The sequence below is a fragment of the Mustela nigripes genome, chromosome 1 (genome assembly GCF_022355385.1).
Source record: "Mustela nigripes isolate SB6536 chromosome 1, MUSNIG.SB6536, whole genome shotgun sequence".
Taxonomy (NCBI): domain Eukaryota; kingdom Metazoa; phylum Chordata; class Mammalia; order Carnivora; family Mustelidae; genus Mustela; species Mustela nigripes.
In genome coordinates, this window is record NC_081557.1 from 79581738 (window position 1) to 79653826 (window position 72089).

Here is a 72089-nt window from a genome sequence, read left to right on the forward strand (position 1 = left end):
AAAATATGGACTTTGCCCTATGGTATACCAAGGCAGTTCTGGCATGTCAATTTCATTTAGTGTTGGCCAGTTTTTGGTCCATGTTTCAGCTAACAAACCAAACAAACTATTAGGGCCCCTTTCAAGTCTTGGAGCTGTACTATTAAAATGAGAATCTCTGCAAGAGGACCATATCAATAAATTTTCTCTAATCCAATTTTATGTGCCTTCCATCATTCTTCCACACCCTTCATATCTATTCCCACACATATTCCTCAGATTTCTCTCTGTATAAATTGGAAATGCATTCTGTTATTTTAGAATGCATACACTTCCTTTTATCTCACCCTTAAGGGCCTGCTGAGACTTGAATCTTGCTGTAGATCTAGAAGCAATGAGGGGGTCACATGGGGGTAGACCCTGAGAAGAGTTAGTAGTATCTTGCAAGGCAACTACCTCAGGAAAGTGTATTACAGTTCCCTTAGACAAAGCAGATTAATCTCTTCAAACAGGGGCAAGGGCAGCAAAGAAGTCTGCTTGCAGAGAAGACTCAGCAGAACTTAAGGGTTCACTATCACCAGCTTCATCAGGATCTGTCCACATGTCCCCATCCTAGTTTTCAGGATCCTATTCCTTCCTAGACAATGTCCTTAGTTTAACAGAATATACCCTATAAGATTGAGAATTCAATTTGCTTTGTAATTCAGCTACTTGGAGGATGAGACTCTGAGTCTGGTTTTAAGAAAGTATCCAAAAGCTTAGGGAGATTATAATGTTATAGTGATTTTACTAGGTAAGATCTACTTGGGCTCTATGGGAGGATCCAAGTGACATCCCTTTAACCACAACTATGAGAAATAAATAATGAGGTGAGCCCCAGCATTCTTATCTTGAGTAATTTTTTTCTGTAGGCCAGGGATTACAGTAGGATGTGTTGCCTCTAAATGAGGATATTAAATGAAGGGAAGTAATTGGATCCCAAGGTAGCAGGGTGTTCAGCAGTGGCACTTAATCATCACAGACAAGGTGGGTAGACAGCATGTTCAAGGCAATAATCAGAATAACCTGACACAGAGACTACACCATTGGTTCTTTGATCATTGTCCCTAGAAGAGATATAGATGGGCAATCTACTAAGTCAAGCAGAAGAATTTTAGGCCAAGTGAACAGAAGTCTAACTTGAATCACCAAAACAGAAAATATTGCCCCTTCAATCAATTTTCAGACTTAATCAAGTTTTTACCAGAGTGACTGTACATTGGAGAAAAGGAAAATAATTAGACTTTGGGGATTATTGAAACATTGACTCTGAACTGTCACTGATTTTAGGAGACCCAAAATGTCACTGTGGCCCACAAGTGATAGTAGGAGCTATGCAGGTCAGATTATCAATAAGGTTCTAATTCAAGTCTATCCAACAGTGGGTACAGTGGATCACCAAACACAACCCATGGTTATTTTCACAGTTCCAGAATGCATAATTGGAGTAGACATACTGAGCAACTGGCAGAATCCCCCCAGTTTCCCTAACCTGTAGAAGAAGGGCTAACTATGGTGGGAAAGACCAAGTGAAAGCCACTAAAACTGATTCTACCTGGGGAGAGAGTAAACCAAAAACAATACCACATTCCTACACGGATTTTGGAGACTGAGGCCATCATCAAAGAGTTGAAGGATATAGGGGCAGTGGTTGTTCCACATATTTCCATTCAAATCCCTAGTTGGTCTGTGCAGAGAACAGATGGATCTTGGAGATTGACAGTGGATTATCATAAATTTAATCAGGTAATGATTCCAATTACACCTGCTGTTCCAGATGTTATTTCATTGCTTGAACAAATTAACACATCCCTGATACCTAGTATGTAGCTATTGATCTGGAAAAATGCACCTTTTCTTGATACCTGTTAATAAAGCCCACCAGAAGCAATTTATGTTCAGCTGGAAATAAACCTTCACTGTCCTAATTTAGGAGTATATCAATGCTCCAGCCTTACGTGATCATTCAGTCCACAGAAACTTGATTGCCTTTCCCTTCCACAAAGTATCACTCTGCCCCATTACACTGATGACATTGATGTGTTAGTAAGCTAAAACTAGCCACTATTCTAGATTTACTGGTAAGAAATCTGCATGTCAGAGGTTGAGAAATAAATATTAAAAAATTCAGATGCCTTCCACCTCAGTGAAATTTCTAGAAGTCCAGTATTGACATCTATGTCAAGATATTCCTATATCTTCTATGTACAATACCTAGTGACCCTCTAGATTTTAGAGGCAACATATTCCTCATTTGGGCATATTACTCCGGCCCATATACCAAGTGATCCAAAAAGCTGTTTTGAGTAGGACCCAGAACAAGAAAAGTCTCCGTAACACATCCAGGCTGGCATGCAAACTGCTCTGCTGGTTGAGCTGTATAATCCATCAGATCAACGGTGCCTGAAGGATCAGTGGCAGACAGGAACGCTACTTAGAGCCTTTGGCAGACACAGGTATTTTCTTAATAGAAATAAAAGGATATCTCCATACAAAGAATTGCACACAAAAATTCACACCAGCTTTACCTGATATTGTTATAAACATTAAAAAATCCAATGTCAGGCACCTGGGTGGCTCAGTGGGTTAAGCCTCTGCCTTTGGGTGGCTCAGTGGGTTAAGCCTCTGCCTTCAGCTCAGGTCATGATCTCAGGGTCCTGGGATCGAGCCCCACATTGGGCTTTCTGCTAGGCAGGGAACCTGCTTCTCCCTTTCTCTTTGCCTGCCTTTCTGCCTACTTGTGATCTCTGTCTGTCAAATAAATGAATAAAATCTTTTAATAAATAAATAAATAAATAAATAATTAAAAATCCAATGCCCATTAACTGATAAATGAATAAAAATATTATGACATATCCATTCAATGGAACATTACTTAGCTATAAGAAGAATGGATCAATGAACAACGGATCTGTGCTACAATGTGAGTGAAACTCAAAACAGCTATGCTGAGTAACAGAAGCCAGACACAAAAATATTTACGGTAAATGATTTCATTTGTATGCAATTCTAGAAAATGCAAACTAATCTAAAGTGGAAAGAGAACAGATCAGTGGTTGCCTGAGGGGAGAGGGCAGAGCAATGCTGAGTGGGCAGGAGGAACGTTTTGAAGATGACACATATGTTATTACTGTGGTAGTGGTTTCATGGGCGTATATATGTCAAAACTTAATCAACTTGCACACTTTAAGTATGTGAAATTCATTTAAGATCAACTATACCTTAATCAACTTATAAGAAAATAATTGCATGGGGAAAATGGTTTTCTGTTTCCCATTCAAAATGATACTGTAGGCTAAATGTCTCTTATTATATTATATTATATTATTATATTGTTATGAGATTTGTTTTTTCCTTTTATTTTTATCTTCTTAAGAACTTTATACAATATTATATAAATTTGGAATGACCATATTACATTTGGACATTATTCGGGAGAATTAGCTGGTAAAACTCTCCAGTGTTTTATTTGTGACAAACTTTAAAAATATTATCCAGACATCCTTTTTCTTCTTGAAATTATATTTTAATTTACATTTTTCTAAAATTTTTTCCATTTTGTCTCAGAGTTTGCTGTCATAATTTTTTTATCTTTAATATCTCCTATACCTGTAATTATGTCTCTTTTTTCTGACTTAATATTGTTATTGTGTTTCTCTCTTTGAGTCCCACTTTACTTCACTGTATTTTTTTTTCTTTCTATTGCAATCAACTTTCGAATTTCTTACCATCAACTTTTGGCTTTGTTGATCTACTTTTTATTAATAATACTGCCTGAATCTGTGTATATATGTCTTCATTCCAGTTCCAGAAAATTCTCAGCCAGTAGCTCTTTAAATGATTCCTCTTCTCCAGTCTATCGATGTATTATCATATATCTTATCTCCTTGCTCTCTGTGAGGCAGTCTAAGTAATTTATTTAAACATATATTCCAGATCATTAATTTTCTCTTCAACTATGTATAATCAACTATCAAAGACATCTATTAAGATTTTTATGTCAGTAGTGTGATGGAGGAAAACCTTTTCCTCTACCTTCCTGGGTTCTGTGACTGATTTAAGAATTACATTGTAATTGGGGCACCTGGCTCAGTTGGCTAAGTGGCAGACTCTTGATTTTGACTCAGGTCATGATCTCGGGGTCCTGGAATGGGGCCCCACTTCATGCTCCACACTCAATGGGGAGTCTGTTCAAAGATTCTCTCTCTCCCTCTTCCTCTGCCTTTACCCCTGCTCGCATGCTCTTTCATGCTCTCTATCTCTTTGAAATAAATAAACCTTAAAAAAAGAATTACATTGACATAAAAGGGATTAACGGGGAAAAACATTTTAATTACGTGTGTGTGCATGGGAGTTTCATAAAAACATGAGATTCAAGGAGGCAGCCAGATGATTGGGACTTACACACCATCCTGAGCTAAGGAAGAGAGAGAGGTGTTTCACGCTTCTGCAGGTGGGGAGGCAAATTATGGGAAGGAGAGGGAAGGAAATGGATGATAAGTCAAGTTTGCCATATTACAGAGTTAACTGCATAACTACTCTGGGAGTAGCTCTCTTTCTGGTACAGGTACATTTACTAATGAAAATTTCATTTTTAAAGTGTAAATTTCCTTTATAAAAGGGGAAAATTAAACTTTATTTTAGGCTTTTTTTTTCATTTAGCTCAAAATAATCCATATGCCAAAGTGGAATATTTTAGGGTAGCATGTTCTGAACTCCACCAGCAGTTTTTTTTTTTTTTTTTCATTTATAGAAATTCTCTTTGGCTATTTTTTAAAATCTGTATGGCCATATTTGATCATCTGTCATTGTTAGTATTTATGTTTCATTTCTTTGAGTTCATACACAGATAAGCATCAGTTAATTTCCATTTCTACAGTCCTGGTGGTCTAAAGCTGATCTGTTTGTTATTTCTTCGGATTCTCACCCAAGGTGGTTTGCCTTCCCTTATAGTTGATGACTTTGGAATTCATATTCAGTTTATATTAAATGTGAGGTAATTTGGGGAGCTTAAAATGAGAATATTTTCTCCCAGGAAGGATTTTCATATATGTCTTCCAGGAGCTAGGGAAAGTCACTGGTCTGGAATGTCTTCAAACTTCCCTCAAGGACTATGATGGCTAAGACAGGAGTCGGGGCTCGGTTCCACCTCCTTCTGCTGGAACAAGGCCCATAACCTGGATTACTGTTCTGCTGCCCACTACTCCCATTCTGCCGTTATCTCAGAATTTGTTTTCTGTTCTCTCCAGTTTGGGGAGAGGAACAAGATAGTGTACTGTGAACTCACCTACCTCTCCTCTCTCTCTCTCTCTTTTTTTTAAATGAAGATTTTACTTACTTATTTGACAGAGAGAGATTACAAGTAGGCAGGGAGGCAGGCATAGAGAGAGAGAGAGAGAGAGAGAGAAAGGTGTAAAGTTTTTTCCGGCGAGATAAACACAACCCCAGGCAAAGTGGATGCAAGGCACAATTTATTAAAAATGCTCTCCGGCGAAATTTCAGGGCTCAGGAGAAGGGGAGCCAGGAAAGTTGTGCCGGGAGGAGGTGGGCACCCTCGGGCGAGGTTCCGCGACTCTGGAAAGCAGAGTGGAAGGCAGGGAGGAGGGGGCTTTTAAGAGGTCTTGAGGGGAGAGCTCAGGGGTCTTTTGGCAAGTTTCCCTTATTTGGATATTTCGCCTGCTCATCGGGGTCCCATTGGTCCACTGGAGCCCAGGGCAGGGGTCTCAGATTCCTGCTTGTCAGGGTCCCATTGGTCCACTGGAGCCCGGGGCGGGGGTCTCAGATTCCTGCTTGGGCCTTTGTTCTCCTGTCCGAGGCGGGAACTTTCGCCATCTTTAGTAGCCCTTTCTGCCAGCCCAACAGAAGGAAAGCAGGTTCCCTGCTAAGCAGGGAGCCTGATGCGGGGCTAGATCCCAGGACTCTGGGATCATGACCTGAGCTGAAGGTAGAGGCTTTAACTCACTGAGCCACCTGTAAGGGCCTATTTAGCCAGGGCAATTCCATCCAGTTAAACAGTGATTTTGTTTAGGCAGTAAAACTTAAACTGACCCTGCCTGCCCCCCAAGGGAACTTACTTAAAAGCCAGTCCGGGAAACCTGTCCTAGGTAATAAAGCCCAAATACAAGGGTGGGTCAGGTCAGGTGGAGATAACGGCCCGGAATGCGGGGATGAGTCGGGCCAGGTAGAGACATCCAATCAGTCGAGTGCACATACTGTCTCCCTAGCTACCAAGGAGTGTGGGCCCCACCTTTTGGGCGCCTTTTGGGTGCCAGTTCTGACCAAGGTGATAGGCTGGTTCAAATAGCTACTATAGGGTAAATTGTAATCAATTGGCCACCCGTGTGTGTGACCTAGCATGACTGTGCAGCTTTCTCTGTGTGTTACAATCTCATTGGCCACCTGTGTGTGGCCAGGCCCAACCACATGGCCTTTGCTCTATAAGTTAGTCTGTAAGGCAGGGAGGGGTCGCCCTCTCTTTAAGAGGTGGCTGGCCCTGAATGGTCGGTTTGATTCTCGATGCTTGGTGAGAAATAAAGCTTTGCTTAACCTTCACTTTGTATCAGTCTCGCTCCTTTAATCATGGACCCATTATTGGGGGACCTTTTACCACCCAGGTGCCCCCTTACCTCTCTTCTTATGAGCCTATAAATTCACCAAAAAGTGTTTTCATTCAGGATCCAGTTGTTCTATTGTGGGAGGGCCTAGTAGAGCACTTGGTACCATGTGTTGTCAGGTGTGAAACTTAAGTCTATATCTCTTTGACTTGTTCAATGTTATTTTTAATTTTTATGCCATGAAAGCTAATGTTGGCAGATCGTAGGACTTCTCAGACTCACTGGCACGATCCAGTTCCTCACAATGAATTTACATATACCTATGTGTGTGTGTGCGCATACATACTGGTTCTGTTTCTCTGTAGGATCCTAAGAGAAATTTAAAGCTGTGATTGAAGTTAAGTGAGGTTATATTGGTGGGCCTTAATCCTATATGAGTGGTGTCTTTAAAAGAGAGACACACCAGGGAGGCACAGACAAAAAGGAAAGACCATGTGAAGACACAACAAGATGTCAGTCATCTGCAAGCCAATCAGAGGAGCTTCAGGAGAAACCAACCCTGCCAACATCTTAATCTTGGACTTTCGACCTCTAGAACTGTGAGAAAATGAGTTTCTATTTTATTAGAAATAAAATATTAGAAAATTAGACACCACCCAGTCTGTGATATGTTATTATAAGAGTTTCTAGCAAACTAATACGGGAGATTTCTTGGCGTTCCTCGTGTTTTCTTTATTCCTAGAATTGCCCGTTCCTCTTGTCGTCATAAGAAATTTAACCCATCCTTCAAGGCTAACTCAATTGTCACCTCTTCTGTGAAACTTTCCCAGATTCTCTGTGTTCCCATATTTTGACATATTTCTTTTATAGCATTTTTAATATTGTGTTGGTGCCTGCCTCTTGTACAAGACTGTGAACCCTTTAAGAATAGCAGCCATACGAAGTGCATCTCTGAATTCCCAATACCTAGTTTAAATGCCTGTTGGATGAAGATATATGAATGGATGAATGAAAGAATACAGGAGACGCAATTTCCCCTTAAGATGCCATACTCCCAGGCACCTGGGTGGCTCAGTGGGTTAAAGCCTCTGCCTTCCGCTCAGGTCATGATCTCAGGGTCCTGGAATCGAGTCCCGCATCAGACTCTCTGCTTAGCGGTGAGCCTGCTTCCTTCTCTCTCTCTCTCTCTCTGCCTGCCTCTCTGCCTACTTGTGATCTCTCTCTCTCTCTCTCTCTCTCTCTCTCTCTCTCTCTCTCTCTGTCAAATAAATAAATAAATAAAGACCTTAAAAATAAATAGATTTTTTAAAAATGCCATACTCCCTGCTGCCCTCTGGTGGCTATTTATTCTACAACACTGAAACTTAAGGCAGTTTCCCCATAGCCTATTTTCCAACTTAGGAAAAATTCTCTGCTCCTATTTTGGTATTACCACAATCTACTCTCCTCATTACATCATCCACCCACTTCCGATCATCCCCCTCATTTACTGAGAACATTTGTACCAAGATCCCAGTCCTCACTCCCCTAACATCCGTGACTTCCAACGACATGTAGATCATCCTTCTCAAAGACTATTTCAAAATTTCTTCCTCAGCCCTAGCATGTTATCTACATTCTACTTCAGTAACTCATTACTTGGCCACACCCAGACTTCACTGTCATAATAAGATTTTCCTATCTGGATATCTTGACTCTGTAGTAAGTTGAATAACGACCCCCAAAGATGTCCACATTCTAATCCCCAGAACCTGCCACTGTGTTACTTTTTATGACAAAAGAGACTTTGCAGACGTGATTAAGGTAAGAATGTTGAGATCAGAAGATAACCTTGGGTTACCAGGAAGGGGGGGCTCAATATAATGACAAGGGTCTTTATAGGAAATACGCAGAAGGGTCAGAGTGAGAGAAGTGACCACAGGAGCAGAAACCTAAGTAATGTGAGGCCATGACCAGCAGAAGACAGGCAGCCTCTCAAAGCAGAAAAGAGCAAGAAAGCAAGGTCTCCCTTAGAACCTCCAGAAAGAACACACCCCTGCCAACTGGGTTTAGATTTATGACTTTCAGAACTGTGAGAGAAAAAAAAAAAACATATGTTGTTGTAATCACTGTTTATGGTAATTTGACAGAGCAGCAATAGGAAACTAGGACAGGCTCTAACAGACCAATCTCTTAACCACAAGTTTTTAATCATCTGGTTCACTCCATTTCTTTCAGTACAACTAACCTTATTCTCACAATTGATATTCTCTCTCTGGCTACATTTTCTTTCTTAGACACCCAGACACCATGATTTAAAATATTAATATCTCTCCTCTCAAGACATCAAGGTCCTAACCCAAGCTAGGTCCTCAGTCCCTCTTTACTCTTTATATGAACTTTATTCTTTATATTCTTTATATGAACCCGTCTACCACTCCTTCTGTTTCTCAGAGCAATAATTACAAACCAGGTCACCTGCCCCATCACTACTGCTCTCTTTAGGAAGCTACTTGACTTCTGCCTTTGAAAGAAAATCGAGGTGTGGCATGAGCTGCCTCCAGCATGCCCCCTTGCTGGAGTGCCTCCCCTTGCTCTCACTGTCCTGCTTACTTCTCTCTTCGGCCTCTCCTAACAGACCTTCCTGCTCTCTTCCCCTTGCTCTCTCTATCCTCCATTCACCTAAAATAACTCACTTACTTCTTTATTTTTTTCCAGTGTTTTCCAACTTTCTATGAAGACTTTATTGACACCACCCAACTCCCCGGTTGACCACCCCTCCTTCATGTTCCCATTTTATTATACATTCTTCTACTGCAACTGTCATACCACCCATGATAATGTTTTGTTACACTGATTTATGTGTCTTTCTCTTTCAACTAGACTGCGAGTCCCTTGAGGTGAATTACTGTGTCTTATTTGTCTCATTATCTCTAACACGTCTACCACTCTGCCTATAATGTTTTAAGAAATGGTAAGAAGGAAAGTAGAAAGGACTTAGTGAGATGGTGAGTGATACAGCCAGACAACAAGCTTCCTCCCACCACATATACATACCATGACCATAACCAAACATCAGTTCTGCCTCTCCCCTCCTCCCTGTAATTAATCTGTTTGGAGACTCAGGCTGGTCCCAGATCTCTAGGCAGAAACTCATTCCAGTCAAAATGACAAGTGCACTGGCATGTTCATCTGAGAGTCCTATTTCATCAAATCCACTTCAGAATCAGGAAGGCACTCTTGGCTACCTACGTACTCCAGACCATCTGGTCAGGTGGCACAGCGCCCACTTACAAGGTCAGTTTCTTGCTGCCCTGAACACTCCAGATTATATTGCAGAGTAAACTTTCTCTCTGAACTATCACAGTAAAATCTTCAGAATCACACTAGACTCCCTCTCATCCATTTCTTTTAGTTCTTGGTTAAATGGCAGGGATATTTCTCCAGAGCATCATTGCAATGTAACTGTCCCTCTGACTGAGGACAATGAAATGGTCTGGGAGGACAAAGGACCAGCTCCCACTTCTTATATTCCTTTTTTGTGGGAAGGAGACACCAGTGAAGTGGTCTGTGCCATGGAAACACCGGACCACATTCTTTCATCTCAGGGATGTGTCCAGTCAGCTTCGTGGACATTCTGATCCTAAATCAAACTCTTCGTATTAGAATTGGTAGGCATTAACTATGCTTCACGTCTAAATGATGGTTCCTTTTGTATTCAAAAGAAATCATTTCCCCAACAGTAGGCATGAGAGAAGCTACGATATGTTTACCTCTTGTTGGCACAGTTTTTGGTTGGAGTTTGCCTGAAGGTTACTTTAAACTTCTGGGAACTAATGCTATAATGATAAATGCTAACATCATAGAGAAAGCTGAAGACGAGTAATCATAAATAGTTTTATACAAGTTATATGCATCCTGTGCCAAAATAAAAAAGATAGCCACCTTGCTGGCAGAGCTCCTGGGGACCAAGATGGGGAAGAAAGCTGGCTTCACAGAACACCGGCACATTCTAACACACGATCAGTTCTACTGTCAGGTATTCAATCTTCCTGTAGGTATTTCTGTCTGGGTAGATTTCAAAGCAAATATATTTGAGGACTGTCTGAAAATACATCTCTGCTTCTGCCTTCTTTTCCTATTTATTTGAGAAATGGGGAAGATGACATGAAAGGGGTTAGAAACCAACTCTCACCCTTGAAAATCCAACATAAAGGCTACCTGCTCTGGAAGCCCCAGTGATCTGTCCTTCCCCTGAATACCTGTAAGATTTTGCATTTTACTATATACCATACTGACTTGCATTATTAGTTACCCATTCATGATCCAGGAAATTGTCTCCCCAATGAGCTACCAGGTCCTGTGTTGTTGTTGTTGTGGTTTGTTTTGTTTTAGGATTTTATTTATTTATTTGGCAAATAAATAGAGAGCACAAGTAGGCAGAGCAGCAGGCAGAGGAAAAAGGAGAAGCAGGCTGTCCGAGAGCAGGTAGCAGAATGCGGGCACTGGATCCCAAGACCCTGGGATCATGACCTGAGCCGAAGGCAGCTGCTCAACCCACTGAGCCACCTAGGCGCCCCTATCTGCCAGGTCCTTGAGAACAAGGACTGCTCTATTCGTCCACATTACCTATTCACAGTGATTGAATATAGCAGATGTTCAAGGTATCTGATTGCTTGGGTAATGCCACCAGTAAATAACCTCCAAGTCCCAAATATGATTTTGTTACAGAGTATGTGAAATATAAGGAAAAAATCTATCTCTGTATTAACTTTGTACGCCTTGTGTTCTGCAATTCCTGAGAACAAGGTACACGAGCTGTGTACTGGGGGGTGCAGGGGGGCCCCAGGAGGGAGCGGGGTAAATGTTAAAATGTATCAAGTCAATAAAAAAATGCCCGCATGGGATTAAAACAAACTGGATTACTGAGAGTTTGCCTAAGCAGTAAAAAATGCTGGCTGACTCCATTTAATAAAGCTAGAAGTCTCAGTCTTCGAGGGTTACTGCCTGCAAGGCCGCTCTGTGCTCCACCCGGCTTTGGGAACTTAGCTCACCCTTCAGCCAGGCAAGAGTTTGGGAGATCACTTTCCGCTGGTGTTGTCACGGCCGATCCTTACCACCAGGGGGAGCCGCGCGCAGCGCCGCTCCTCAGGACGCGCGGCCCGTTCTCCCAGCATACCCCGCCCTGCCGACGTCGACCCGGAAGTTGTCGCCGGCAGCCGCCGGCCGGCAGCCGTGACAGAAACCTGGCGGCTGGTTGCAGTCGCCCGGGGAGCCGAGCCCGGGGGAGAGTTCCTCCGAGGGCGGCGGCGAAGACACTGTTGTGTCCCCCACAAATCGGGGTTCGGTCTGGGCGCGCCCCCCCAGCGGTGTATGACCCGGTGTTCGGCGTCTGTAAGTGTTGGGTGAGGGGCGCCGAGGCCCTGCCCCGCCCTCCCCAGGCAGCGCGGAGCCTCTCCGACCTCTGCATTATGAAGGCCTCGGAGTCTCCGAGAGCGGCGTCTCCGCTGGAAGGGGCTGGAGCGAGGGGGAGAAGCGCCTCTGTGGCTTTGCGGAGCGTGTAGGACTCCGAGGATCCAGAGTACTGCCCCGGTCCCCGAATAGCAACCCAGATAGCCTTGTCTCCGTACAGTTAACGCCCCATTCCCGAACTCAGGTGAAGTAGAGAGAGGGCGATCGATCGACTGGGTAGCCATCTGCCCCTTTCAGCCATGAAGGCGGAGACAGCGTCCTCGTTACCAGAGGCCCCAGCTGGGTCGAGCTGGAACCTCAATAACCTGCTGAGTAGCCGGAAGCTGATGGCTGTGGGGATTGTGCTCGGCTGGCTCCTGGTCATCCACTTTCTGGTCAATGTGTGGCTCCTGTGCCTTTTGTCCGCATTACTGGCGGTGCTGGGAGGATGGCTGGGCTCCAACGCCATTGTGGGGGCTTCAGGTCGGTTGCACCTGGAACGCTTCATCCCAGTGGCCACCTGCCCTCCAAACCCTGAGGCAGAGAGGCAACTGGAACAGGAGATCGACCGCACCATCCAGATGATTATGCGGGACTTTGTGTCATCGTGGTATCGCACTGTGAGCCAGGAGCCAGCCTTTGAGGAAGAAATGGAGGCTGCCATGAGAGGGTTGGTCCAGGAGCTCCGGAGGAGGATGGGCATGGTGGACAGTCATGCTCTTGCACAGAGGGTTCTTACTCTCTGCGGTTGTCACCTGCAGAGCTATATTCAGGCGAAGGAAGCCCTGGCTGGGAAGCAGAGTGGTACCGTTGATCCCTCCCAGCTCTGGGAGGCTTACTGCCGAGCTGCTGCCCCACATCCTGCTGTACAGAGCGTCACCACTGAGGTCACCTATACACGTGGCATTGTAAATTTATTGCTTCAAGGACTAGTGCCAAAGCCCCACTTGGAGACCCGGACCGGTCGCCATGTCGTGGTGGAACTCATTACTTGCAATGTAATCTTACCACTGATCAGCAGGCTGTCAGATCCTGACTGGATCCACCTTGTACTTGTGGGCATCTTTTCCAAGGCCAGAAATAATCCGACAGCGGTGGTTAAATCGACTTCCCCAGCCAGTGCCCTGGAAAAGCCCTCAGTGCCCACATCTCTGCCACTGATTGTTGAGGTACAGAGCCTCCCGGAAGTGAGAGCCCCTTCTCCAGCAGCAGCGCCAGTGCTACTAAACTGTAGTGAGCCAGACGGGCCTTCCCACCACTCCCCAGAAGTTGAGGAAGGCCGTGAAGCAATAGAGGGAGAACTGGGTGGCCTGCCAGAAGAGAGAAAAATAGGAAACAACTCATCTCATTTCCTGCAGCCAGATATTCGAGGCCCTTTGTTTTTATGTGAAGACACAGAGCTGGAGTCTCCATTGTCTGAGCTGAGCAAGGAAACCATCATGCTCATGACCCCAGGCAACTTCCTCTCTGACAGGATCCAGGATGCCCTGTGTGCCCTGGAGGGTCCCCAGTCTCTGGAGTCTAAGGATATTGAGGGATCCGAAGGAATTGAGGGAGCAGAGCCCGAGGAGGGTCCAAGAACAGAAACAGAGACAGGGCTACTAGTCTCCATGCTGACTTCCTGCCCAGAGATCCACATTGACACAGCAGACAAGGAAGTGGAACAAGGAGATGTCACCTCTCTTACAGCTTTGCTGACAGATCCAGAAAGGACCTGCCTCCCACGACCCTCAGGCTTAGAGAAGGATCTCACCAATGACGTGAGCTCTGTAGATCCTAGTCTGCCACAGGTTCTGCTTTCCTCTTCTCCAACTGGTCCTCTCACCTCAGCCACCTTCAGCTTTGAGCCCCTGAGCAGTCCAGATGGCCCGGTTGTCATCCAGAACCTTCGTATCACTGGTACCATTACTGCTCGAGAGCACAGTGGCACTGGATTCCACCCATACACACTCTACACAGTGAAGGTAACAGGATTAGAATTACGGTCACCCACTCTGTACTGGGAATGGGTTTGGAGAGCAGAGCGAATGAAGCTAGTGTTCTAAAGGAGAGAGGCTACTCTTCATTTACTATGTTCAATTCAGCAGTCTATATGTGAATGGTCTGAAGATAATTTGTAAAGCAGTGCTGGCTTTTCTTCAGTATCTATGCAAATAATCCTAGAATCTCAGAGTTCTTAGGATACTGAGGGTCATATATTTTTCAGTGGTTCCAATATAGAGGCTTGTCCAGAAATTCTCTTTCCAAACCTCCTTGTTAATTTGTTTCTTTCCTTTTTTAATTACTAGTATCTTTTGTACTTTGTTTAGGAAATATATATATATATATACATATATATATATATTTTGATATATATATATCGATATATATATATATCGTCTCAAAAGGTTTAATAGCTTCCTCATTCCTAGAGGTAGTTAAGCACAGAAGTAGGAACTACTTGGCAGAGATGATATGAAGGGGTTCATGTATTACATGGTGAATTCAGTTACAGCAGTGGCTCCCTGAAACTGGCGTTAGGGTAGACTGCCTCCCATTCACCAGAAGAGGGTATTTTTATAAATTTTCATTCAGCTCTATCAGAGCCTATCAGAATCTTTTTAAAAAGAAGCCCAACTGATTTTTGAGGAGTAGCCAGGTTTGGAAATATATGTGTGTTGTTAGTGTCACTCAGGGAGCAGACCTTTCCACAGAAACTCCCAGGTGCTCTAGGATTGAGAGCCCCACCTTGAATTCTGTCTGGGTCTCTTACGCAGGCCTTTCTTTCACAGTGCTGGTCTGAGGGACTCTTACTTTGCTTATGTCAGTTCGTGATGAATACTTCACTCTGGCTCTAGAAAATTTTAATACAGCCTTAAACCCACCAACAAAGAGATTATGTGTTCCATCACTTGCCCCACAATATAATGCCTCCTCCAAACAAAAATGGTAACCTACCCCTAATGAGAGCAAGTACATACATAGTTCTTGCACATTATTTCATTATATCTTAACTACTCTGTCCAAAAGTCTACCCTGCACTGAGTTGCAGCTTTCATGCTGCTCAGGGTGTTTGCTCTGGGGGAACATTCAGTACAAGTTTTCTTTTCCCACATACTGGCCCTCCACACATATGAAGACAGGGAACTTTGACCCCTTACAACATCTCCAGTATTCATGTGACTTACAATCATACAGATGATATGTGCTTAGGGAAAAAAAAAAAATTTAGCTCCAAGAATAATAATTAATCTGCCCATAGCAAAATAAAAACACATGTTCCTCTAATGCATTCCAGGCAAACAAATGATTTTATTCATCAGCTGTTTTGGATTATTTGTTCTTCCCCCTAAATAACATAAATAATCACTGGTCAAGTATAATGGCAAATGGTTATCCTTTTATAATGTCCAACCTATAATTAAGGAGTGAAAGAGGTGCTCTTGTACCTTCTGTTTTATACTCTTCAAGATTTGAAAAATATTAATATAGCCATTTTTGGAAAAGATTTATTTATTTCAGAGAGAGAATGATAAGTGGGTGGAGCAGAGGGAGAGGGAGAGACCATCACAAGCAGAATTCACTCCAAGTGTGGAGCCTGACACAGGACTCGATCCCTCACGGCCGTGAGGTCAAAACTGAGCTGAAACCAAGAGTTGGACCCTTAGCTGCCTGTGCCACCCAGGAGCCCTATAGCTGTTTTATAAGTAAAGAAAGTGTTTGTAGGAAGGGGTTTTGAGGGAGAAGGAGGAAATGGAGAATAGCAAAACTCATTTCTCTTTCTGGGCCACATATGTTGGGGAGCACATCTCATTCCTTAATTCAGCTATCCTTGGAATTCAAGTTATTTATTGCAACTCAGAGCAGCAGTTGGATCTAGTAGGTTCAGAAGTGGGGCACTTGGGTGGCTCAGTAACAGTTAAGCTTCTGCCTTTGGCTCAGGTCATGATCCCAGGGTTCTGGGATTGAGCCCCACATCAGACTCCCTTCCCAGTGGGATTCTGCTTCTCCCTCTCCCTCTGCCTGACACTGCCTACTTGTGTATGTGTCGCTCTCTGTCAAATAAATTTTAAAAAAGAAAAGGAAGAAATAAAGAGAATAGAAACTTTTCCCTCCCTTTACCTCTGCTGTGCACTTACTTTGTGGCCATTGAGCTGATGCCCTAAACAAATGTGTTCATTCAACAGTATGAGACGGCCCTGGATGGTGAGAACAGCAGTGGCCTGCAGCAGGTGGCCTACCACACTGTGAATCGCCGCTACCGCGAGTTCCTGAATCTACAGACTCGTCTGGAGGAGAAGTCAGATCTCCGAAAGTTCATCAAAAGTCAGGAGTTTCCCCAGCCCAGACTGCCTGCTTGCTTTACGCATCTAGCCCCCTGATCTGAGAGGCTGGAGGCCTAGTAGTTTGTGGGGAGGGATAGAGGAGGAGAACACAGCAACAAGGGGCCCGTGTTCTGCCAGTTTGCTTTCATATGTTTTGGGTTTTAGTGCTGGATAGCACTGACCCCATTCTTTCTGAGGTACTTCTTTGCCATTTAATGCTTTGTTCTGTGGCCCATCTAGTTTAAGCTTAAGAAACTTTCATATTTCCACCTGTGTCCGTGAGGTAGCGTAAGGAGTTAAATCAACTTTTCCACATGCATGCAGACATGGATTGCTCTTAAATATTAAAATAGTATCCAGAAATACTCGCCATCCTTCCTTTAACAACCAGGCTTTTTGTGTGTTTGCTATTTGACACCCATAAGGCACAGGAACAGTAAGAAAATGTAATAAAATTTAACTCTAAAAATAAGCTAGTAAGCCAGCTACTTTGATTAAAAAAAAAAAAACCTACAAAACTGATGATTACCCAAATAAACCTTTTAATAAGTTTAGGCATAAGTTGGGGATTTCAGTAATGCATTTTCTTTCTTTCATTTTGCTTTTTTTAAGATTTTATTTATTTGATAGACAGAGATCACAAGTAGGCAGAGAGGCACGCAGAGAGAGGAAGGGAAGCAGGCTCCCTGCTGAGCAGAGAGCCTGATGCGGGCTCAATCCCAGGACCCCAGGATCATGACTGGATCCAAAGGCAGAGGCTTTAACCCTTTGAGCCACCCAGGCGTTCCTGCATTTTCTTTCTTAATAATAATAGTTACCACTGAACTGAGCTTGAAAACTTTTGCCAGGTTCTCTTCTAAGTACTTTACACATATTAGCTCACTTAATTCTCTGAACAGCTTATGGATTAGATAACTGTCATTATCCCCACTTTATGGAGAGAAACGTCAAAGAAGGATTAGGCAACTTGCTGAAGGTCATTCTCATAGTAGGGATTGGAGCTAAAATTTAAACTTGGGCAGCTGGACTTTAGAGCCCTCATTTGTAACTCCTGAGGCATAAGGCTTCCTGTACCTTATCCTGAATACTGATAACAAGAGTAGAGTGTATGTACTATATCCTTGGGATATATTTGGAACTCCCTAAATAAAAAAAAATAAAATAAGATTTTAGGAATATATTCAACCATTCTGTTTTCTTTGCATATATGATGTATCTTATATGGAATATCTCTCAGTAAATGTTAAGTGAATGAGTTTGTGTTTCATTTTTTTAAGACGTGAAGGGTCCTAAAAAGCTCTTTCCGGATCTTCCATTTGGCAACATGGATAGTGACAGAGTAGAAGCCCGAAAGAGCCTCCTGGAATCCTTTCTAAAGGTCAGCACCCTTCTGTTTTGGCTGTGTTCTCATTCTAATTATCAGATACCCGAGCCAACCTGGAAAGACCTGGGGACCAGAATTTCTCTTTGAAATCCTTCTTGTATCTTTTTCAGCAACTCTGTGCCATTCCAGAGATCGCTAACAGTGAGGAGATGCAGGAGTTCCTTGCTCTGAACACAGATGCTCGTATTGCCTTTGTCAAGAAACCATTCATGGTGTCCAGAATAGACAAGGTACCAGCAGGGCCACTGTGCTCAGCTTTAGTTTCTCACCAGAGTGTATGCAAGGATTAAAAAATAAAGGAGTTTGGGGGTGGGGAGAGACAGCAGAGAGGAGCCCATGGAACGTGGATGAGAATGTTCAAGACCTATTGCAAATATTGGTTGGACCATCACTTTGCTGAATTACAGTGGGCAACTATGACACTATATGTGTTCACACATCTCCTAGACAATATTATGACATTGTTATTCAGTGGAGGAAAGTAGGGATAGATCTGTACCTCCATAGATGGTGGTGGCAGAAAAGTCTCCTGGAGGTAAGGATCATTCCTGGTGTTGGTCACTCAGGAAAAAGAGCCCCAAGACAGGACACAAAGCTGGATTTAGACTGGTGTGGTGACTCTCTGTTGGAGAACAGAGCATGGAAAGAATTATACTTTTCAAGAGGTTAGCTCAGAACCTTTGGAGATGGTAGAAGAAGGGCATTTGTACAACACATTATATCCTGTAAGCAGGGATTACCAGATGATTTTAGAGTCTCCAGGGCACAAGTCTGAGGTTTATGTTTATCCAAAGATGGCATGTGTTTAAAAAGGTTAGAAACCACTGACTCACTGGAGAAGGTGGGTCTCTCTCTAGATTTCAGGAGATAAAATGAAAAAGTGGAATATTGTGGTAGGAATTAGGAGACATTCATTGCTATGAAGAAAAAGCTGCAAACTGAAAAGGGAGGGATGAAGTAGAATTCCCCAGAATTCCATGTGGATGTGTCCATCTACACAGATGTGTTCACTCACTGACTTACCAGCCACTTACTGCTTCCCTGGTCAAGTATGAGCTTGATCATGAACAGGACTAACTGCTGGTGATACAAGAGTGAACAGAGCAGATAAGAACCCTGTCCGCAACTACAATTTTGTGAGCCTTGAGAACAAGTTAAATTTTCTAAGCTGCATTATCTATTCATGCTGTCCTCTTGTTCTTTCCCTGGTTTGTTACCCCTGTGCTTTATCATCATCTTACCCCATCACTTAAGCCTTGTCTTAGCTGTACTAGCTATGTTCTTTGTAGAGGATAAACACAGGCAAGAATTAAGGAAGGCATGATGCTGCTGTCAGCCAGCAGTGTTAATTAGCAAGGAGCACCAAAGGAAAAGTAAAGATTTCTTTTTACTTCTTTGGTATTTTAGGGTTTCATTTGTGAATTTTCCTTTTTAGCCGTTTTTCCATTCCGAAAAATATACACAACTCTTGCTTTTCAGTGAGGATTGTTTTATTTGGTCTTTACGAGTAGTTTATGTCAACTCTTATTAATTATTCCTTAATTTTGACATGAGTAATTTTTGTTACTCTTTCTGTAAAGAAGAAAAATTGTGTGGATTAACTGAAAAAAACAGTTCTTTTCTCTGTGAATTACTCTGAGTGTGTTAATATTATATATGCTTCTAGAATATATTTCTTTTTTGATAATCTTTACTCTTTCTCTTTTCCATATATTCCTACCTACATCACTTCCATTTATTCATATCTTAGTGAAAGTATTATTGATTTGGAAACGAAAAATCATTCCTTTATATGCAAGAAAAGAAATTGAAAAATGAAAACTATTTCACCAGCCTGCAGAACTCCCAGCTTTTTATTTATCTCATTGTTTGTTTTGCCTTCTTTTCCCATGGCATTGTTTGTCTTAACTCTGTGAGGAAGCAGATTTTTATGGCCACCGAGAAAAGGGGGGATAGTTGCCAGGAAATCTGTCTGGTATCTGACTATGCTGATGAAAAGGCTCCACTAGGTAGCCTGGCTATCTGCTCATCTTCATTGCATAAAGCACCATAAGACAACTGCTCATTTGGTGGTTTCTGTCTGACCCTGCACCTCTGACCCCTGCAGATGGTGGTAAGTGCTATCGTGGATACACTGAAGACAGCATTTCCTCGCTCCGAACCCCAGAGCCCAACAGAAGAGCTGAGTGAGGCCGAGACAGAAACCAAGCCCCAGACAGAAGGCAAGAAGCCCAGCAAGTGAGAAGCCCTTTGGTCACGCGGGGACCCTTTCCAATTCTCAGGATGATTGCCAGTCCTCAACCAAAGTCTATCCCCACTTTCTGGCCCTAGGAGAGAGGAGATAGGACATACATATCAGTTTTTATACAAAGCCAGACCCCACACTCCTCAGTGCTCATCCCAAAGGAGCTTGAGATCCAGCATAGGTATCCCTGCTAAATGTTTGTCTTGCCATGGGAACCCAGGGCTTAAACAGACCATGGAGTTTTGACTAGAGGGAAAACTGTAGAATATGGATATTCTTCTTTTCTATTTTCCTGGAAAATTGAAATGTTTCTTTCCTATTAAGAACTAAGACTTATAACTGATCTCTGTGATCATTTCTGGAAATCTTAGCTCAGAAGATGCACATACTAGCAATAAACAGGAAAGGGCCAAGATGAACACATATAGGGCCTATTTTATGCTATTCTGTCCTGCGCTAGGGTCCCACATTTACCCTTCCAAAATCAACATGTGGAAGGGAAGGGCATCACACTTACCCCTAACTGCAGACTTCATATCTGTACCTGGACCATTATGAAGAGAAAGAGTAAGTGAGTGAGTGAAAGAGAGAAGAGAATGTGTGTGTGTATGTCTGCGCATGGGTGTGTGTGTGGGTGTGCATGTGTTGGAGGAGGGAGAGGGAAGGGTGGAGAGTTTGTATGTCTGTTTCTGTATGTCTGCCTGACTGTCTTTTTCTATGTTCGTGTCTCATGGACCAGCAATAACAGTTTTTAGCCTTTTTTAACTGAGCCCATATTTTGAAGGATGACTGTGATATCTGTGCTTATAAGAGCCTCGAAATATGAGGTTAGCACTTGTGGTTCCTTCCCTACTTTTATTTGGCACACTGGGAGAGAAGTGGATGTATGAAAAGGGCACGAACAACAGCAACAAAAACCTTGGTTTATGCCACTTGTCAATTTAATCTCCAGCAAATTTTTAATGAGTAGATAGTATATGCTAGCCATTTTTTAGCTTGTGGGAATACAACCAGGATAGGCTGGCCCCTATTTTACATTAGCAAAAGCCTTTTCACAAATGCATCGTGGACATAGCTTAGTGCAGTGGTTGCGCTATGTATTAAGAACTGTCAGAATGTATATCATTTTGGGAATTTCAGGGCCAGGTCTCTCCTGGCAACTCTGATCATAATAAGCTCCCAAGAATAAGTATGGGTGTTCTTGTTTTAAGGTATTAATACTTATCAGCCCTTTGTTTGGAGATCAAAGCCATAAATTATGTTGTTTCTGCTCTTTTGTGTCAATACCAGGTCCAGATTGAGGTTCTCTTCCAGTAAGATTGCTCCAGCACTGAATATCACTGAGGCACCTGAGAAGATTCTCTACGGTCTCCAGGAAGGCAATGTGGTAAGAAGTTCCTAGATAACTCCTGGAATTAATAGCTGGGATGTTGATCCTGCAGTTACATTCTCCAAAGTCAGGAGAGATAAAGGTGCCTTGCTAAAGGACTTAACCAGCATCTAGATCTCTGATTTTTATTCTAAACTCAAGGGTCATGGGCTTACAATAAAAGATGGCAGAATGAGAAGGAAGGCCAGTTCCTGGGAGAGAACAAATGACCCAAATGTATTTGCAGTGAATGAGAATACAAAGGCATTGTTTTACTTGGGATTTAGGTAGAAAGTGAGAAGTTTCCAAAGGTGGCCACAGAGTTAGTTGGGTTCTATACTCATGATACTTAGTGCAGGGAAGGAATAGGAAGAAGCTGAAAGGCCATGGTTACTCTATTTTCTTCATTCTTTATGTGATATGACACTGGCACTTTCTTCAGGAGTCAGAAATCCTATCCACATCTGTGATGGAATCCTTTATTGAAAAACAGACAAAGTTATTAGAAATGCAGCCAACAGAAGCCCCAGGAAAAGATCCAGAACAAATCCCTAAAGCTTGTATGGATGGTTACTTGTCTGATGCAGCTGTGCCCGCCCAAGATCTCCGCAGTGGTGATCCAGGTACGTGACAAGATCTCCATCCCCACAGAGAAGGGAGGCAGGGTGTGACAGTCAGGATTCATTGATGTAATTTCTTTTGTGTTCAGCTAAGCAAGCTATGTGTTAAACACCAGTGTTTGAGGTACTGTGCTGAGTCCTGGGATACAAAGAAGAATTTGACACAGTCCCCAGAGCTGAGTCAAACAGGAGCAAGGGACAAAAACAGGGAGTTCTGGTCCAGCAAAATAAGATCCATGAATATAATATTATCTTATGTTATTTTTGCCATGGTTTGGCATCTTTGGACTCCCTTGACCTACGAACTTTCTTTTGTGTCTTTGGTACCCCTTTCCTGGTTTTCTCTCTACCTCTCTTGTGATCTCTTCTCAGTCCCCTTTGTTGGTTCCCTTAGTAGCCTTCCAGAACTTTTTTTTTGGCTCTCTGTTCTTACTCTGTATACTCCCCCTGAGTGATCTCATTTGTACTCTTGATTTTAAGTCTAACATGTGCTGACGATGCCAAAATACTGGATGTCATATTTCCACTTGCTTACCAGAAATCTCCACTTTGATGTACCATAGAGCAACTAAAGCTCAAGATGGAATTCTCCCTTTTTCCTGGATCTTTTCCTTCTGTTTTATTTACTACTGTAACAAATGACACCACCCGGTTCCCCAGCATAGAGCAGGAAGGGAGAAGAGGTGAGGGCAGGGAGGTTTGCTTCCCCAAAAAAATACAGTTTTTTTTTGTTTTGTTTTTGTTTTTGTTTTTGTTTTTTTACAGAGGAAGAATTGGGAGCCCTGGGTATTAGTATGTTTGCTGAGCTAGAACTTATAAAAAAGTTTTCAGTTCCACTAAGACAGTCTCCCTCTGAAAAGAAAAGATCACAGAATCCTGGGGGAGGAGGGGAGAAAAAAACTGATTTTAGCATTGTTTCTCAGGTGTACTTGAACAGTCACCTGACCTCTGCTTTATGGACCTCAGCTTAACTGTGTAAAAAAACCTCACATATCTGATATCTTCCCACATATCTCACTGGTTAAGTAAATGAAGTGTTAAAACAGCAAAAGCATCAGAGAGCTTAGAAGAGAAAGTCAAGCCTGTAAATTTTGAACATCATATCTCTAAGGGTATAGTTTGTGTGTGAGGTTTTTTTCCAGCCCTGAGAAACAAAATGCTCACATGATGCGAAACTTAGCGTTTTCTTCCAGAGGACTCTTCCTCTGTTTCCTCTTATTTTTTACTGCTATGACAGGCTATCACCACATGGTGGCAGCTCTAGGTAAATGCTAAACTTGAGAAAATCATAAAATCCAGAAGGGTGGCTGATGCTCTGCATGGTACTGTTTCCCAAGGAACTGAATATCCTGTCTTTGAGGAAATGACTGGACATAAACATACCAGTTCCCATGCCCCCTTGAAATGCAGTGCAGAAAAAAAAAAAAAAAAAAATATATATATATATATATATATATATATATATAGAGAGAGAGAGAGAGAGAGAGAGAAATATATTAGATGGGACTAAGAAAAAAGTAGGATTTGGTTCTCAAAGATTCATCCAAATCTGAAGTTATTAATGTCCTAAAGAGCCCTTTAGGGAAGAGAGCTTGGGCAAGCTGGCTGAGACAATACCCTTTGGTCCAAGACTAACAAAATTATTGTTGATGATTAATTTTGATATTAATCACAGCATTAGCACCAGATTGCTGAGATTCACTCTGGAACATTATGTATTCCTGGGGACATCTCCTAGGAAGCAAATCACAGATGACATGGGGCCCCTTGAACGGGGTTAAAGAACGGATGTTTCCATCCATAAAGTACATCTGTTCAGAAGATTTCAGCTTAGCATGGGTGTGAAGTCACTTGTGGTCTTACCGTTCTTTGATAGAGGAAAGAAATCAGTCATTGTTATGGCATATGTTACCAAAGGTGGAGTGTTCTTCCTCAAACCACATGTTATCTCAAAACCAAAAACTAAAGCCTTCTGGATCCCAACCCAGTAGCTCTGTGTAATGGAGATACTTTCAAAGCAAACTTGTTTACAGGGGAATGAATCCCCAAAATTTCCCCAAATCTGTTGCCCACAACATTTCCATGATGCTTTGTGGAGGCCAGTGGAATATAAGAATGGAAGAGACTGGACTTTGCCAGTTCCAGTTAGTCATTATTTGGGAGCAGTTACTTGGAATAGAATGTATTCAGTTCCGGTGGGGGAAGTACAAAAGAAACAGAAGCTAGATAGGCAAAATAATTATGTGCAAAATCTTTTAGAAAGATAAATATTACTGAGTGACTAAGGAATATAAACAAAGAATTATAAAGAAATACAGAGCCTGTCACTGAACTTCTTAGATATAAAGTAAACCATCTCTTGATTTGAGTACAGAAGAATTACAGAAACCTAAGATGATTGATAAAGTGGTGAAGACCTGGTGCGTTGAAATATGTTCCCCAGAATGGGTCTCTTTTGAGTTACTTCTTTTTTTTTTTTTTAAGATTTTATTTATTTATTTGAGAGACAGAGATCACAAGTAGGCAGAGGCAGGCAGAGAGAAAGAGGAGGAAGCAGGCTCCCTGCCGAGCAGGAGCCCAATGCAGGGCTTGATTCCAGGACCCTGGGATCATGACCCAAGCTGAAGGCAGAGTTTTTAACCCACTGAGCCACCCAAGTACTCCCTGAGTTACTTTTGATGCCTTTTCATTCCCCAGGAGCAGAGACAGAGCTAGCTGACACAGCCCTAGATCTGCTCCTCTTGCTGCTGATGGAACAGTGGAGATGGCTATGTACAGAAAACATTCAGAAAGTTCTTCATCTTGTATTTGGGACCTTAGTTCAGAGGTAAGATGGCATAGTTCTTCATTGTATTAGAGTCTCAGATTGGACAGGGGTTGGATATGATGCTGAATTCTGCACTGGAGAGGGAAAGAGTAGAGTCCAGGAAACCTGCAGTCATGAGGAAAGACAGAGACTCTGTCATAGGTGCAGAGGGATGAAGACTGCCTGAAGAGTACCAAAAAGCTTGTCTTAATCACCTCAACGTCTAAAGTATAAATGGTTCTGCTTCTGTAAGACTTCTGGCATAATCCACTGAGTTATACTGTCTGTGATCTTAAAACACTTCACCTCAACTCTTCCTACTCGGGGATCAATTCTCCACCCAGTTATACCCCCTAGACCTATACCTTCCAACTTGTTGCAATGGACATTGCTCTTCACTGACAGCATATGTTTACTGTGATGATAAACAATGAGACAAGGAGAAAACAGATCAGTTCTTTGAAAATAAAGATTGTTTTCTCCAAAAGGTGTGTAAACATTCACAACTAAAGAAGTATTTACACAGGATGGTAAGGAGTAAAAGTATTCTTGTATATAAAGCATGGACTGTGATCCCAACACCACTTTCATCTTCTAAAAGATCTGCACATGGGTGGAGTTTTTAGCTGCTGACTTCCTAACCATGAAACTAACACAGACTCTGCTAAACTCAAGATGGTCAGAGACACAGTCTCAGAACTAGACAGGTATACACAATGCTTGTGTTTTGACCATTCTTGTTCTGATTTCTCCCTTTTGAGACGTCCTGGCAGATCCTAAAGGAAGAAGTCAAATTCTGGAGGTCTTCTCTTAGCAAGTGGCTCATGATAATAGGTCACTCCAAAAAGAAAAACTCTTTTTAAAAACAGAATTATGTGTCCATTCTACAAGTAGAAAATCCATTAACAAGGAGCAAGTAAATCTCCCCTCCCACTCTCAGAGTTACTTAAGATCAGAGAAGCTTAAGGAGATTTAATAATAAAAAGACCTAGGGAAGGAAGGCAGTGCACTTTTATATTTGCTGAGTGCTCATCATATGCCAGCACCTGACCTCTGTGTACATATATTTTCTTGTAGCAGCCAAGTGAGGTAGGCAGTCCCATTTTATAGAAGTAAATAGAGGTTGGCAAGGTCAGCTAGCATTCATAAGGTCATAGTTAATGACACCTGGACTTTGAAGCTAGATGTGTATAACTCCAAAGCCAATGTGCTTTTTCCTACATGTTGTAGCTGATAACTGGTCTCCAGGCGAAACCCACATATAAAATGCTGACTAGTCGCCATGCCTTTTGACTTTCCCCTTGTCCCTCCTCCATATTCAGCTCTGCCACTAGAGTGCTTTTTCCAAAAAGCAAATATGTATAGTCTGCACTTAATATCCTTCAGTTGTGCCCTATTGCCTACAAAAGTGATTTTTCTACTATGTTTCCCAGAGTTCTAGGGGCTCCACAGAGGTGCTTTAGAAGCTAAGGGAAAACTGAGTAGACCATGATCTAATCAAAGAAATTTCATTTTGGTCAGTGTAATAGGCTGGAATCTGGGTTATTTTTTGTTTGAGAAAGGGCTCCACTGTGTTTAAATATATATTTATCATATTATGATTTCTCCTTTCCTCTGTGACATGGCTTGGTCCCAGCCTTATTTCTAATTCTCCCCCATGCAAACCATTCATCGTGGCCCGTACACTCTGTGGTCTCTCTTTCTTCAAGTCTTTATTCATCCTCTTATCTCTACCAGAATGGTCTTTCTCTGTTCATTCTTCTCCTCATTCTATCTCTCTCATTCTTTCTCCTTCCCTATGTCCAAAACTCTCCCTTTTCTTGTCTGCTTGGCCTACTGCTAAAAATTAAGCATTAAATGTCATTTATTCTGTGAATCCTCTCCCACCTTCCTCCAGAACTAAGGAGCTCTCTTTTTTACTCTCAAAGTTCTGATGATTATACTCATTACAGTACACAGAGAAATGACTTTCTTTACCTAAACTAGAGGTCCTCAAGTTGGGGGCAATTTTCTTCCAGGGCTCTTTGGAACATCTGGAGATATTTTTGTTTGTCACAACTGAGAAGAGAGGCAGAAAGCTATTTCATCTAGAGGGTAGAGGCCTGGGATGCTGCTAAACATTCTACACTACACAGAACAGCATTCTCCCTCCCTGCCCCCCACCCCAAACAACAATGAATCATCCTACCCAAAATATCAGTAGTGCAAAGGTGAGAAACTTTGCACTAGACTATCAGTTCTTTAAGGACTAGACATGGCTATATATCCACAGCAACTTACACAGGACCCAGGACATAGAAGGTGTTCATTAAAGGTTAGAGAATACAATAAACATTTCCTTTCTCATTACCTTCATACTTGAAGTCAAGCCTCTGTATTGTATTCAGTCATCTGTGAATATTGCTAACTGACCCTTCATTTCTTTCTTCCTCTATTAAGTTTGCCTTTGCTGGTCTCCTAGTTGCTTTCCAAAAACTGGAAGATTCTAAAACAAGCTAGTATGTGATAATTGATTACCCTCTGTCCTTGAAGTCATTTGCTTGATGTATTGGTTTCAAAACATAAGAAATTATTCAGAGGAACAGAAAAGTATGGATGAGTCAGTAGAAATTTTATAAAAAGATTAAGATTCTTATATTAAATTACTGGTTACATGGGTGGGGAGAACTGCTGGAATCAAGTAGTGCCTTTCCTCATGAAAAGAACTTTGAATCAGGCTAAGTTTTAACCTTTGTGTCCCCATCTAGTGACACTTCCATGAGAACCATGCTTCTGGTTAGCTGGGTACATAGCTGTCAGGTGAATGAAAATGAGCAAAACCCATAGAGAAGTAGCTCACACCATAAATAGTTAGGAAGAGGGCTTACAACTAAATTTCTCTTGACTTTCCTTTTACCATTTTTTTTTTTTTAATGAGGTAGCATCTCTATTTGAAAGGTAGAAAATTCTGGATATATTTGAATGAAGCCAATATGAATCTTGTGCAAGAACAGAATGTTGTGGCTATTGCTTTTGGAAAAGTCTGTTTTAACTTACAAAGATAACTCTGCTATCTTTTGGTCTGTTATCTTTGTTCACCATAGATTTTTCCAGGTGATATTTTATACCTATGCAGTTGTCTAATATTCCTTCCTGTCAAAAAGTTCTTATTTCTAATCAAATTTTATCTTTAAGTCCATTTTGTTTTGTGTTAACTGCAATGGAAATAAGAACACAGCCGGCTGACACCCTTCTCACCCTGAGTCTCCACAGACTAGAGCTAAGAGTCTCATCCTTCCCTGGTCAAGGTCTTTAATCTTTCCCTAGAAATAATTCCACCTTTTTTAATGATATATAAACATGCCCTCTTCTCAGATATCTTCTGCTGGGTTCACAGTGCTCTTGAAGCTTTTTTTAAGATAGGAGTCTAGAAGAAACTGGATATCTGGAAAAAGAACCCCAATTCCCTTTCCAGAAGCTTGAAGGATCTGTGGTGTGTGGTCTCGTACCAGCAAGTTCCCCTGTGTGTGGTAGATACGGAAAAGACAGGATTTATTGCAGGACTCAAACTTTGGTGACATTGTCACCTTCAGGATATTTAGTATCCAACAAACCTTTGTTGAGAGTTTACTTTGTGCAGACAACTGTACTGAACACACAAGCATATTGTGTCACTTAATTCCCCCAAAAGCCCTGCAAAAGAGGTGTTATGATCCCCATTTCAAAGATGAGGAAGCTGAAACTTACAAAGAATTGTGGCTATTTAATCCAGATCACAGAGCTATTAAGTATACCACAGGCAGAATTTGAACCCATGTTTATCTGATTTTCAGCTATAATGACTTTCTCTTTCAGGGATTGCCTTGGGATTTGAAAGGATTAAAAACCAACAAAAATATTTTCCTCAGAGTAGTCTACATTCCTCAAGAGGACAGTATCAGTCACTTTGTAAACTCTAAATCATGTTTCTATGGGTATGCACATTCACATGTAGTACAAAGGGTCCTGCAGCATCCTAAGGTCAGCCCATGTTACTTGTCCCCTGGATAGCTTACGTTTCTTTTTATTTTTAAAAAGAGGTTTATACAGTGCTGTGTTCTTGGGCTTTACTTGCTTTGGTAAGCAAATAAGCTGGAATTTGATATCCCCCCAGAGCTACAGCACCTTCCCTGCCACTCCACCTACTATTGCTGCTTGGGCAAGAGGTATGGTATGGTCCCTTCCTGCTTCCTGCTTTGGTGTTGGCCTCTCTGAGACTGTCCCCCTGACTGCTGCCCAGGGAGAAGCATGTTTGCTGTGTTTCTGAAACCACAAAGATTGGAGCTATATCCTTTTGCAGATTACGTGGGCTCTCCTTTGAGCACTGTCCTTTAAAGAGAAGGAGAGTCGGCATTGGGGCCACTGATAGTTACTGCTACTTCTCTAGTCATTGTGAGCTCACTGAGCTGGGATATGAGGGACGGTACAGCTATCTAGATTTACATTCATCTTTAAAATGTTCTAATTTTCCAACCTCCTGCATTATCATCTCTAAGAAGATAAGTTCTGCCCTCAGCTTTGTTTACTCTCCTTGCTCCCTTAAAAGACCTATATATGCGTAACTGTCTTGGACACCAGGGACTCTTGGCAAATCACGAGTGTGTGCTGCCTCACTCTCGAACTCTCTCTCTAGCCTGCAAAAAAAAAAAAAAAGGAGAGTAAATTCAACCTCATGACCCCGCCTTCTAAGCCAAGGTTGGAAGCGTTCTGAGCTGAGCCAGGCTTCATAAATCTCCCTTGATTGTTGATGGTGTGGAGAGAGTGGGGGAAGGGAGCTGAAGAGAAGTTAGATGCCCAAAAAAGGCATTTTTAAGTCAAAGGGAAGTCTTGCACGCATGCGCGCCTGACCTCATGTGTCAGCTTCTGTGCTGGGAACATCCAATTATGTAAGAAGGAGCACTCCTTGTTTGGAACTAGAGACAAAGGGAGGGGCAGAGAAGTGGGGGTAGCAGACTTAGCCAAGAAGTGAGATTCCAGCTTGTGCAGACTGTTCATGTCCGAAAACAGAAGAAACTTACCAGTATCCCTGCATGCATCAGAATCAGGGTTAGGAAATTGGACAAATACTCAGACATGACTAGGTTGGAGGGAAAGAGGAGAGATGTACCGTGCTCCATTGATGGTAGAAGGTTTGGGGCAGGAAGATCCAGCCAAGGTAAGGGGTGAGATTATTATGGAGTCCTGATGTAGAGCAAAGGAATGAGAAGAAGCTGGATTGGTTCCGTGCTTGGATGCCCAGAGCAATGCCACGATAAAAATATGAAGCAGGCTAGCGGTAGAGTACACGAATGCCACGTCCTGTGGCTCTGCCCTCCCCATGGCCCCAAAGATGGCATCAGACTCTGTCAAAAAGGCAGCAGACACATTCCTGGCATCTACATCAGGATTTCTTAAAGAGTGAGTGAGTGAGTGTGTTTTTGTGCGTATGTGTGTGTGGGTTAGGGGGGCACGTGAGAATAGAATAGAGTGGTAAAAAGAGGAAGGAACCTTCGTTCTGTAACCTGTGGGCAAAGCAGAGTAGAAAAGTATGTGGAGTCAGAAATTCTATAGAGATGAAGGAGAAAAGAAAGGATGTGTCCAGTTTAAGGAATCCAACAAGTATTGGACCCAGGAGAAAATGAGATGGCAAGCTCTGGACTTTATGCCAGGCCATGGACTTGTTTTCTTAGAAATTCTGTCTCTACAAACCATCTCTCAGGAAAGGTCAGGAGCAGGCATGTGGAAAGAGAGGAGGGGGATTCTTGCAGAGGGCTGCACTCCCAGGCACACTTGTTCATCTTACTGAAAGACAATTATGAATGATTGACCACATACTCTGCTTGCACCGATTCTTATAGGTCACTCCAGAATCTCACATGTTCCTTAAGTGGATCCCATTCAAGGGCCTCTTTCTCCATGGGCATGTCTAAGTAGCAAATGGTTAAAGGGTCTTTCTGACCTCAATTAGATCTTAAGGGAAACTCCAGGCCTCCCACCAAAGGGTACAAGCAAGTGGCACAAGAAAAGAGCTGACATTTATTTAGTACTAACTGTACCAACTAAGCAATTCTGTGCTTCATGGACTGATGTGCAGTGCAGTTCTGTGAGATAGACCTGTATTTACACATATTACAAGTGAGAAAAAGGATATTCAGATTAAGCTTCCCAGAATCATAGAGCTAGTAAGTACCAGCCCTGAGATTCCACTATAGTCCTCCTGGCCTCAAAGCCCGTGCAATTTCTGCTATTCTGTACTGCTTCCCCACTCTGCAGGGTTTCTTCCCAGGCCATGGCCACTAGAACTGTCCTCACTTGCAAGTCCCTCTGCCTTATACATGTAATCTCTTTTGCTTTCATCTGTGTGGACTTAGGAAAACAAAAACTCAGGAAAACGAAGGTAGTATATAAATTGATTTCCATCAGCATATTTCTGATTTTTATTCTTAAAACACTTTTGGATCAGAGATAATCTCCCTTAGGTATCCCTATTCTGCATCCTGTTCTCAGAAAAAGATTTTCAGAGTTAAGACTTAGCGTTTCTCAAGGAACATAGACGACAGCTTTTCTCCTTTGCTCCATAAACTTCTCTTTCTTGTAATTCAGTTCTGGCGCCTTGTGGTTTCTTATACCTGATCTCTTTCTTTGAAGTTTCTGTAGGAAAGTAGCATACTTTTCAAAAGCCCCAGATACAAACTAAATCTCAAAATTACCTCAAACGAAGTCTCTAGATTTTCCTGTCAGATTATTTTCTTGCCCTCTCATTATTGACTCAAGTAGTTTTTAGAGGTCCTGAAAATAATTTTTTGCTCATGTTGTATTGTGCTTCCTTGAAGGAAAAGGGACACTGCTTGTCTTGTGCCTCTCTCACTAGATCTTGAAAAAAGGGAGGTTCTCAACATCTGTATACTGGGCCTGTGTGGGCCTCAGGAGTCTTATTATGAGTGGTCTCCCTGTCATTTTTCTTAGGTGTTACTTATTCTACACCTACCTTCAGATGAAAATACCATGTCTTTTCTATCATATACTGACAGTTTCTACTTGAGTACACCTTTAAGGACATAACAGATAGGTGCCTGTGTGTTTTTGCAGTTCTGCCTGTAAATTCTCATACACTCAGAGGCAGAACTGGTCATTGCATCAGTTAAAAATAAAGCGGAATCTCATGAGGTATTTAAACCTAGCACCTTTCTTCAAGTCAAGTTACTGGTATCCCTCCCATCTGTAACTAAGCAAATAGGAACCCAGGACAGTTTGAGACTGTCGGGATCCTGAGCTGGGGCCCTTGCCTTATTCATCTTTCTGTCATAAGCACCTAATCATATACATGGAAGGCATGTAACAAATTTGGTCCAATGAACATCACATGCCATTCCAATCAAATCAGTCCCTCTGTTTATCACTAGTGAGGATCCCAGGATTCCTCAGTCATGGGGAGACAAGAAACACCAATGTAAACAGAGTTTCTGTTTTGTCCCTCCCCAACAGCTCTTTAAGTGAGCACCTCAAATTCGCAAAGCCATAGTTAAGCCTAAGAGGAGTTTTTTCCTTTGCGCCCTTCAGGCCCTCTCCTATCCTAGTGGCACTCTTCTTTCCAAAAGAACATAGTGTCCTCTATGCCATGGGCCTCCTACTGTGAGACCCATCTAAGCTGTTCCTCTCTGGAAGCATATCCTGCTAGTGTGCTTCTCAGCCTCTTTCCTTCCACACAGGGAAATAAGAATATGGACTTTGAAGTCAGACAAATCTGAATTCAAATTATACTTTGCATTTTACTATCTGTGTGACTTAAAACAAGTCTCTTAACCTCCCTCTGCCTCAGTTACTCTCTACGTGGAAATAACAGTGCCTGGCTCATAAAGTTAGTTGGAAGATAAGCGATGATAACGAATGCCTCCTGAGGCATGCCTGGTACATGGAAGCACTCAGTAACTTTGGTGAGTTACTGACCTATGACACATCCATATGGATTAGTTCTCATCCCATCTTTACAGGCTCCATGTTCCATTTCCTTGGAGATCCTAAATTGCCAGGGCAGTAACATACCTGATGTAAAGAATATGTTTACATTTTAATGTGGGGTTTGTTTTTTGTTTTTTGTTTTTTTTGGAAAAGTTCTTTATAGTGTTCTTGCTTTTGGGATCTGTTAGTAGCAAAAGACCCTGGAAGATAGAAATTCTTTTCTGCACCCTTCAAGTCAGGATCCCTTTCTTCATATGATCTCTATCTCTTCACTCTTCCATCCTGTCTTACATACTTAAAGTCTTCCCTGGTCATATCCAGAGCAGAACCTCAGAGTTTCTTCAGAACCAGGGAACTGCCCCTAATCCAGGTGTCCCTAACCTTCTTCATTTGCTTCCTAGGAAACTAACTTTATGCAGTTCTTGTTATGGTGACCTCTTTACAAATAATTTTTGAAAAGTCTGTATAAGATTTGATGCCTGTGTGTACTTATTAAGTAGCAGCTCCCTGCTAGCTCTTCAGATCTAATGTGTGACTGTTTCTACTTCAGAGGACTTGCAGCCTAAGAGAATAGAGAACCCTTATGAATCAATTAGAAGTATTGAACAATGTGAGGTTAAATGACATGGCATAGGCTGTAAATGCAGTAAAAAAAAAAAATTGGGATTCTTGTTTACATAAACGTTAGGGAGGCTTTATAGAGCAAATTAATTATTTAGAGCTAGATGTAAGATAGGTATCATTTAGACAAGTTTAGTGTAAATATTCCAGACACCAAGCATTTTAAAGAGGGGGGAGGGCATTATTTCTGTTTTTAAATAAAAAGTAATCTTTAAAAAAGTTTTTAGTATATTCATCCAGTCCCCCTCTGAGAGAGACAGAGGCAGAGTGTGTGTATGTGAGAGACAGTGTTCATGAGCACAGAAGACAGAGGGAGAACATTTTGTCAAATACATCTTGGAAAGTGCTGCAAGGTTTTGCTCCTTGTGGGAGTAAGAACAGGAATTCTCCCTTTGGGCACCAGGTGGCGCTGCAGGTTAAACTATACCCATTTGCCTTCTTCGAGGGAGTATTCTTTTTGTGATTACAGGTCTTGTCTCGGTGGTGATAGTAATGAAACCATTCTCTGTCTTATTCCATGATTCAGAAGCTACTTATCTGCCCTCTGCTCTGGGCCAGTGACTTTTAAATGAGCCCAATTTCTTTATCTTTCACCCTCCTCCCCTCTGTTCTGATCAGTCTTCAGTGGACACTAGCTTCTTTGAGCAGTATGTACTGCCAGAAGTTGCCCCTTTGAGTGCATTCCACTCCTCAAGGAGTCAGTGCTGGAGCTGATTCACTTAAGAACATTTTTGACTCAGAAACCCAGAGTAAACCAGAGAGTCTATGGTGATTAAACCAGCTGAACATCCAGAAAAAAATTGTTGGTATTCTCTGTAAGCTACTTGGTCCTATACTCAAGTCCTTTTTGGATACCAGAATCCTAGATCTCCATCTCACTGAGGTGGACACTGTCAGGGCTAGATTGCACTGGTGTTGGGAATCTTATCTACCTCTCAAATGATCAAGGGTGTTTCCACTGCTTTCAGCCATGAGTGGAGATCATTTGGCTCTTTCCTGTTAAGTTGGTGCTGGCAACACAGCCATATGTTAATTCTTGAGGTTCTATCTTTACCTCTGTCCTTATATATAGATTCAGCAAGTGCCCTGTGGAGGAGTAGGCCTGTATTGTACTAGCACAGCGAGGGAGTAGGGGGTGAACTAGTAGGAAATACACCTTAATCTAGTGCTGATGTAATTATGCTGCCACAGATTTTCTTGGAGGGAATTTAGCCCTTCCCCAATAAATATATAATCTCTATAAACATGGTATGCTTGCTGTACAAATTCAGCTTCAAGATAAGTCCCATGTCCACCTCCTCCCCTGCCCCCCTTGTTTTCTAACCACAGGTGGTGCCCCCAAAATCCCTCCTACTATGTGGAGATTCTGGAGTTGTCGCCACAGCTGTGTTCCATATCCTAACTATCAGAGTGTATAACCTTCTCTTTGGAAAGGTTTTAAAATTCAGGCTATAGACAAGAAATGGGTAACAAATACTTTTAGGTACCTCTTCTTCCCCAGGATGCTTCTGTCCATTATATTTCCTTTTCCCCATGCTCCTTCCAGTATTTTCCCTGTTTCCTTAACTTTGACATATGCTTCTGTCTAAACCTTGTTCTCTTTGAGGATGGTCTGTTCCAGCTTCCTCTAGCCATTTTCACAGCATAATTTGGAACACTATCATGTCTGCTTATTTAAACCCAGTCCCTAATTCTCTCCCAGATCATGGCTGAGCATACTCTAACCTGTAATCTAGTAGAAGTTGGGAGCCAGTCCCATCATGTACAGCAGAGTTACCACCTTTCCATCCTACACTTCTCCCTCCTCCCTCTTTTGCAGTGGTGGGGTTTGCCCAGAGCAGAGTCTAGACATCTCGCTGTGAGGTAAACTCACCAGGAACAATAGGGGTTTGGTTGTCAAGACAACAGTGAAATCCCTGCCTTCTGCCCTCCTTTGTGTCTTGCCTTTCTTTCCAGTGCCCCAGTTCTAAGTGTTTCTCTTCCTCTCCCTGCCATTTCCCCCTCCATGGACTCAATATTCCTCTGAATGAGTGGCCATTTTAATCAGTCTTGTCCCTCTTCCCCCACCTTCCAGCCCTAGGTGCTGAGAAAGAAAGTCTCAGGATAGCTGCCTGATGACTGTGAATGACCCAAGCTTGCTGTTCACATGGGAGTGAGGAAAGAAAGGGAAAGAGATTATGGATCCTGAAGTCCAGTCCTTGCAGTAAAAGTCTCACAGTTATAGTATATAGAGGGCTTGTTTTAGGAAAGATTCCAAAATAAAATTTTCACATTACCCGTAATCCCCTGGGGTTTCTCCCTAATATTCCTAAACATACAAGACAGAAATGGTTCACTGTTCTAATATTTATACCCCTAAGCCTGCCAGGAGGGGATTCCATTTTGCAAAAGGGGCAACTCAGGCATGAAATGCAGAGCTCACTCGGGATTTTTTCATCATTTCTAGGACATGGTACAGTTTTTTAAAGAGGATCCAAAGGAGTCTTCAATTCGGGCACAAACACACAAGCACTTTCAAAAATGCTTTGTTTTTCTCGTTTGATCTTGATATAACTTTGTTAAGAAGGCAAGGCAGGAATTAGTCCATTATATTAAGAAGGAAGCCAGACCTCAGTTCATTCAAGTGGTCAAGCCAGGCTCAAAACTGTGGCTTTACAGTGTTATTTCCATTCATTGCCAGACACTGCCTGTGTGAGGCCTTTCTGGCCTTTCTGACCACTGAGTCTGCCTTTCCCTAGAAGAGTATGAGCTACTTTTATACTCAGTCTTGCCTTGAAAAGTGTGGTGACAGAGGAATCTCTTGGCTTTGGAGCAGAAACATGGACTGTTCCAGAGACTCTAAGGGGTTTTCTGGTTGTGAGACAGATGTCCTACTGCTTCTTTTGCATGGATCAAACAAGGAGCACAGGCAGTCATCCAAGAAACATGACTTTGATTTTGCCTAGCTTTCAAGTCCATCAGCTGTGATGTTTCAGAGTTGGATTATGGTGCATTAGCAACATAGTAAGGGGCCGAAAAAAAGTTGATCTGAAGGTCTTCAGAGGTACGCTACAATTTGTGTAAGAAGCTTTTGAATTAGAATCCTAAGGGTATCACAATACTCAAATCCAGAAAAAATTTCTAGAGCTTCTCCCTTTGCAACTAGTCTCATTTATCCCATGAATACAGAGCTTCTCAAATGTGTTTGTCTCCTTCTGTGTTTGTTAGAAAGGTAACCTGACCCTTGCTTTTGGTCACTTTTCACCCAAACATTCTGCTACCTTCTTTTCTTCTTACTAGTTTCAAGTAATGGGCTGGAATCAGTTTGATGCTGTTCCATCCACCAGGGGCACTTCCCAAAATACAAGTATGACTCACAGTCCTTTGCTTTTTCTTGACTTTCAGTTTCTTCTGTCTCTGGGCCTATTTGCCAGGAAAAGTGACAAAAACATAGACTGCTGGCAGGTGTCTCTCTTCTTTAGGATTTAAAGAATGTGCCAGAAACAGAGGATGGCTGACCCATTCCCTTCCTTCAACCTCCCTTGCCTGCCAGGGGAATGCATAACCAGGTGTGAATTGCATGGATTATTCATGATGAATTCTTAATTCTAGCTCAGCTGACTTAATGCCCACAATACTGACATCATTTACCCTACAGCTTCTATGTTCGCACACAGTTTAGTTTTAATGGTATCCAAACAAAAGGTTATTAGGAAAATAAATCTGCTAGTTGTTTACATAAAACCTACGAAATGCCCAATACAAAGGATTTCTAGATTGTCCACTATTTTTTAAATCTCTTACTGCCTTCCTCCATAAGCACGAATAATGAAGAGCTTACTGTTCTTTTGCTGCTTGAAGTATGAGGATGTTTGCCTTTTGTAAAGCTTATTTTGAGCTGCATGTCATCCATTAAAACCATTGTTTGTCCCACAGAGAGCATTAATTCCCTTAGTAACTAATATTTATTGATTTCCCATTCTGTGCCAGACACTATGTTGAATGATCAAAATACAGAACAAGACCCCACATTCCTACCCTAGGAATTTAATATCCAGTTGGAGGGGCTATCTTATAAAGATATAAAGAGTTAGAATATAAGGTTTAGTATTTTTAAAAAGACTCTATAGGTGATGAATAAAAGGCATGAAGTAATGGATGATGAGAGGCCCAGAAAAGGCTCACGGGAGAGATGACTTTTGAGACAGGATTGAAAGGATGAAGGGAAGTTGTGAGCAGACGTTGGAGAACAGAGTGTTGGTGGCAGAGCAGTGAACAGCCTGGCAGATTTGTGCTACTCAAAGAAGACAGGTATGATTAGAAAAAGAAGATGTGCAACAGGAGGGACCAGATTACCCTGAAGAAGGTGCCAACTCATAGAGAGCCTGTGAGCCATTCAGAGATCAAGTTTGCCCCCATTTGCGGGGAAGCCTTTTACAAAATGCAAACAGATGATGACAGGACCACCTTTGTAACTTAGAAAATCACTTAAATAATGCCTTGGAGGACTAGTAGAAGGAGGCAAAGTTAGAACCAGGGAGACAAGTTAGGGAAAGGGTTGTACCGGTAGAAATGGAAGGTGATGAGGAATTGCTATAAAAATGGGAAAGGGTGAGGAGTGCCTGAGATGGAGGAGGTAGTATCACCTAGATTTAGTGATTTTTTTCAGTAATTCTGTGGTGTTACAGGAGGGTAGGTAGATTCGGAACGGGGAAATGGAGGAACCAAGGATGACTCCCATTTTCTACCATGTAGCTTGAGACGCATAGCTAAGAGGGTGATAGAGCATCTTTCTGCCCAGCATATCTGACATGTGATTTAAAGTCTGTGGCTGCTCATCAAATCAGTACATTATAATCTCCTTTTGTGTAAAAATAAATGACAACACATGAGGAAGTAGGGATTGTAGTCCTAGTAACTTTGAGATTTATTGTTATAAGGCTTAAGGACCCATGAGCCCAGATTGTATTTTTCATCTTTTCTTTTATCTACAAGTTCTTTTGTCTTTGGAAGAAAAAGGAAAATGTAAAATGGTATAAGCTGGTACAAAGGGAAATTTTTCAGAGTTTCTGTTCTTTGGCACATGATACTCACAAGGCAGATTCCCAACTCAAATAGAGCATACTCAAGGATAGTAGAATATACATGGCTGAAGACCTGTCAATTCAGTGAAGAGCAAGAAGCCTAAAAAAAGAAAAAAAATTATTTTTTTGAGATAAAGCTAACTCTGGATATTATGAAAAACAGCTGACAGGAAAGTGGAGGTAGCTGAAAGGTTAATAAAATTCACAGGAGAACAGAACAGAGCATGAGAAAAAAATAATACCATTTTGTAGGCTGTAATAATGAGTTAGCTTCAAATTCTAACACTCAAAGTTATCACTGGGAATTGCGGATTGATTCATTCAGTACTTGATAGCTTATTGTATGACTCGCACTATTATGGTAAATGCTGAGGAAAATATCAAAATGAATTAAGTAAGATCCTCTCCCACAAAACCTTAGAATCTTAGTCTTTTGGCACTTACATGAAGCTCCACCAATATGTGTGGAGTAAATGAAATAAACTAATTAAACACAGAATTCCAGTGAGGAAAGGAAAGAATCAAGATCAGATGAAACCAGTATAGTTAACTGATTCTAGACATATGCACATACTTTTAAAAAGAGGCAGAGGAGAGGACACACACTGAGTAATGCAAAATAGTAGTGATAGAACTAATGAGAACGGTGTTTGGTAAGCTTAAACTCAGAGTTGAAGTTGTGAATAAATGTTAGGGAAAAAGACTTAAAAACAGCAAAGAAAATACAGGTAAATCTTTTGAAACAGGTGCTATAGTAGTCACTGGCTACATTGAGAAAGCATTTATTCATTTATTCAACAGTGAATTAGTCTGTTTGCTAAGCTGTTTAATTTCTAGGTTTTTTTCTGTCAAGGAAAATGGTTTGACAAGAATTGGACAGACACGATTATAAAATAGGAATGCAAATAAGAGAGCACTTAGCCTATTTTTAAGTTCCTATACCTGATCCAGATGAATTATGTTCTACAGAACTTAAAATTTATATTTATCATTGAATACCTAAGATCATTGAAAAACTTGGAGATGGACAAATATCTTGCCTTTTAAAAAATGGATACAGGTCATTGACCCTGACATTTACCTCTAGAAATTTCTGAAGCAGATCATTAAATAGATGTTTTGTGAACATGTGCAGAGAGGGAAATGGCGAGCCCCAGAAATCAGTATGCATTCAGTTAGAATGTGCCCAACCTGATTAGCATAGTTTCTTTCTTTCTTTAGCAGGATTATTAAACCATTAAGGTAAAGGAATGCATTGGTTATTAAACTGTAGGTAGAGTTCAACAAACTTTTGCCATATTCTCATAAAATCCATGTGGACAAAATGGACATACATGGCCTGGACTGTAGTACTTTAAAAAAAAAAAAAAAGGTTTTATTTAGAGAGAGTGCATGTGTGTGAGTGGGACAGGGGGCAGAAGGAGACAGAGAATTCCAAGCAGACTCTGCGCTGAGCACAGAGTCCAGCATGGGGTTTGCTCCCACCTGCGCCAAAATCAAGAGTTCAACGTTCAACTGACTGAGCCACCCAGGTACCCCAACGGACTGTATATAGGACTTTTAAGTGATCCATGGTTAGTTGGGTTTCTTTAGCCCAAGAGTATCTGTCTAACAAATTTATGTCATCTTGGAGGGAGATTTCTAGTGATAGAGCATTTTTCTTGTTCTTATCCTGGTTAATTTTTTCATCAGTAAATTTGCCAGTAACAATAACATTAGAAGTATGATTAATACTCTGGGTGACAAAAATCAGGATTTGAAAGGTTAGAATAATAGGTGAAAACCAACATGATGGAGTTAATAGAAAGAACTGTAGTCAGAATTTAGATTTTTTTAAAAATTGCACAAGTGCAGAAGGGCAAGACCAGGCTTAACAGAGGAGCATGTGATTTTCTTGTTAAAGTACATATGTGGAACTAGGGTCCTAGTTGACTGCAAAACTCAGTATGAGTCAGTGCTTTGAAGTGTGTGCCCAAAAAGCCAACACAGTCTTCGACTGTATTAATAGAAGTATAGTGTATGGAACAAGGAAGGCACTAATCCTCTGCATTCTTTCATCTTTTGCTGGTCAGGGCACATCTGGAGGTTGTGTTTGGTTCTGGGTACTCCATTTTAAGAGAGAATAAAAAGTAGCACACACCCAGGGGATGGAACCAGGATGAGGAATGGTTCATTTCTCTTCAGTACTTTATTGAGTGTATTCTGTGTGTTCAACTTTGACATTGCCAGAATCAAGGATGTGTATCTTATAAAAGAGACTTAGGGGAGAAATAACAGTTGAATTTAAAACTGCAAAATGTTTTTTCAGGAACTCTGCCCATTTTTAATTGGGTTATTTAGGGTTTTTTGGTGTTGCGTTGTGGGAGTTCTTTATATATTCTGGATATTAACCCCTTATCGGGTATATCATTTGCACATATCTTCTCTCGTTCAGTTGGTATCCTTTTCCTTTTATTGATAGTTTCCTTCTCTGTGCACAAGGTTTTTATTCCAGGGTGTTACTAATAGGTTAATTTGCTTTCATTTCCCTTGCTTGAGGAGACGTATATAGAAAAAGGTTTTTATGGCCAACATCAAAGAAATAACTGACTGTGTTTTCTTCTAGGGTTTTATAGAGTCAGGTCTCACATTTAGGTCTTTGGTCCATTTTGAAAGAGATTTGACCTAGTAACTTTAGTACTTCCCATTAACTCCAGAGGGTAGAAGTAAGAACAATGACCAGAAGTTACAACGAGGCTGATTTTGGTTGTCAGTATTTAAGGAGAATCTCTAATAAATTGTCATTCTCCTTTTCAGGAATTTAAGCAACTTCCCCACAGTCACATTCCTAATTGGTGGCAGAGCTAAGATAAAAGCCCAACTTTTTCTGCATTCATGGACCAGAACCCTTGGCTCTGCCATGATGCTACTCAGGAGATTTAGACTCTGGGAGGAGGTGAGGTAGGGATCACCTGTTTCCTTCCAGCTGTGAAGTTGTATGTTCCTATAAGCCTTTTGCTAAGCAGTGCTTGTTTTTGGTTCTCTGTTTTCATGTGTTAATAGGTGAGATTATTGGAATAGATAACCTCTAAAATTAGACAGATGATTTCTTTAATTTCCTTCCTCGATTCAAAATGCTTCAATTCTTAACACTTATTAATTTTGTAGCTGTAACTTCTACGTTACTAATCAAAAATAAAACCTGTGGCTAGATATAGAAGTGTGGAACTCAGATTCTTAAAGCAGGGTGTTTAGGCAGTATGTAGTCTTCCCTTGAAGCACATGTTTTAAAGATGTGGATCTATGATTTAAAACATGAAAGCAAAAATCAAAGAAGAAATTGTGTAGACTCTGAGACATTTTAGATTTCACAGTAGTTATTGGGAAAAAGAAGCAGGGGTTTCTTGTCCTTGAAGTTCATTTCCTCCCCATTCTTCTCCCCACACAAGGCAGGAAAGGATGGTGACCTAGATACATAGTCAGAGGGCAACAATGCTGAACTTTCTCAGACACAGCTGAGTAACCTGGGCATGGCCAGTTCTAGGACTGAGAAGGCTAGAGCCGAGAGCTGACAAGGAGGAACTGTCTGTAAACACAAGAAGAGGCCATGGCAGGAAGGCAGAGGCCTGGGAAAGGAATCAGAGGGACTGGAAGTGTTACTTTTATCAGGTGTGACATTGGCAAAAACAGCTTGTTTAATGGGAAATGCCCTGGATCCACAACATCACCCTCAAGATCTCTCTGTCCACCCTCTGCGTTGGGGTTACTGATTTAATGAGCAAATACTTGTAGTACTGTGCTAGGACTGTGGGACAGAACACAATGTTCACGATCTATGCCATTGTAAACATTTTACAGGGTACTTGGGGGTGGGTGGAGGTGGGGAGTGTTTCCAGGAGGCTAAAAATGTAGCTTGGGCTTTTTCCCCCTTTTTTTGGAACTCCTAATTCCTTATACTATATCAGTGTTTTTCTTGCTATTTTTAAACTTCAATCCACAGTAGGAAATACATTTACATCATGACCCACTGTGACCACATAGTACATGCAGGCACACACAAATATATCTGATAGATCCATATAAACATCCATATATGAAACAGAGGGTCCCGAAACATGAGATACACATTCATGTTTTCTCATCTGTTTCTGCTTAGCTGTTTTTAAATGTCACAGACTACAGTGTTGAGTGCATGGCCACCTCTAATGCTGTTGAGCCCACAGTTTGAGAAATGGTGTGCTACAGTGACCAGAGTTGAAGTGAATGGAAATGGCCCAACACATGGCTTCCAACATCCTAAGTCTAAGGGAGTGATTCCCAACTGGGGATGATGTTGCCTCACAGAGGACGCGCAGCAACATCTGAAAACATTTTTGACTGTTACACAAGAGGTACCTGGGAGGGTAGGAATTCTGCTAAACATTTGACGGTGCACAGGACAGCCCCCCACAACAAGGAATTAGCAGTCCAAAATATCAGTAGTGCCAGGGTTGGAAAACTCTACTCTAAGGGTAATAAAATGAGTTGACACCTCTACTGTAAAACTGTTTAGAATGGTAGTACCTTTAACCTGATCTTCTTTTACCCTCTCTTTTTTCTTTGAACCATATTTCATACATGAAAATGAGGTGGAAGTGTAATCACCCTTGGGTTGCCTACAGAGGTAGCCAGATGGTTAAAAAGGGTACAAGGAATAAGTCTGTTGTTTTCTTTCGTTTGTACTGCACCAGGCATTTTTGTTAGATTGTTACTGCTGTTAGGAATATTTTCTGTGTTACGACTTCATGATCCTCCCCATGGACCCCTCCTCACTCAGCCACAGCAGCTCTTAGCAAAGAAGTGAAGGGACGGTGGGTAATTAGATTAAACATCATCCCTATAAAGCTTTTTCTCCTTAATCATGAGATTTGATTCTGTTGTTTTGATGGGAAATGACCTTCCGCTAACCTTGAGGTACCATCTTGAGCCCTAGCATTAAACTGTCTCCTTTTTAGCTATTGCTTCATTCCTCTATCTGTAGCTATTTCAGATCAGGTTCCTGTGAACATGGACTGGACATGCACTCCCAGTGTAGTGGAAAGCCCTCATCTCCACATCCTCCCTCCTTCCATGTCTGGCATCAGAGAAGATCTTGAATATCTCCGTGTCAATCTGTTGTTGCTTTTTTCTCATTTTATTGGCTATTTCTAGGCTCACTAGGAAGGCTGCCTTGTGCTCAGAATCATCCAGGGACATCCTGACAGAACAGACCTGGTTTGGCTTTTTTTTCTTCTTCTTTTAATGGTGAAAAAAGGTAGGATGGTAGGCAGAGAGATAGCTATAAATCTAATATCAGAACTGGAATAGTAGTAGAAACTAAAACCAATGCTATTTGTGGCTAGTCTCTACCATATTTATTTTAGCGTATTTACCTCATGAGTCTTGAATTACATAAACAATAACATTTGTATTTAGTAAATGAATTCTTATAAATAATTTACAATAAATAAACCAAGGGATATGTGTGTGTATCCACCTTGAAACTTTAGATTTCTGTGAGCAGTACCAACAGATTCCAGAAACTGATACTGGAAAAGCTCCTGTGGTACGTTGGACGTCAGACACGCACATTCCATTCCTTTTGCTTCAAGAGAGGCTATAGGGACACAGATTTCTTTTTAACTTTCCCACTTGTAGGTTAAGAATAGAAAGACAACATGTGGAATAGAGAGATGAAGGGAATTAATAAGAAGATAAGGCGTCAGTCTGTTTTTTAATTTTCCAGTGTTAATCTCTTCACCTTATCTGCTCTAACCCATTTTCAGAATGAACTGAGCAGGATGAAGGGAATTAGTAAGGCTAGATAAAGCACTGTGGTGGGATGTGTGGCACTACACTCTGGAGAAGGATGATAGAATAAGAGGAAAGGAAATGGGGATGGAAGGGGTAGAAGAGCTCATTGGATGAAGAAACCCCTGCCCTCTTCACTGTCATCAGTTGTTGATTCTATGCTAGGTGTTAGGCAAGGCAAATAATACCGGATCCCCGAATCTGGCCATTTACAACTTAAAAAAGGTATTTTGTGGAATAATAAAACATGCCTTGGAAATTGTTCTAAAGCTCACAGACTTGTTTCTATTTTGTCTGAGGGGCAGGCAATTTGGGTGGTGGAAGTAGTTGGCACTGGTCACTTTCTTGGTTTCAGCTATATCCTTTTTTTCTTCCACTTTGGGATGCTCATCACCCATGACGAGAGAGTATACCTCAGAAGTTCTGTGAGTCAAAGCAGAAAGCTTTGCTGCCTTGCCTCTTTTCCATAGGCTGCCTGGGGCTAGGAAATAATACCTGGCTAACCCCAGATATCCAGGAGAAAGGCTCCTGTTCTTGGAGGAGGAGAGGTGGGAGGAAGCTGGGCAAGAGGAGAATCCTGAAAAGAGTGGATGTTTAAATCTTCACGGTACCAGGGTGTGTGGTTGACATCTTTCGCCTTCGGAGTATGGAAAATAGTAAGACTAACAGAAACCATAGTACTTCATAGGTAGAAGCCACATTCTACATTATATGCCTCTTTCTAGACATGCAGTTTGTTTCTTTTCTGCCAGTTTGCACAAGTCTTATATTTTCTTATGTTCATTACATTCCTGGGACAGACTCTTCTAGAGCCTTCTGTTGATCAGTTCTGTGCCTCAGGGTTTATAGTGCTTGACAGTTCCTTTACCAGCAGCTGACATTCACTTGGAGACTTGAGTTCTCTCTGTCAGTTCTGCTTAATGCCCGCAACTTGTCTTGACTCACTGACTCATCCTCATCATCAAAGGGTTTATTTTTACTTTTTCCTACTTTGGTTCTTCTTCCCAACATTCCCATTTAGAGTTTAATAAGCTTTTGTTCTTAGATTTATATACATTTATACATTCATATTTTGCCACGTGCTAAAATTTGTTTTGCACCCCGCTGGTGTGCTTGAGTCACTGAGTTACGATGGAAGAAAACAAAGAGGACATCCTTGCCATGGTGCAGCACAGGGGCCTGTTCCTGTCAGGTGAATTAACAGTAGTTCAAAAGAGTCAGTCTCCTCTCTTGTAAGACAAGCCCAGAAGGTGACCGAGGTACCCAGATTTACTGGTGAATATTCTGTTCTGAGAAGGATTGAGTGGATATTGAGGTGCCTCTGTAGAGTGGGGTCACAGGCATCAGGGGCCCCAGAGGACAAGAGTCAGGGCACACTGTGCAAATGTGAATGAGAACTGAGCTAGAACTAATTACAGCTGAAGGTCTCTGGCTTAAGACTCTCCTGACTTTTCGAAGGACTTCAAGATTTTGGTTTTCAGGTGTTCACCCCCGCCCTCCAGTCACTCAGATGAGACCCTGGTGCATGTCATTCACCTTAGCAGAAGTCATACAAGCATTTGTGGCTCAAGGTGAAGAACGAGAGTTGGGTCACCTGATCCCCTGCAGAGAATCTGATCAGGGCATCGTATCCATCTCCCTTTGCTGACCCTCTTCTATAAACAGGAACAGAAATTCTTGCTACTGGATCCCTTTCATCAAGCGTCTTAGGCTCGCTGAATGAAAAGCCCTATAAAAAGGAGATGCAGCCCTAATAATAACAAATACGATCGTATGGCTATTTTGGGCAAGAGCAGCTTTGTGCCGCTCTTGATCTCCATCAGTGTCTGCCATTCCTGCCCTGCCATTACCTTTCAGACTTCCTATTCTTAGAATCGTTTGTGAGCCTTCAGCCTGGGGGATCGCAGCCCCCAAGGCTGGAATGCCTAGCTTGAGAGGAATGCAGACTGTCTGGCAGAGTTGAGGTTAAATAAAGTTTGCCTTGGCAGCCCCCTCTGCTCTTGGATGGACGACAAGTAACTCGGGTATAGGAGCAGTGGCATGAGCTGCCACGTGGTGCAGTACCAGCAGAGGAAGCGTGGCTGCTGGTCCGTCCGTTCCAGGCAGAGTCCGGGCAGTCTCAGCCCTGCTATGTACTAAGGAGGCCTTGGCAGCCTCGAATCTCAACTAGTAACCGTATTGCTCTGAAAACATGCAGGAACAAATAAAGAATGAGAGAGAGAATGCCCTGCAGGAGCTGCAGATTTGATGTTTGCCCCCCCTCCAAGTTATTGCCTCATTTTTTTAATGTGAGACAAAGGAGGAAGGTTTCATCATAACAAGAATAATTGCAATCAGTCAACAAACATTTCTTGAGCACCAAGGCACTGTGGGGAACTTTTTAAAAGTGTAAGACCTAGAACTCTTGTGATGCTTATAATTTAGTCGGAAAAGTAGAGCTGTAAACACATGAGGAAATAATTTCTGCTCCAATGTAAAATATGAGTTCCAAACCTATGCTGTAGAACTAAGTGCCACAGGGGGTCTGAGGGGACAAAGAGGAGCACTTCTGGCTGGAATGATCAAGAAGAATTTTGTGGAGGAGGTGGGATTCTACAGATCTTTCGAGAATAGCTGACTTCTGGAAAGAAGAGCGCATTGTCAGTGAGAGGACTTCCATGAGCAAAGGACAGATGAAGGGTACTCTCAGAACCGCTCATAGGGACATGAAGAGCAGCTAGAAGTGGACGGGGTGGCAAAGCAGGGAAATTTGTGTAAAATCACCAAACCCTTAACTGTGAAGGCTGTGTGTGCACATCGCTGAGAGGACAGTGCTTCCCAAGAGGACAGTTGGCAAGCTCCAGTCCTGCCCAGGGACAGGGGCCCTTCTAGTGCTCTGTTCTGTGAAACCCCTAATACAACATGGAGCTCCTAGTAGACACTCAGTAAATAGCAAGATTATTGTTATTATTCCTCTTCAAATCCTGTGGCCCAAAGTTGTTGAATTGGCTTGATGTCACTTGTGATAATTGGTACTCCCTTTGCTTTGCCCTATTCTGATTGCTCACCTGCCTTGCCGTGGTGTTTCCTTCAGATTTATCAGACCTTTCTTCTCTCTTCCACCACAGGTGGCTAGAGGTGCAAGTGGCTAATCTAACATGTCCACAGCGCTGGGTGCAGTACCTCCAGCTTCTTCAGGAGTCCATCTGGCCTGGTGGGGTTTTACCGAAGTGTCCACGGCCTGTGAGGACCCAGGAGCAGAAAGTGGCTGCTGAAGAACAGGCCTTGCAGAGCCTGATGGGAATCCTGCCAGGTAATTGAACAATGGGATTGGTTATACTGATAATTATTCCTTTCCCATCCTGCCTTGCCACCATTACCCCACACCCCTCAGAAACCTAGACTCAAAAATCTGTTGGTCCACCATTTCTCAGACTGATAGGTAAATGCTCAGAGCTGTGATTCTTCTACCCCTCATTCAAGTGATGCTGAGGGAATGGGATCACTGTGACCACACCATAAATAGTAGGTGAGAATCCTGCAGCTCTGAGGTAATAACAGCTCTGCCTACACCACAGAGGCAGGTCTCAGAACTATTCCCAGCAGATGAAGATTTCAGGTTCTCTGCCAACTCATGGTATTTGGACCAGAGAAGAAAATGATATGTCACACAGAAGCTCGGCCTTGATAAATTGGGGTCGTTGAATAAGGCATATGGTCCTTAGCAGTAGATAAAAACCAACTCTGAAGAGGATTTTTTTTCTTTACTTTCTATAGGGTCTTAGAAGGTTGGGAAGGCAGTTTGTTACCTATGGCTGTGCTGTGGTAATGAGGGTATAGTAGTGAATGGCTAGCTCTTAGGACAATGTTATATACTCTTGTTTTTCTGTTGTATTTATTTTTTATTTAAATTCAATTAATTAACATGTAGTGTATTATTAGTTTCAAAGGTAGAGTTCAGGGATTCATCAGTTGCATATAACACCCAGTGCTCATTATATCCCGTGTCTTCCTTAATGTGTATCAGCCAGTTACCCCATCCCCCAACTTCTACCCCTCCAGCAACCCTCAGTTTGTTTCCTATGATTAGGAGTCTTATGGTTTGTCTCCCTGTCTGATTTTGTCTTGTTTTGTTTTTTCCCCTCCCTTCCCCTGTGCTGCTCTGTTCTTAAATTCTACATATGAGTGAGATCATATGATAATTTTTTTTTTCTCATTGACTTATTTCACTTAGCATAATACCCTCCAGTTCCATCCATGTTATTAGATACTCTTACCAATCTCTGTTCTCCACCCTAAACTGTTACATCAGACGTACCTACAGTGACAGGTTACAGAATTATTTCTTCAGGTCCATCCTTTTTTAAACACTTAAACGCTTTTCTTAGCTTTTCCCTGTTTTAGTTTGGTTGTGTGGTTCAGAAGTTTGCCAGAAGTTCCCAGTTTGGATAAAGATAGTAGATATCATGAGATAATCTCCTTCAAATCTCAGGTTTCAGTGTTACTGCTGAAACCACATCTGTTTTTTCCTCTTCAGATATTGTGGTAGAAATCCTTGGGGCGAACAGATGCCGGCTGAGCTGGAGTCTAGTCTTGGAGTCACTGCAGCAACCCCTTATCAACAGGTAGGGTGGAAGGCATGTATGCAGCATTTCTACCACTGAAGCCATCTGTGATCTCAGGTATCCATGGATTCTAAGTGAGCAGCCCACATGGAGGTGGATAGAACTGCAGTCTTTCTCTGCCCTAGGCCCTGACTGCTAATTGTGATGTCCAGGTCCATACACACTAAGGAAAACCCACACCCTGCTTCTGAGCAGGTTGTCATGCTGCTGTGGGCCATTGTTGGGCCAGCCACTGTTTCCATGTGGAAGAACTCGATGCAGGCCCCCATGTGAGCTACTGAAAATGCCCTGTCACCCTCCAGGCTTATTCAGTGTGCTTAGCAATTCTTTCAACACCTGCCTGTGAACACTGTAAGAACATCCCATAGCCTGTGTATGACAGGCTGGATGATTATTTTCAGCTCTGTGTTCAAGGCCTGACCGCAAAGCTGATTCTGTGTTACAATCAAGAATTGTCTTTGCTTAATAGCAAGGAGACAAGATAATGAGGTTGAGCTCTGATAAAAGGACCCAGAAATACTGAGTGAACACCCCTAGAATAACCCAGAAGAGGTAGGTAATTTCCTTGCTGTTACTTGGGATACCAGTGCTTCTGAGAAGTATTCAGGACTTCCAGTCATTTCTCAAACTCTGTCCCAAAGCAGACTATACCTATTAACTGTCACTACACAAGGGTGCTGGCTTTCGTTTCATTGCCTGTAAGGTCACTGGAGATTTATAATGATTAACTATGAGAAACAGCCATAGTCAGAAGCTCTGAAATTTCTTAATAAGTTGATATCACAGGGATTTTTCCCCTCCCTCACAGTCTTCAGGGCAGTGCTGATGTGCTAAGGTAGCTATATAAATAAATGTGGAATTTCCTGAAATTTAGTCTCAAGTTCTGTTTCCAGCTTCACTGGGGTCATAATCTTTATTCACAAAACTTTTATTTCATGGCAGAGGCTTCATCTGGCTATTGAAATTTAGAGTTCACTAAGGATATCAGTAATGGGCAAGTGGGGGAAGGGAAAATAAATGTCATAAACAGGATCTGGTGTCTGTTGACTGAGCCAGACCCTCTAAGTTGTTTTGTCCATTTGTTTCAGGCACTTGATTTACTGCCTTTGGGACATCATCCTGGAATTCTTGGATCTCAGTGCCTCTATTGAGGAGTCAGCCATAACCACCTCTGCCTCAGATACCCCAGGCAACCCCAAGAGAATGGGTGTCTCCCCTTAGCCATAGGTTATTCACCCATTCTTTGAAGGCTGGGAAAGGAGGGTTGTTGTGCCACCCCACGACCAGTCAGGAACCTGTGCCCTCTGCAACTGGACTGTAGCTCAGAAGACCTAGGGTCCCAGGGACACAGTTCTTCCCCAGCTCTAGTCCACAGGGCAGGTGACATAGCAGATGATGGGGGAAATATGTACCAATCATATGCATATCGATTTCCGTACTTTTTTGTGGTGTTCAGATTGTTGCTGGTGGGTAGATCCTGAAAAAGGAATCTGTGAGGTAGAAGAATGAGCCCCTTTTGCCTCTCCTTTGCCCTCCTCCCTAATATTGTTTGCCAGGAGCCTGGCCCTGTGTATACATGTTCCTAATCCACCAACACACAAGCTATAGATGGACCAAGCGAAAATTGATAGCCAAATTTCATGGAGGAACAGACAATTTTCTAGAGCTCTCTATTCCTACCAGGAAACTGCAGTTTCTTTTAGGACCACTCCTAAAACCAGACCCCCCAAGTTCTGTCTAGTTTCCCAACAGTTCCAGAAGACGGAGGGAGAACATTTCTCAAGGGACTTTTTGGTGATTGACTATTCTCCAATACATCAGCCCTATGGAGGATGTCACTGAAGGCTGCTTCCCTGGGTGGCTACACTTTTTTCTGCTCAGAAGCAGACTGCCAAAGCTTCTTGGTAGATCCACCCCACTCTCCACACCCTTTTCTAAAAGAGAGTTGCAGCAAAGATGTTATTTATTAGCTTTACTCCTAAGCCCTCTCAAAGAGCAGTTGAGTTTTGGTCTCTGTGACCTTCTCTCTGTCTTCCTTCAGCAGAATTGCATGGCAGATTGCTTATTCAGCCCAGTGCTTCCAAAGGGAAAGGAGACACTGGGAATGCCCAAAGAGTAGGAAACCCAGGGGGCTATGGGCTTCGGTCTTCACAAGTCTCCAGTGAGGGACTTTTAAACTGAACCGATAATATTAGCAAACCTGCAGGGAATTGATTACCCACAAAAAGCTTTTTACTTCTTGTTCTTTAAGGATCTAATTAGTCTTTGAGAACACTTGAAGATGAAGGCAAAGGTGCTATATCATGCTGTAGTGTCTTAGAAGAATGGAACAATTAGGAGAAATTGTTGGTAGGAAAGGAGGCAGACAACGTGACGTTAAATGCATGTCAGTAGCTGACAGAAAAGTTTTAATGAGGTCATGGGAGACCTCTGCCCCCTCATCCCATTAGCTTTGCGCCTGCCTGTTTGTGTCCTGCTGTCACTGAATTATGGATCCTCCCATTTGGAGGGGGATCTTGGAATTAGATTGATGAGAATGGGATGGGTCTAGAATGGGCATCAGGTTATCTTAGACTCTGAAGTAGATGATGTGCACACAATTAAAGTGGTTTATGGGAGAAAGTTGTGCCAATCTTACACTCTTTTTCCCCCCTCTGGCGGCTTTTAGCCATAAACTGAGTCCTGCTATGGTTGGAAGGCTTTAGGTCGAATATTACTGCCTAAGGACGAGGAGATGAATGAGATCATGTCTCATGGCACCTTCTAGCCTTAAAATTTGATTGTTGCAATGACTTTATGGCTCCAGAGCTCTCCCACCCCGGACATTCACAGGCAGAAGGAGCTCAGCATTTCTAGCTTTAGTAAGTATTTGCAGGAATGTGGGATTGCAGGGAGTTCAGCCTCACTTACTGAAGCCGATCCTTCACCTTTTTCAGCTCAGGCCAGGTTGCTCTTTGGGAGAAATGCGGTAGCTGGCTCATTCCCACTCACCTTCTCTCCTCATACGTACTCAGCCACCTACATTGCTTTGAATCTCTGTTGTTAGTTCTGGTTCAGATGTCACACAGAGCCCCAGTATGTAAGCTAACACACCACAAAATCCCTGTGGCTGTAAATTCTAAGTAATTTTTTAACATTTCTATCACAAAGAGAACTTCCTTTTATTTCATGTTACATAAGAGATGCCACTTCTGTTGTCTGTGCCCCAAAACACACACATAAGCTGTCCTCAGGCCCTCCTACCTAGAAGGAAAATCATGGATGTCACCAAGGAAATAATCAAAACCCATTTGTCAAGTTTTGGTAGCAGGCACAGTCAACAAGGGAGATCAGCACTTGGGAGATAGCCACAGGTATCAAGAAAAGATGCTCCCAGCTGAGAGAGTGATAAAAGGCAATGACGAATTGGGTCTGCATTGACCCAGGACATCGTGATTTTTCTTTGGCTCTACCCAGCACATTCATTTCCGGTTGTTACTCTTTTCTTTGCTCATGGAACCACTCAACAACAGTTGTTAGGTCCTGGGTGGAGTAAAAATATGTGTATATGGCTATATGAGTCAGGGTGCTTTGGACTGAAGGAAAACTTGTAGGAAATTTTATTTTCTTCCATAAAACAAGTACCTGAGTAGGTAAGCCCCAGGGGCTGATGGATTCAGCAACTCTGACCTCATAAAGGGCCCAGATTCTTCCCATCTGTTCCCCTGCCATTGTAGACATGCTTGTCCTGTTCTCAGAATGCCTACCTTCATGGTTGCTGCAGTTCAGAGCATCACATCCATATATAACAATATGAAAGAACAGAGTCATCTCTGTTAGGGTCCGTAATCAAAGGAGCGAGACTGATACAAAGCGAAGGTCAAGCAAAGCTTTATTTCACGCCAAGCATCAAGAATCAAACTGACCGGTCAGGGCCATCTCTTGCAAAGAGGTGACCCCTCCCAGCCTCACAAACTAACTTTTATAGAGGTAGTTTAGCCAGGCTATAGGTGGCCAATGAGACTGCAATACACAGAGAAAGCTGCACAGTCATGCTAAGTCTGCCACACACAGAAAAAAAAAAAAACTGCTAGGTAACACACGGGTGGCCAATTGAATTTCAATTTACCCTAGTAGATATATGCGCTCCCCACTGATTGGATGTCTTCACCTGGCCTGACCCGCCCTTGTATCTAGGCTTTGCAAGTAAGTTCCTCTGGGAGGGGCAGGGTCAATCTAAGTTTACTGCATTGGGTCAATCTAAGTTTGCTGCATAAACATAAAATAACTCCCTCTAGCCAACCAGGCCCTTAAAATCTCTTCCTTGTTTTTTATTTTAAAGAATGAGGAAACCTTTTTCCAGAAGTCCTTCAACAGTGCTTTTCACGTTGGCCAGAACTGTCACCCCTAAGCCAATCCACAGCTACTGAAAATGGCATTACCTGGTTGACTTGCAACAATATCCCCCCCACCCCCAACCAGAGAGGAGGCCACCCTCCAGGAAAGTTAGATACCTAATAGATGTTAGCAAGGAAGTAGCAGAGAAAGGGTGTTAGTAGATAATGTCTATTATCATAATCATCTGTACAACTTCAACAATTCCCCCATGGTACTCTAAAAATATCTGGAACCAGCTATAAGGGAGAACATTTGCTGAAGCCACCACATGAAGCTCTTCCACTTCACCTGGAGTGACTCACTTAACCCATACACAATGCTGTAAGGTAGGTTCTATTATCTTTTCCCAGTTCATAGATGAGGAGCATAAGGCACAGAGGGATTGTGAGTTGCCCATAGTCACTTGAAAAGAAATGGCAGAGCCTGGGGCACCTGGGTGGCTCAGTGGGTTAAAGCCTCTGCCTTCAGCTCAGGTCATGATCCCAGGACCCTGCGATCAAGCCCCACATCCGGCTCTCTGCTCAGCGGGGAGCCCGCTTCCCCCCCCCCCACGCCCTGCCTGCCTCTCTGCCTACTTGTGATCTCTGTCAAATAAATAAAATCTTTAAAAAAGAAAGAAAGAAATGGCAGAGCCTAGATAACGAATCCTGCCAGTCTACCCTCAAGCCTACATGTGTAATAACCATTATACTAGTTTGTGTTTCTTCTTACAAAGCAAAATAAGACCTGAATCTCATTTTTAAGGAGCTCACGATCTAGTGCAGAAGTTCACAGACCTTTTTGGTAAAGAGGCAGAGAGTAAATATTCCAAGCTTTGTGGCCATATGGTGGTCTCTTTTGCAACTGCTCAGCTCTTCCACTGTAGCATGAAAGCAATCATAGACAATACAGGAAGCAGTATCAGTGGCTGTGTTCCAATAAAACTGTATTTACAGGAACAGGCTGCTGACCGGGTTTGGCTCATGAGTTGTCTGCAGGCCTCTTGTCCAACGAGTTAGAACAGTGTTTTTCAAACTTTCATGTATGTGTGATTTACGGGGACCTTGGTAAAGATTATGCTGAATTTCTAACAAGCTCCCAGATGTATGCCAATGAGAATGCAGATCTTCAACCCCATGTTGCATATCAATGGGTTAAAACATGGACAACTCTCAATTGATTGATACACTCCTAAATATATAAGAAGGGCACTTCACTGAGAGTAGAGAGCCATGGAGAGCCTGAGGTGATAATATCTGAATTGATTCCTGAAAGATTCCTGAGAATTAACCAGTAAAAACGGGGGGGGGGGGGGGGGGCGTATCCAGAGGAACAATGAATAATGTGTGCAAAGACAAAGTCTCAACAAAAAGACAAAAACTGTGTGATTGCACATATCTGAAGTACCTAGCGCAGTCAGTCTCACAGAAATAGTAGAAATGTGGTTCTTGGGAATCCGGGGAATGGGGAGCATGTAATGGGTACAGAGTTTGAATTTTGCCGAATGAAAAATTACAGAGATAGGTTTTATCAACCATGTAAGTAGGCATGACACTACAGAGCCATATGCTAAAAATGGTTAAGATGGTAAATTGTAGATTTTGTTTATTTTACTACAACAAAGAAATGTAAAATGAAAAAAAGCTATGGAGAGCTACAAGGCACAGGCTGCAGGGAGGGAATGGTGAGAGGCAAGGGGAGGCGAGGGCCTGGAAAGGGGCCTATCTGGGGCAGTGTGCTAAGGAAGCTGGCACTGCTCTACCTCTACACAGTGGGGAATTGTTGAGGAATCTTCTCGAGGAGGATTTTTCACCAAAGTTAACAGTTCCTTCTCATGGGAAACATGAGAGTTCCACTGCACATGTAAACAGCCCTTGGATTTGACATCTATCCCAGTCATTTTCTGATCCCTCCCCTGTTCCCATTATTTCTTAGATATGAGATGGCTTTAGGGTCTATAGAGTATAATGACCTGGAAGCAATAACAGCCTGATTGAAAACCTAGCTCTGCCACTTAATCAGCTGTGAGGAAGTGGTCAGGTAACTTAACTTCATTGGGACTTAAATTTTTCTCTTAGAAAAAGGGACAACTACAACCATTTTGACAAGTGAATTGTAAGAACAAGGTTTATAAAATAATAAGTGCTGTGCTATAAAAATGTCAATGGCATCATCTCCTACTCATTTGGAGATGCCTTGCTTCGGGAACCATGCAGCTAAGGTGTCCTCTGGCAATCCTCTGCTCCCCAGGCCTCTCAGAACCTGCTGTTTGTCTTGGTCTTCCTTTGCCCTGGAGCAATATGTGTTCTCTCAGGAGGGGGAAAGGAAGGTTAGCCAGCCCTACTGGATACAGATGGGAAAGGGAACCAACCAAACGAGGAGCAGTAATTGGGGGGGAAAGGAAATCATGATGCTTTTGTAGTCCAAGACCCAACTGGGCAAGCACTTCCATAACTTGGCATCTCCATTTCCTTTCCACTGAGACTGTCAGAAATCCCAGGGCAGTAGATGCTTCCACTGCCTTTGTGGACAAGAGAATGAAACCACTGCAGGGTGACTTTCTGCTCACAAGCCCCCATTACTCCTTTGTGGTGTAAGGCATGAGAGAGGCAGCTGTGCCCAGAATTGTTTCTCAGAAAAGAGCTAGTGAGGGGAGACTATAACAAATATTACTTGCATATCCTAAGACTCACCCAGTATTTATTACACAAAGACATCACTGGCTCATTTGAAAAAAAAATAAAGACAAATGTGTCAAGAGAGTGAAAATCATCAGAAGAATGTGTCAAGAGAGTGAAAATCATCAGAGCCCATTTCCTGCTGTGACCCAGCAGCAACAGGGTATGAAGCCAAGGCAGCTCCCAAACAGTGGAGAAAATGTGGGCACCCGCAGCCTTCTTGGCAGATACGCTGTGCTATTCTCAGGTTTGCTGAGCCTTCTTGCCGCCTCCCTACACCTCTCACCTGTCTCTGGTCTGTAAGTGCACTTGAACTCTGCTTTCTTGGAAGTGCATACAAGCATGTGACAGAATCCCCAAAAACTCCTGTCTCTGATGTCTCTTTAACATGACAAAAGCTGGTTTCTCTCCATATCTTGACTCTTCAAAATTCACCTGCAAGTGCTTCTGTAGAAGTCACTAGCATAGTTTCTGAGATGTGGAAGTTTGGGAGAAAAAAAAAAAAAAAAATGAAAGGGAAAAATTAATGGTACCAAGATCCAAACTTAGAAAACCTATCTTGAAATGACATTATCTGCTCTGTTCAACTCAAAATAGACTTTTTTGTCCCCAGAGTTTGTTTAGGAAATGCAAGATAATATTAGAGTGTTATAATGATTAAGAAGGTAGGTCGGTATCCTTTATCTAAATCCATATTTTGGCATGTTTATTTTTTTTTCCTTCACCCTTTTTCCCTGTCACTGTTGCAGCCTGTCACAAGCAATGGAGAGCTGGCTATAATTACTTTCAGACACTTGGGCTAATCAATGAGGAAAAAAGCCAATCTAGATAAATCAAAAGTCTGTGATTGCAGAAAAGTTTCTGGTATGTCTGTAGAAGCCATGACTTCACTGTTCTGGGTTGAATTGGATTTAGTGACCTTCAAGCTCAGGTCATTGGCCCTTTTGCCTGCACTCCTTAAAGAATCATCCTGCCCCAGTAGCAATGAAAAGATTAACAAAGATTGAGCAAAGTGTCTGCATTTGTATCTTGCCATTTCATATCAATCCTCTAGAAAGGATTGACCTTCTTAAAAAAAAAAAATTTTTAAACCCTTTTGGAGTTTATGTTCTTTACCTGTGCTAACATGGAATCCAAATTCAAAGCAATGGCAAGCCAGTTCCTTCCCACCTTTATGTCCTTGTGTTGGAAGTTTGCTTGTAAACGCAAATGATTCAAGAATACTTAGGGCACATTTCATCTAACTCTGGTAGAGTCACATAGGCTTGGTAGGCAGTATGGATTATGGAGATGGTTGGGCAGGGTTCAATAAGATGGTTTCCTATAAATGTATGGGCCCGCATCCTGCTTTTTCCTACTTCTGTCCTTTGACCCATGCTCTTCCAGCTGTGCACACGTGGGCACCCTCTGTCAGGGCCAATTCAAGTTTCACGGTCTCCATGGAGCTTTATCTAATGGTGCCAGCCAAAATTCTCTCTCCTTCCTCTGTGTGACTTTACACTGCCTGTCAGTGTGATCAAAATACATGTGCATTTTATGGGGTCCTCAATAAGATTCTAATTCGTCAAGAGCAAGGAACATACAATCTGTTTTATTCCCATTATATCCCTATGACTCAACCTTCCCATAGACACACCTAATGCATAGCAGGTACAAAATAAATGCTGAAGCTCATTTAGTTAAAGGAGATTATGCTTATTAACTTTTAGAAGGTAAAATATGTTAACAAGTTCACTGAATTTACTGGGGGCAGAAGATGTGAGAGAGGGACAAGAGGGAAGCACATTTTCATTTTTCTGACCTTATGTCTTTGTTCAACAGCAAATATCAAATGAAAGAAGTTGGTTTTTGTATTTCCTGTGCCAAAATCCACACATTTTATAACAATACTGTTTGCAGTCTAAGTATGTGGGCCATAAGGTGCTAAAACTGTAAGCTTTTTAAAGAAAATTAGTCCTGATTTGAAGTTTTTTTTCTAAATCCTCCAGTCACAAAAATACACAACATACCCTGTCTACTCACTCCTCACCTTCACCTACTGGATCAGAAAAAACAGAAGTCTTCAGGAAATAATCTCAGCTCTTGCCTATCACAGACACAAATTTATAAGAAAGCGATTACCATGAAGAGAAAGACTTGCTTGCTATCCGACTTCTTTACAATCATCTTGAAATCCTTTGGTCCCAGATTTAAGATTCTTTATTTCAGATCTTCTCTAACAGCTTATCTAAGCCATGTCTAAAATCTCACAAGGAAAACTCTTCGAAGACAAAGTAATAATCTTGAAGAAAAGAAAGGATAACAGAAATTCCCCCATCACTCTTACAGGTGTTTGCTCTCTTTCCCACATTTCCTACTGCAACTCTTTGCCCAAACACAACAGATCAAAACTAGGCAGCTGCCATAAGAATGAAAGCTAATGAATCAAAGACATTTGAATTCATTACAGGTCAACATGTTGGCCCTGGGGGAATAAAATCACCTGCTGTTTTGGAGCCCCAGAATGAGTCTCCAGACCATGATTTGAAAGAGGGCAAGAGCAGGTAAAGGAGCACAGGAGGAGGAAGTTCAGTCTGAGAATTAAACCAATGATGCATTTTATGAAAAGAAGGAAACTCTAGACAATATAGTGCTTGGGTCATATATTATCTTTGAGTAGGTCTGCATAAGAAGAATCCCATCTGCTGTGGAGTGAAGTCCATTCTGATGCCAGTGAACATTTGTACAACACATGATGTGGAATAGTCTCTGGAGCCAAGATTGGTTCTGAATCCACCCCCAGGCAGGTTGGTCAGTCTCCAGTGTAAACCTCCTTGGGATTAACCACTTATTCCAGTGTTGTGCACTGGATAATTAATGCCAGATCTGTTCCAGACAGCTTTGTACATCCTGCATATGGATGAAGATCCAAAAAAAGTTTTTTGGTGATCTGTTTGGGTGGGGTAGAGAAAGCTGAAGCAGAAGTCACCCCCATGTACAGGTGTGTTACCTTGCAGATGTGGGCTTGTGGGTGGCAAATGGCATTTACCAGGCAGAAGCTTGCCTGGACAGATAAGGGAGGAGAAAAGTGTGCCTGTGTGGATACAGAAGCAACATCTGCAGCCTTAAGGCAGGAAGAGCAGAGCTATGTATCTTATAGCAGTCTGAAGAGGATTGAGGTAAGAGTTTGTGATTCAGCAAGGTTTGGAAATGAAAGAATGCCCACTGTTGGGGTGGAATGACCCCAGTTCTTTCAAGATTAGGGTTTCTATGGATTTTTTTCCCACATGATAGAAATTTTCCTCTTCCAGTCTCATTCGTAGTGGGCACTGTTGGACTAATAATTTGCCTAAGCCAATTCCTTCTTTTTTTTTTCCCCCTGATTCCTCAATTCCTTCTCTATATTATTTCTGAAACTCCTCCTTTAAAAAAAAATTTTTTTTAAGAGAAAGAGAGCATGAGTGGAGGGGTGGGGCAGAAGTAGAGGGAGAAGAAGACTCCCCACTGAGCAGGGAACCTGACTCAGGGCTCTATCCCTGGACCCCAGGGAACATGACCTGAGCCTACAGCAGACACTTGACTGACTGAACCACCCAAACACCCCCTGTGAAACCCTTTCCTTAAACACTAAGTAAATAAGAAAAAAAAAAAAAAACCCTGCATATTTCTGGGTCTCTTTTTAGTGTGTGCAGCACCAAAACTGCTTTTCTTCATCCCTAAATTTTTCTCCTATATCGGCTTACCAATCTTCATGGGTTGACTTGGCTGCCCCACTAGTCTAATTGCCTTTTTGATAAATTAATATGGACAGCAACTTAAGTTTACATGTAAATCTTAAATATGATATTTCTTATACTTGACTCACATTTGGTATTCTATAAGGAAGATTGCCCTGTCTCCTCCTATGAAATCAGAATAACGACCAATCCTAAGATTAAACATTTTGATAAATTCTTTCCACGTCCCAAACTGTTCACACAATGTTACAGACCAAATGTTTGTGTCTCCAAAATTCATATGTTGGAGCCCTAGCCCCCAGTGTGATGGTATGTAGGAGATGGGGTCTTTGGGAGGTAATGAGATTTAGATGAGGTCAGGAGGGCAGTGCTCTGATGGTGGCATTAGTGCCCTTCTATGAAGAAGAAAAGACAACAGAGCTTCCTCTTTCCTCATGCATGTGAAGAACAGACCATGTGAGCAGTAGTGAGAAGATGGCCACCTACAAGCCAAGAGCAGAGGCTGTAGAAAGAAAACTACCTGCCAGCACCTTGAATTTGGACTTCCATCCTCCAGAACTGTGAGATATACTGTTTAAACCACCACTCTGGTATTTTGCTACAGAAGCCGGAGCTAAGATACACAACTATAAAGTTTAGCCATATAAATCTCTTCCCTTCATCAGCTTTTACGTAGTAGTGTTCCAAGATTCATTGTTTACATATAACACCCAGTGCTCCATGGGTTTATCTTAAATGGTCTGGACTTAACACAACTTGCTTGAAACATACCAGCTGCCTTCATTGAGAAGTACCTAAGGTAGTCAAGTGTCCAGCCTACCCTGCACCTTCCATGATGTCTGCCTATCTTCCTCACTGGGCTATAAACCCCTTGAAGCCACACTGTCTTGTTTACTGCAGTCCCTCCAGCATTAAGCATTACACCATGATATCTCACTCTTTTCTCCTTATGCTGTCATCTCACAATTTCTCAGACAGCTTGTCTAGTTCCTCTGTCCTCTCCACATAGGCCTGTGACAGACTTGTCTGTCCGTAAATGGACTTGGCAACCTTTTTGTATCAATGAGTAACAGTTTTCTTTCTTCTGGTAGTCTTGGTATCCTCATTGACATCTGGCAATTTTCTTTCCATCTTCCTGCACACAACTCTCAAAACCCCCTTGACTAGCCAGATGACAAGAACACCAAGTTCCATGTAAGCAAAGGTGGACCCTGACCTTGTGTCTGTCCCTGCCCTCCCCTCTGCTGTGAGAGTACACCGACTTCTCAGTTTGATACTGGAGGAGGGCACATGGTGCAAATTTCAAAGCAGCAGCAGGCTTCATCTGAAACTTGGGGACCTCCTATGATCCTGTTGCTGTGGTAACCACCACCACCTGACTCTAATGCCCTTTGAGACTGTCTGATCTAAGGTGGAAATGTCCCCCAAAAGCAGACCCCGGACTGGCAGCTTCTAACTATGACCCCTCTCATAAGCACTTAGCCAGCTGGGACTCTCAGTTGTTTGGGTGAATGGGGCCTCTATATTACCACAGGAGGAATCAGATGAATCCTGGTCTCAAAAAAGGGTCCCCCCCCCAAGAGACATAGTCTTCAGTCCCCAACCTACTTCTATGACACGGCTTTCTCCCTTTCTTATTACATTCTCTGTTCAAAATACTGAGCTGAAGTAGGAAGGAGTAATAACACAAAGGGATTTGAGTTATCTTCCTGTCAGGAGAGGAAGTCTCTGCCCCCAGTGTGGAATTAGAGAAGGCAGGAGGGGAGCAGAGAGTCAGCCCCCTGAGATGTGTTATTGTAACTGATCATTTCAACTCACAGGAACACACAGCACCATAAATGGGAGCAGATTTCAATCTTAAAGGAAAGCATTCCTTCCCACAGGAACACAGGTGATTTAATAGTATCCAATCCATGAGACCCATATAAATGATGCCTATTTAACTCTTTAGGAATGTAAAGGCAGAGAAGGAAACATTTCAAATATGAGCTTTAAAAAAGTGGCCACTTCATTCTTTGGAATTATCACATGATACAGATTTTGAACAAATTCCCATTCACTCCAAACCGAGGCAGAAGGGAAGCAACCAACGGGAGGAGCATGTTTGCCTGGGTACTGGAAGGACTAGCTTCTAGTCATGGGTCATAGTGATCCTGGGCAAATCTCTACTTGCCTAGACTGAGGTTTCTTTCCGCCATGCAGAGAGGTTGGGCTGGATAATAGGTAAGACCCTGTCCAACTCTGTAACATCAGAGCTGTGTCTTCCAGTTCTTGGCTAGTTTCTGGAACAGTGATAATGCTCTCTCAATGTGTGTCATGGAAATGAATGTATTATTATAATTCATCTTGACTTTGATCTCTGGAGATTTTCTTCCACCTCATTTGGGTCTTGATTTCAGGAAGGAAAGGGGAAGCAAGCAGGCAGGAAGGAAGGAAGGAAGAAAGGGAGGAGAGAAAAGGAAAGGAAGGAAGGAAGGAAAGAAGCTTTGAGAAATTCTTTCTGAGAGGAATGTCTTGCCTCTCTCTCAGCTCCTAGTACATGAAGTTCCTATCCTACATGTTCCCTCTTTAAGCCTGCCAAATCAAATTGATATAAGTATGCCATATAGATTTAAGAAATAAACTACATCCCCAAATTTTCATGGAGTCCAAAGACCTGTTCATCTCCATCACCCTTAGGACAATGGCAGTATTGATAATCAAAGTACACACTTTATTTTTCATTTTCCAAATTATTTTCCATGAACCATTTCATTTTAGCTTTTTATTATTTCTCTGAGGAATGTAATACCTGGCACATATATAGGACTTTCAAAATTACAAAGTATATCATATCCAATATCCTTTTTAGATTCTGACACTTTTTAAGTTAATTTGAAAAGTTATTTGCATCCTCATTTTACTGAAAGAGGAAGCTGAAATAGAGAGTTTTTCTCTTGCCCAAGACCAGTTGCCCATTTTCTCAAGAGGCAAAAGAACCAGGATTAAGAAATCGGCTCTGACAATAGCCCCCTAGCTCTCCCACTGATGATTAGGTCTGTGTCCTTGGATAAATTGTTTAAAATCTCTGTGCCTTGGGCACCTGGGTGGCTCAGTGGGTTAAGCCGCTGCCTTCGGCTCAGGTCATGATCTCAGGGTCCTGGGATCGAGTCCCGCATCGGGCTCTCTGCTCAGCAGGCAGCCTGCTTCCTCCTCTCTCTCTCTTTGCCTGCCTCTCTGCCTACTTGTGACCTCTCTCTGTCAAATAAATAAATAAAATCTTTAAAAAAAAAATCTCTGTGCCTTAGTTTCTTCATCCATTAAATTGGAATAATAATGGCAATTTCCTCACAGAGACTGGGTAGGGATCCTTAAAAAAACATCTAACAGGGGCGCCTGGGTGGCTCAGTGGGTTAAAGCCTTTGCCTTCGGCTCAGGTCATGATCCCAGGGTTCTGGGATAGAGCCCTGCATCGGGCTCTCGGCTCAGCGGGGAGCCTGCCTCCTCCTCTCTCTCTGCCTGCCTCTCTGCCTACTTGTGATCTCTCTGTGTCAAATAAATAGATAAAATCTTTAAAAAAATCTAACACATCGTATCATAATGGTCATTATCATTGGCAAAGCCTAGACTAATACCTGGGTCTTCCAACTTCTAGCTCCATGATGTTTCTGCTTCCTTACATTAATATTATCCTTACTATACAGATGAGCACCTACAGCCTACAGAGTTTAAGCACAAAGCCCATCCAAAGCCTCTCTTAGAGAAGTCTAGAACTGATGTGTTCTGGACTCCATTTAGTCCTTCCACCATTACACCATACTGCTCTTAAGTGTTTAAAAGTTTATAAACCAAGCAGTCTCATGAAATACTACCGACCGGCTGAAGGTAGACTCTCCCACTCTTCCAGGGAAAGGATCTTCTACCTTCAGTCTTAAGAGAGCAAAGGTTTTCAGATGGCTCATTGCAATGGGCACGTGCTTACTGCCATCTCCACACCTTTCCTTAATGTCTGTCCACTGGGATAGCCTCTGTTCTTTTCCTTCCAACTGCAATTATCATTAGTGCCAGATGATTCAATATTTTGACTATTTATGGCTCTCGGAGCACAAGTCTTGCTTTTTGTGCTTTTATTATGTACCTTGAGAGTACTGACTATGTTGTGTGTAGGTGTGTATTCTCCACTGCACATGGCAAAATACTCAGTCAATAGCAGGTATATAAATAGTTCTTGATACATGAATTGATTAATTGCTTGATGGGCCAATAGTGCATTCTCCCATTGATTGACAATTGTTCAAGATGCTCGAAGAACTTGCCCAGATGGCATTTATCATTACAATGACAGAACAAAGTAGAGGTTTCAGGAGTTGTCTGTGGGGGGAAGAGCAGGGGCTGGGGAGGGAAGAAAGGTCCCCTCGCTCTCATCCGGGCTGGCTGCCGCAAAGCCTCAGAACCTGGCCCGTGCGACTGTCTGAGCGCACACTGTGTGTGTGGAAGACTCAGACCTGAACCAGACCCGCCCTCCTGTCCACAATCCGTACCCCTCACAGCATAGCCAGACCAGACGTGACCTTGCTCTACAATTAAAAACAAGTGAAAGTCATCTGCCAGGGTCACTTGGCACCAAAGTCCTGTGACAGAAGGGGCTCCACTTAAAGGGCAACACAAATCCAGGGCATTAAAATAACCTGAATGGTGTCGTTTTCTGATCAAATGCCTTTCCCTGTCGGGTTTGTGATTTTTGAGCCTGAGAATGTCCCCTCGAGGCTCAGGTTTCTCTGCTGTCACACTGGTCTCAGGCCTGGAATGTGAGCACCGGCCACGGAGGTCTGAGGTAGCTATGTCACAGTCCCAGAATGGAGAGACATTATCTCATAGACAGTGGCAGCAGGCAGGCACCAGGGTGCTGCTGGCGGGCACAGTCAGAATCTGGCCCGGTGAGTACTTCTCACCTGCGGTTCCCAGCAGACAGAGGGTCTCAGGCCCCAGATGCCAATCTGTGCCCTAGTAAACTGCAGTCTCGCAAAGCTTCCTACCCAGGAGTTGGCACAGGAAAACAGAAGCCAGGATACAGACAGGCTCCTCTTTGCAACAGGTCATGTTGATTTGTAGGAGGGTGATCCCCGATGCATCTGAGGGGCTTGGTTGGAACTCAGAAAACAGCCTTCCACGTGGAGAAAGATGGGGTGCTAAAGGCAGGGCTAGGCTTCCATCCGTCCTTCCCTGGGCCCCTGAGGGCAGGATTGCTTCCCACAGGGCAGGTGGGGCCTGGAGGCCTATGAGGTAACCATCCCTTTCAGCCCTTGGAGACGATGAGGCCCCCAGGGGAAACCAGCAGCCCTCTCCTAGAGTAATAGAGGTCATCAGAGTCCTAACCACTTTGATCATGAACTATCTTGGAGTTCCTACCCAGCCCTGGGGGCAGGGAGGGGGTCCTTTCCTCCTTGGTAGCCTATTCACCTGGTTATCCTTCCCTGGCTCTGCTCTGAAACGCTTCTGTTACAACCAAGTCATTTTCCAAACAGGCCCTGCCTGCTCCTGCCTCCTCCCAGCGCTCATTCCTTCCTGGACTGAAGAGTCTTCCCCTCCTTAGCCTGCCCTTTAATCGGGGTTCACACTGGATTGGTTCCTTCTGCTCCGCCGGGCATCTGAGTGCCTGTGGCTCCTTCAGAACCAGGAGTGTCTGCTCCTTTCATGTGATTGGTGCCACACACCTGCTTCAGGCTCCTTCAGCACTTTGATGGGAGGTCCTCAATACTTGTTAGTGAAATCGGTGGGAAAATGAATGAGCAAACAAACATTTCTGTATAAAGTAAGGACCTTTCTGGCTAATGATGTAACATATAGTCTGCCATGCGATAACACAAGGCTTCCTTTCAAAGAACCAAAGAGCAGGGGCACTTGGGTGGCTCAGTTGTTAAGCATCTGCCTTCAGCTCAGGTCATGTTCCTAGGGTCCTGGGCTTGAGCCCTGCATGGGGCTCCCTGCTCAGTGGGAAGCCTGCTTCTCCCACTCCCCTGCCTGTGTTCCCTCTCTCACTGGGTCTCTCTGTGTCAAATAAATAAAATCTTAAAAAAATAAAGAACCAAAGAGCATTAGAACTATGGAAGGTCCTTGAAAGGAGGTCAGTTCTCAATTGTACAGAGTAGGAAACGGAGTCCCAAAGAGGGAAAAATGAATGGGAAAAGCACTTGAAAAGTTAATATCTCTGACTTCTTCCTAGGACTTGGCCTGATGTGACAATTAATTCATCTGAACAAACTTGAAGTTATCAATTTTCTACTGGTTTTGCATTTGAATAATTTTATTAGAGTCAAAAACCAGACAAGAGAACAAGGCTAGTCACATAAAATTTCACCTCTTCATGCTTCTGAGTGTTTTCAGAGGCATTATTGAAAAGGAATGGTCTGCACTGATTAGGTCCAGTGTCCCTTCAGTAGCCCAGACTGGCACAAATACTGAACCATTGTTTCTTTATTCTTCCCAATCTTTGTGTGTCAGGCAGGACCCTGCAGGACCATTTCCTGGAATAAAGAGGAAATCTAGGTATAAGTTCATAGCTAAGCTACAGTTGGGGTTCCAGGTCTTCATCTGGCCTTCTCTGTAGACACCTGTGTAATGCTGACTGCAGGTCACTGAAAATGGCCTGGAACCATTCAGCGCCACTAATTAGCAATTCAGCTGAATGTAGGCCCTGGTATTAATCAGACAAACGGCCATTCTCAATTTCCTTTTTTTTTTTTTTTTCCCCTAATTCCCCTGAGGGTTCCAAGAAAATCCTATCCAAAGTCTTCTCTCCCAGGTGGCCCTTGAGGGTGGTTGCCCCCTTGCTCTTCTTGTAATATTATGTTTGACAGCAATGAAAACCAACAGTTCAACAGTAATAATTTCTTGGCAGGACAGATTGGTATGAGACTTGTCCCAAAACAAAATAAGCCTTTCAAGGAAGTGTATTTCAAGTTGGACTCACGTTCCGAAGACACTGAGATTCTTATATGACTGACATAGGAGCCGAAGGCTGAGCCTCAGCCAGGGCCGTCAATGATTGTCAATAACACGACAGAGCAGAGAGAAGACTCAGGGGCTGAGTATGCATCTGAACAGTTCAAACAGAGGTAACTGGAAATGCCGCGGAGCTTGTTCTGGGGAAAAGCTTTTTATACCCCAGCTTGATTTTCTTAAAAGGCCTTGTTAGTGACTTCAGGCCTAGAGGAGGATGTGGCGGGTCAGGGTAGTATCTCCTTTCCTTTCCTTCCACTTCTTCTGGCTACCCATTCCTTCCCACCATTTCCATAATTCTTCCCATGCCACCTACCACCATTTCACTGCTGTATGTGCGACTCAGAGGAGCTCTCTGCACATTATGCCCCCAGGGAGCATTCCATGTCCCCTGTGTATGGCAACTTACAGGCCTCTGGTTGTCTGCATCCTGAGTTGTTATAAAGCCTTGCTCTCTGGGCTTGGTTGCAGTGCACGGGTTCACAGACTGACTCAAACATCAATGGTGGAAATGTTCCCTGGGGTCATCATTTTTGGCTACGACCTGAGGATAACCAAGTCGCTTTTGCGCTGCAACCTCGAAAGGCCACAAGAGTGCGCCCAAGACCTCCCAAGTCAGGTTAGGACAAGAGGCATTGAGGCCAGGAGGTGGCGCTGTTGCCTTAACCTTCAAGAAGGGAGCGGCTCCAGTTTAGGCAGGCTGTGAGCATACCAGTTTGGGGGACACACAGGCAGCCTCAGGTGACCCCTAGATAGGATGTTATGCTGTCCCAGCCAAACATCGCTACCCGACTCTGAGATTAAAGCCAAGTCCCAGCCAGCCTGATTCAATAAGAAAGCTCTGGAGGAAATTATCAGAACTCTTGGGTTCTAGTTCTGACTGCCCCGCTGTTTTGCTGGGAGGGCTTGAAGGAAACCACTTATTCTTTTGCCCCTACAGCTTCCTCCACCTTCCATGCATTCAACCAACATAACTTAAGATTTAGGAGTGTCAGGTGGGCTTAGGATTTGGGAATAAGAAAGACAAAACCCATGTTCTTGACAAATCCACTGTGTGCAGGGGGTGGGGGGGGGGCGCATATCATCAGAAAGTCAAGGGTAGAGAAAGGAAGTGTAGGGAGGGAGGCACACACAGAAGCACACAGGAAGAGGACTTCACCAGCCTGGTGGGTGGGTGAAGAGTTCCTGGTGATCCTAGAGAGTCTCAGAGCTGAATGGGAGCCATGGTGGTAAAGAAGGTTTAGAAGGGCAGAGGGGCACCCAGGGCAAAGGCAGAGGCAGGAAAGAGCCCGGTGGTGAGTGTGGCTCTTGTCTAAATGAGTATGTTAGAAAGTGGAGCTGGATGAGGACACAGGGGCCAGGCAGTTGGTGTTTGCAGACCCTGTCCAGAGGTCCCTCTACAGGCTTTGTGGGCCACCTGCTCTGAGAAAGGGAGAATTACAGAGACCAGTGGTGTCACTAATACATCTGTTTATTCATAGGTGCATAAATCTGCACTCATTTGGAGATAAAGGAGTAACCCCCACAGGTGAGGGAGGGTTGGGAGAGACATTGGAACAACATCCACCTTCTTTTTCCTTTTTTTTTTCTTTTTTAAGATTGCATTTATTTACTTGAGAGAGAGAAATAGAGAGAGAGTGCACACAAGCAGGGTGAGGGGCAGAGGAAGAACCAGACTTCCTGCTGAGCCAGGAGCCCTGACATGGGGCTCAGTCCTGGGTCCAGACTCCAGGATCATGACCTGAGCCGAAGGCAGATGCTCAGCTTAACTGACTGAGCCACCCAGTGTCCCCAGTGTCCACCTTCTACTGGGTTGTAACTTGACTTGAAGTCACAGCTAGGCACCATGGTTCTCTCTTTCCTTCCTGATCAAGGAGTACAACAAACTCATTAGGATATGAACTTGTTAAGTTGAAGAGCAGCCATATTTTTATTTAGCAAGATAATAATGCACATTATTAATGAAAGATTATAAGTCACCAACTTATAAAATATATATTGTCATTTATTTAGCAAAACAAAGGTATGGGGGCACCCGGGTGGCTCGGTTGGTTAAGCATCTGACTTCGGCTCAGGTTGTGATCTCAGGGTTATGGGATGGAGCCCTGCATTGGGCAAACAAAAAACCCCAAAGCTATGTACTCATGTTTTATAGATGAGAAATAAAAGACCCAGCTCACGCAGCTCATAGATGGTGATGCTGGCACTCTGTCTGGGCTTTCTGATCTAACTGCATGTCTTCGCCTTTTCACTCTGACTGCTTTTGGAATTGACCACCTCCGGGGAAGGCAAGTCCAGCATCACTGGTACCTAGTGCATTCACTCACTCTGTGACCTTGAAGGCTACAAACAGAGGTTTATGTCTCAGAGTGGGTGTTTCTGGCTTCAGTTTTCATCCTAAAACCCCCTGTTCTAGAATGAGCACCAGCTGGTCACCAGCACTGACAGGGCACACAGTGCACCATGAGTTCTAGAGAGAGAGGAGAGATTTTCAAAGGCACTACTGTATGGACATTATGGCTAGGGCACACGTTCAATGTTGTGTCGGCATCTGGGACGATGTTGTGGAGTGGACCTGTGACTTGACATACCCTTAGTTAAAATGGCATCTTTCCCAGATGCTTAGTTTCCAAACAGAAAACAGCCTGAAATTTCATTTTTTTTTAAGTTTTTCTTCCAAAATCCTTGCCAGTGTATTGATGTTTATGGAAAGAATGTTTTTAATCAGCTAAGTGTATTGAAGTATGTAAAGTTCTCGGAAGGAATATAGCCCACCAGGGAGGCAGAGAGAAGGGGCTTCTGGCAAAAACAAATGGAGGACCCCATACTCAACATCACTGGAAAGAAACTAAGTCCAATAAAAGGATAGTGATGGGGGCAGATTGTGGAAAAAAAAAAAATCTGTGAGACTGGAACACATGGCATGCAAATAGTCCAAAGAAGAACATGTAAATTAGCATCAGATTTCCAAAGAATCTGTGAGTTGAGAGCCTAGAGAGACCATCTCTCCAGATGATGCTACCGAACCCCAGGAAGGGAAGCAACTTGCTCTAGTAAAAACAGCTACCATCAAAGAGGGCTCACAGGACATCAGGCCTTGATTTCAATACTCCATGTGAATCAGTCCACTTCATTGTCCCAGAAAGGGCAGGGAGCCTGAGGTTTGTTCCCTACTGGCAGATGGTGAAACAGATGCTTAGGAAGGTTAAGGTCCTTGCCCAGCTCATCTCATTAGTAAGGGGCAAAGCAGTGATCCAAATCAAGGCAGTTTAGTTCCCAGCCCATTGTCACAATCAGGGCGCTCCTGGAACTGTTGCAGATCAGCCCCAGAAGCAAGACGAAAGCCCCGTGCCCCAGTCCCCTGGTCTTGTTTGTTACACCATCCGCGCTCTCCTCAGGTGGGCCCAGAAGGTTCTCCCCTCAGAGCCATGGAGGCTGATCCTTACATGGAATGCTCTTCTCCTGCGTCTTCATGGAGCCTGCTCCCTCGGGTCCTTTTCTGACGACCCCAGATAAAAGGGCAACATATTCTGCCCTCTGCAGCTCTGGATGCCAGACACTCCTTACTTGGCTTCCTTTGTGGAGAACAGATCTCCCCATCTACTTGCTATATACGTGCTCATTGTGGCTGTTGTCCTGCAGTGTCTCCTACTGAGTACAAGCTCATGAAGGCAGCGTCTATGCTTTCTTCAAAGACATATTCTGGGTGCCCAGCACATATAAGCATTCAATAAACATTTGATGAGAAAGTAAATGAATAAATGAACAAATGTGTGAATGGTAAATAATTCCCTGACCCAAAGCAGAGAACTCAGGTGCTCTGTGCAGCACCATGAAAATCAACCCCAGCTGCTTGTGACTAAGATGCTCCCCAAACATCTCACTCTGGTCCAGATCCATCCTCTTCCAGGAAATCTGAATCCTTCCACCATGAGCTCCCAGCAAGATTCATTTCTTGAATTGTAATATCATGTCTTCTATTAAACTGTAGGTACTTCTGAAAGGAAGAACATCCTACATTAATTAACATTAATTAATTATCATAATTAATTATCATTAACTAACATTAATTAATTATCAGCCATTAACACTTATGAATATACTAAAGTAATACATAAACAAGATTTTATATGTAACAGATCCAAACTCAAATACAGCTAGCGTGGTTGGAGTGTTTGGAACATGCCAGTCATAGTGCTAGGTACTTCACACATTGCACTAATTGCCAAGTATTTCCGGCTCTCTGCCTTCCTGGCACTTGCGGGAATTGCACTTCCCAGGCCCTTTGTGGTGGGTGGCACCGTGTGACCAGTTCCAGCCAATCAGAAGCCAATGGCCCTGTTACCCACCTAGCCTGCTAATGAAAGGCTAATGAAACCCCTCCGAGCTCTCTTTTTCTTTCTGCTAGCCAACTGGCCCCATCGAGGTGGTGACTGCTTAGTCAGCCTGGGCCCCTGAGTGACGGTGAGGAGCACAGGACCCACATGACCCCAGTGTCTACACTGCAATCTTTTGAGTTAACCTGTGCTATTTCTGCTTTATGAGAAAAGAAGAGGCTCGACATTATTAAAGGATATCCACAAGGTTACGTGGCCAGCAAGTGAGAGAGCCAGGAAGGGAACCAGGTGTGTTTGATGCTAAAGCCTATAACATTTATCTACTTTTACTCTCTCTCCCAGATCTTTATTGAATAAATAAGGATAGAGAAATGAGAATACCATCTGTTTCCTGGAAAACAGCAGCTTTGTAAGGCACCCCAGCTTTTTGGGGACAAGAAGGCACTGGGATCTTGGGGAAAATGCTTGTACAAACTGGTGATATTCTCCCTGTTCATGTTTTTGCTTGTTGGAGAGGTAGAATCCTTGTTTGATTCTTTCCCATTGCGGACTTATCCGTGAGGAAGTCAGCACTGGGCACCAGCTTTGTGCTGAGGGCTCCCTGACAAACCCAGCACTCAAGCCCGTGCTGAAGGATCTGCAGGCTGCCCACTTGATCCCACTCCTCTTCTATTTTCCTACAGGAAATGGGCACCACTGCTGAAGACAGTTGCTCAACTGTTTGTTCTGAGAGCGATGCCGGGGCAAGTCTCCAACCCCCCGTGTACTCTTTATAGTATTTGGCACAAGCTACATGGAAGGGTTAGAAAATTCTGAAGTCTGTATCACATAAGAACAAAACAGAAATGCTCGGGAGGCAGGGGCCTCCCGCACAAAATCTTTCACCCCTGCTAGCACGGCACCTAAACTTTTGGCCGTTAGAAATCTTTTCCTTTCAGTTAAAGCAGATTTCTCCTCTTGCCTAGGACCTGCTCAGACTGTTGTATAAAATCTTCCTTTGCCATGTACCCATAGGATTGCCCTAACAACTCATAACAACCACCTCAGCATTGAGGTCTTGCAGAAATAACCCAGAGAATCTGGCAACATAAGAAATGACGGTGCTTCTAGATATTAAACACCTCCATTTTGAAAACTAAAATGCTCCTTAAGGTGTTCTCTTGTTAAGTGGCTTTTTCCTGAAAGAACTCCCACAGAGGATTTTTGTTCTGTTATTGTTCTTTGCAACTGGGGCTGGGAAGG

The 72089-nt window shown here is 42.8% G+C and overlaps 1 protein-coding gene across 1 annotated transcript; it reads left to right on the forward strand.

Annotated features, from left to right (window-relative positions):
* Positions 1 to 11755: 11755 nt before the first annotated feature.
* Positions 11756 to 50220, forward strand: SNX19 (sorting nexin 19). Its single transcript, XM_059413681.1, has 11 exons — positions 11756 to 13966; positions 16169 to 16307; positions 17584 to 17684; positions 17801 to 17920; positions 19798 to 19928; positions 21226 to 21322; positions 21747 to 21927; positions 24622 to 24751; positions 47286 to 47470; positions 48695 to 48782; positions 49871 to 50220. The coding sequence occupies exons 1-11, from the start codon at positions 12263 to 12265 to the stop codon at positions 50001 to 50003; spliced, it is 3009 nt and encodes a 1002-aa protein (XP_059269664.1). The 5' UTR covers positions 11756 to 12262; the 3' UTR covers positions 50004 to 50220.
* Positions 50221 to 72089: the final 21869 nt, after the last annotated feature.

Bases quoted from the DNA above. Each gene is read 5' to 3' on its own strand.
- SNX19 (XM_059413681.1), top strand. From the start codon at position 12,263: ATGAAGGCGGAGACAGCGTCCTCGTTACCAGAGGCCCCAGCTGGGTCG. The intron at 16,308-17,583 runs GTCAGGAGTTTC...CATTTTTTTAAG, and splicing joins TCTCCGAAAGTTCATCAAAA to ACGTGAAGGGTCCTAAAAAG. The intron at 19,929-21,225 runs GTGAGAAGCCCT...TGTCAATACCAG, and splicing joins GAAGGCAAGAAGCCCAGCAA to GTCCAGATTGAGGTTCTCTT.